Source organism: Arachis ipaensis, chromosome B08, assembly GCF_000816755.2.
Source record: "Arachis ipaensis cultivar K30076 chromosome B08, Araip1.1, whole genome shotgun sequence".
In the NCBI taxonomy this organism is placed as follows: domain Eukaryota; kingdom Viridiplantae; phylum Streptophyta; class Magnoliopsida; order Fabales; family Fabaceae; genus Arachis; species Arachis ipaensis.
In genome coordinates this window covers 265484-323004 of record NC_029792.2, presented here as the reverse complement: position 1 = coordinate 323004, position 57521 = coordinate 265484, and the positions used below count along the sequence as shown (strand labels likewise).

Below are 57521 nucleotides of genomic sequence, written 5' to 3'. Positions count from 1 at the left end.
TGGATTTATTTTATCTTTCGAACATTATCGATTTAATTAATTGTTTGGTACTATTTTTTTCATTATTCCTATGTAATTATTGATTAATGAAGCAGCACTAACCAACGAGCTATAACTCAAATGACTTAGTATACTTTATATTCATCTAAAAGGTCGCGGATTCGAGTCTCTTTATCTTCGGTATAAAAAAATGGAGGAGCATTGATACTATTTACTAGAAGTTGTATGATTCTGGTGAAATTTCACATTGCTGAATTGTTACTATCATCTATAGTTGTAAAAATCAAATTGGATCGGCCGGTTCGACCGAAAAATCGGTGAATCAGACCCTATGCTATCATTGGTAACCAGTGAACCTGTAGTTTGATCGGTTCGATCATCGATTCGGTTCTGACAACTATGCTATCATCGTTAATTATGGGTGTAAATAATTAAATATTATATTCCTAGCTACTTGGATTTGGCAACATCGTAGCATATTGTGATACCATTCTAATTGACGAAAATGAATAATCTGTTCATGCATGTTATCTTCTTATCAATAATTCTCTCTGGATTTGCACCTTCTAAATTAATGGTACTAGCTAGATCATACATGAAAGATTTATATAAAAACTTTAACCAAAAAAAGAAGAAACCTATTTTCCTAACTTTACCTGTTCGTGAATCAAGCATGCGTGAGTGTCTAGCCTTTTAAATATCACATCTTCAAAGTCCAAATAATGCAGCGTACAAAGTAGGTTAGATAATGCAGAAAGTATAATAAAGTTTTAATATTTTCGAGTTTTTAAGTAATCGCTTTTTGGTAGCTTTACTGCTTTAGGATAAGTACAATTGTGGTTTTTAATTAGTTAGTTTTCTAAGAGAAATAATGTTCTTTTAATTATTATTTTGGAGGCAAAAAAATATACCTATATAAAAATTCAGTAGGTGCAAAACTCATGAATGGTTTAGAATTTGACAAGTAAGAATTATTATTTTCATTTTCATTTTCAACGATCAGAAAAGAAAACAATCACTGCTTAATGCTTATTACTGCCATTCAATCAGCACCGTTCAGTAATAGCTTTATGCCAAAGGATAAATTCCTTGCACCTTTGCTCCTTAATTAGTTCATATCATTATCATTGTTCATAAAAATGTGGAATTCATGTATTCAAATACTACTATAAATTTAGTTTTTTAACTTAAAATTGAGTGGCCTAATTTATTCTAAAAAAGTTAGTTTATATTTATAGATGAATAAATTGAATTAGATAAAGAAGTGAGATAATAGCTTTATTCTTTTATATACAGGAAACTTGTAATAGTTATTATTTTTTTTGGGTAAAGTACTAAATTGGTTTCCTATGTTTGGGCGTAATTCTGTTTTGATTCTTAAGGTTTAAAGTGTCCTATTTGAATCCAAAAAAGTTTCATTTAGTATCAATTTAGTCTCACAGTGAGATCAAAGTTAAATAATTAACGGAATGTCCTACATAACAACAGTACAAGAACAAAATCGATAATCTGGAGAACAAGTACAAGCTCCAGAGGCACAAAATCAACCGTTGATGCATCAATACATTTATTTATCATTCTCTTTAGTTCTATAGAAAATATTTTATTTATATTATAAGAAAAATAATAAATAAATGTATGATTTTGTGCATTCAGAGCTTGTACTTGTTCTCCATATTATTAATTTTGTTCTTGTACTGTTGTTATGTAGGACATTCCGTTAATTATTTAAGTTTGACCTCACTGTGGGACTAAATTGATGCTAAATGAAACTTTTTTGGATTCAAATAGGACACTTTAAACCTTAAGGATTAAAACAGAATTACACCCAAACATAGACGACCAATTTAGTACTTTACCCAATTTTTTTTTATCAAGTTCACTTTTGTGATCAATGAAATCATTGAAATGTAGTGATAGATTCTATTCTCTAACAAGGAAAATAATTATTTTCATACTTTCTTATAGCAAATGTGTAAAAAGGTCACCTTGTATATTGTATTAAGTGAATCCAGAAATATGTTCATGATTTGGCTTTAGAACTTATCATCTTATATTCTTGTTCTTATTTTTCTATTTTTATTATTATTTCAATCCTAACTCTTCCGTGCAATGAAGAACCAATATCAAAAGTCCTTTTAAGTTTGACCTCTCCAATAATTAAGGCAAGTGCGTGATTCTCTTCCAAATTCAATCACTTAAAAAAACATATTCAGAGCAAGAACAAATTCTAAACATTCTCTGCTTGCTATTTTCAACAACAAGAAAATCAAGATATGGCTGCAGTATGTTTTACTCTTTTTTTATCCACCCCATCTTCTCACTTTTTCCATGGAATTCAAGACCAAAAGTATGATTTTGTTTAATCAGAATAAATAACAGCAATTATTTCGAGATAATACTCAATTTGGTCCCATAACTTACACGCGAGTCTCAATTTAGTCCCTGAGATTTTAATTGCCTGTCCTCTATTTAGTCCCCGAAGTTTATAAACGTGTCTCATATTAGTCCCTGAGACCATTTTTAGTATAAAAACCTTAATAGAGCATTGTTGTAAACTATTACATGTCAAGTTAAAACTTGTAAAATGATGCAGTTTTGGTTTTGACATTTAAATAGCTCAAAAAGGGCATCATATTACTTATTTTGTTAGGTAAAATTTTAATAAACACTATTTAGGATGTTGTTTTTAGGTTATTTGTGTGCCAAAACCAAAACGACATCATTTTACAAAGTTTAGTGTGGCATTTGGCTGTCACGACAGTGTTTCGTTAAGGTTTGTAAGAAAATTATTTCAAGGGCTAACATGAATTATGTTCACAAAGTTTGGGAACTAAATAGAGGCAATTGAAACTTCAGGAATTAAATTAAAATTTGCGTATAATTTCAGGGACCAAATTGAATATTATCTCCAATTATTTCAATGCAAAATTTAGCTAGTGCTTGCTTTGTCATATTGATGAACCTCTCACAAAACAAGTCAAACCTCCAAGTTCTACCCATCTTTGACTGAAATTTGCTCATATAAAATTAGACCAACCTTTTGCAAATTAAATATACCAAACTATGAATATATAATTGAATAGTTGTTACATGGAACACAATAGATTTCAGTATAGTTGATAAATTTATGTAATTATGACTTTAACTACATACAAGTAATCTTAAGGTAGGTTTGGTTAGGAGAATGTTACAGTTAATAATACAATAGTGGGAGGCAACATTAATCTATAGTACCCCATCTATTATCCCTCCACTTTGAAGATTCACCATTAGAATGCCTACATGTGTTTTTCTTCTTATAAAGACAAATGAATAAAGTCACTTATTTTTTCATCAAACTCATAATTTGGCCACTGATTTCAATTAAAGGGGGTTGCAGGATCACTTTGAATAATCATAACTTTGATACCATGATCCCACCAATAATCAAATCACCCTTTCTAACAGTAAAAGAGGGTTCTGCCTAATCCTGATCTTTTGTTCTGTAAATTATGCAATCTGCAAAGCCTTAATTTACTATTTCAACAAGTTGTGCTGTACTTTCAATTGGTAATAAGAACAAGCTGTGTATCCTAATTAGAGACATAATGGTCACTCTCTTATCCTTTAACTATTAAGATTACCTACCTAAAATCATAATAAATGTGCAACTAGATAGACAGCATGTACATTCCAAAATCCAGAGTATCCATTATTCAATAGCTCTTAAAGTTAGGCATATATCAATAATGGGTTACTACTTTTATAAAAATACAAATTCAGCACCATAATTTTTCTTTTTCCCTTGTTTTTTTTACTTGTTTCATCTTAGTGTATGAGAACCTGTTTCTACAAACTGAAAAAAGTTTAGTACTTGTCTTAGTAGTTCAGAATCATGAATAGTCAAAAAGTTTAAGCATGCTCAACCATTGGTGATTCTAGCTAGTTCTTGCATTAACATATCAATAGCCACCAATATTTTTGTGATGCAATCTAAGCTAGCTAGATTTTTGGAACACATGCTGAGAATTGAGGCTTATAAGTAACAAAGATTCTGATTGAAAGGGGAAAGGGACAGAGAAATATACGCGGCGAGCGCGAGTTGCGTAATGACTTCTATGGAAAAAGAGAACTTGGTATTCAAAATTATTCATAACCATATATATATCATAATCATATCATGATATGAAGTGAAAAGAAGAATGCATGATCATGAATAAGGTGGCCACAATTGATGGATCAGATACTCTCATCAGAGCCAATTCAAAAAGGAACACAATGGATGGACAGGATGCAATTCCGTTTCTCTCTAGAGATCCTTTTTCTTCAAGAAAAAAAAAAAATTAGAAACATAATAAAGAAAAGTTTGATGTGAACACATGGCTTATTGGCTTGCCATCAATGACAGCTGAACTTGTTTGCTGTTGTTGTTGTCCTAATTGTTACACATCAACCCCTCACTTATACATTTTAATTTTTATCAGACAGGAATTTGATTCCTTCTTTTTCAAATAATCTAACAAAGATTTCTGTAGAACATAGCATAACTTTCTTCTTTTTTATACGGCACTGAAATGGGAAATGTAGTTGAAGGATCTCTTTGTCAATGAAGAGCAGGAACACTCTGTGTTGTTCTAATACTAGTATACTGCACTAACTTAAAGTTAATTAATCACGTTCATCCATTAAGAAATATCACTTAAAAAAGTATCATGACTTGATTGGCAAGCTAACTTGAACTTAAGGTTCTATTAAGGACACTCAATCATAAATTTGAATAAAAGAATTGTCTCTTTGGGTGTAACATATATTAAAGGTTTAATTATTCCGTTGGTCCTTATAATTTCGTGAAATTTTCAATTAGATCCCTATACTTTTTTCTTTTTAATTGGGTCTTTGCACCAAATTTTTATTTTAATTAAGTCCCTCTTAGTAGTAATTGACTTAATTTTATAGGGACCCAACTAAAAAAAAAAAATTGGTACAGAGACCTAAATAAAAGGAAAAAAAAAGTGTAGGGACCCAATTAAAAAAATTTGGTGCAAGGACTTAATTAAAAGAAAAAAAAAAGTATAGGGACCTAATTGAAAGTTTTGCGAAACTATAGGGACTAGCAGAGTAATTAAACCTATATTAAAATTAAATTAACCACATAATTTTCATTGATTATATAGGGTAACTATTAAAATCTTCATTGATTTATAATAGTCACAACATTTTACTCTTTTTTTTAATTCAATCGTGGAATAAGCACTTGAAACAATTATCAGGTTAGACTGTCTATATTATATTCTTTGCGTGCAGTACTTTTTGAATCTTGTGTTAACACAATATACTTATGTATCGAATTGGTTTTTTTTTTTTTTCCAACTCAAGTAATCAGAAAAGAAAATGTATATTTTTCAAGTTTTTTTACCTGCTCTTAGCTTCCTTCACATCATCCAAATAAAGCATAAGAACTAATAACAGGTTCAACCCACATTTTGGTGCCTTTTCCACCATGGACCATGATTTTGATTAAGATAGAGCAAGAGGCCAAAGGAGGGGTTAGGTACTAGCTAGTGGTGCTCTTAAGTCTAATCAAATTGGTGGTGTCTTCTGTGTTGGAAATGCATTACAATTAGGAAGAAACCATGCTAGCACCAAGGCCTTAGTGCCATTTATGGACATACATTACAGCACAACTCAAATTCTGAGAAATTATTAGTACTTATTATTATGAGTAAAGTATCGTTTTGTCCCAACGTTTGGGGTAAATTCTATTTGTGTCCCTAACGTTTAAATCGTCCTATTTGTATCCCTAACGTTTGTAAAAGTTATTCAATGTTATTCTGCCGTCAATTACACATAATGAGCGCTTTAGTTTGAGTTTTAAAAATCTCTTCTTGAAGTTAGAATATAAATGTCTGAGATAGAATCGATAATCTACTCCGAAAAATAGCTCATCAAATGTTGAAACTAATTCCTACAACATTTACATAATTCACTTTTCTAGGAACATAATTGAATCTAAACACAAATAGTGGGTATAATATTAAATCGAACACATCCAAGTGAAACTTAATTGAGAATGAATACATCCAAGTGAGAATAATTGAAAAATATAATCTGATTTGTTAGTATAATTGATAATAGGATAACATTGAATCACTTTTATAAACGTTAAGGATACAAATAGGACGATTTAAACGTTAGGAATACAAATAGAACTTACCCAAATGTTAGGGACAAAAACGATATTTTACTCTATTATTATTATTAAAACAAAATATAAAACAAATGTGGTACTTACTATTATTAGTCTAAGGGAAGAAGAAATTGAAAAATTGAAGTTTGGAAGGTACATAAAAGAAAAAGGCTTTGAGAAATTGAAGTAGTGAGTGGAGTAGTTTATTCTTGGAATATACCCTTCATAAGGACTCAATATATATCTGAGCTTCCCTTTTTTCTTCTTTTCATAATAGTTTAGTTTCATAGGTATAATCATTTTCACTTAGGTCCTCCAAAGAAAGTCAACTCTGTCAAGTCAATATCTTCAATTCTGTGCCATTAACAATCATAGTGGTGAAGCCACTCAAGACGGACATCCATGCATAAATCATAATCCTCAAGTTTTTTCTTTCTCAAAGTAATAAGCTTAGGACATTTATGGATTTTTACGTTGATATTATTGTTGCGCATTTATGTTGCCTAACATGAAATTATGACCAAAACATGACGTAATTGCATTTTGCACAAATGATGAAAATGAGCAATTAGTGACTTAGTGTTGTTGATAGCCGTGTGTACCAAAGAAAAATTCGTATATGATTTTGTCATATGCTTTTTCTCCTATTTTTGTATTGGGATAACGATATGATTTATCAAGTAATGTTATAAACTAAAGTAAGATGGATGTCACTCTATTATGACTTAAATTTATATAAATGAATTATTTTCATATATGATACAAGGAGAAGGGCTTTTGATATGGTGAAAATTCAACTACAGTCAGAGTTGTTAAATAGTTTGACTGATTTGACTAAATTTTTATCTAACGACTCTTAGTTATCAATTTCATGTGAAGTTGATTGCACCTGAGTTTCCATTTATTACTTTAGAAGAAGTATAGGGAGCCAATGGAATATCCGATTTAGTATTAGAGATATAACCATTAGTGTTATCTTTTCTTATCAGCTTAAACTTTTGGGATCAGTGGTTTCATGACATGGTATCAGAGTTTTAGATCCGAAAGATCAAAAGTTCGATTTTTAGTGAACCTCAAAATCAGTTTAAGTATTATTTTTTAACTCATAGCCCATTCACCCATTATACACATTGTATAAATATTCGATTGACTCCCTAGCGGCTAGCGAGATTCCTTACTTAGTTACTTTATTATTCCCTTTTATCATATATCAACTCATTAATCAACGACAAATCTTTAAATAAAACTTAGATTCAATACTGGATTGGTTAGTCTTTTGCTTGTTAGATTGAAGATACCGTAAAAATAAAAAATAATAATTATACAATAAATAAATAAAAATTTAATCAAATAAATATTTCACTCTCTTTTATGCCACAATGAAGATTTTATGGAGATTTAATTTAAAAAAAAAAAAACAAATTAAATGCTGAAAGGATTAAATGGTGTATCTGATTTGGGTCCCTAGAGAGCATTTTGTGCAACACACTGTCCCTTATTATGGGCCAATAAGGTCAACTTGGCCCGCTACCACTTTATCCAATCTTATCCCATCTTTTCATGTTACGTACTTAGCCACAAGCCCACTATTCTCAGTGCCTATTTAGTAATTAGTATTTACCTAATTAATTTACAACGTGTAATGCATTTTTTTTTTGTCAATTGCTCTTACTGTTTGCGTGTAATTAGTATTTACCTAACATGGTTCTATTAGGGATAGCAATGGGTAGGGTAGGGTAGGGTTTGAAGCCAACCCTAACCCTACCCGCGGGTTGAGATTTTTATATAAACTCAATTAGGGATGGCAAAATTTTCCGAGACGCAGGGATCCCTGCGGAGATTGCCCCGAATGGGGATCCAATTGTGGGGAATTTTTTCCGCGGGGATGGGGATGGGGATGGGGATGGGTGACGAAATTCCCCCGAAGCAGGCGCGGGGATCCGAGCGGGGATCCCCGCCCCGTCCCCGCTATTCCTGAAATTTATGAATTCCTTGAATTATCTTTAATAGTTTATTTCTCATGTATGTTTTTTAGTCATTTCTCACACACACATATATATAGAAACCCAAAACTCCTAATCTTTATTTGCATAACCCTTCTTGAATTCAGAGATCCCTAAGGCTGTCCATACTCCATCCAACCTCTTTGCAGCCACCCCCTCGTCACCCTTCTCACCGCATCGTCACACCTCACCGTGCCATCACCCTTACTGCGTCGTAATTTCTATTTGCGGCGTTCCTTTTCGTAACTCTGCCGTCGTGTCCATTCTCTTCTCTGTTGCCGCGTCTCCCACCTCGTCTACTGCTTTTTCCTTTGACTCGTCGTTGCGTCCCCCCATTGTGTTATTTCGAAAGAAGTTACCATCGTGTCATTTAGACTTTTTGTATAAAATCTTGTAGTTTTTGTATAAGATAGATACTTGCAGCTCTATTCATATGGAAATTAATAATTAGTTAGAACTATTATGTAGATGGGGAATGGGGTCCCGCGGGGAATGGGGTCCCAGTGGGGAATGGGGATGGGGAACAATATTCCCCCACGGCGGGAAATGGGGCAGGGATGGGGAGCAAATTTGAGGGTGGGGATGGGAGCAGGAAGGCATCCCCCGCCCCCGCCCTGCCCCATTGACATCCCTAAACTCAACCCTACCCTACCCGCGGGTTGAGAATATCCCAACCCTAACCCTACTCATTCTCAACCCGCGGATACCCGATCCTACCTGCGGATTACAAAAAAGATGAAAAATTATTATATAACTTCATGATAATTTAAAATAGAACTGACTTTTATATAAAAAAAATATTAAATTATCAATTAATGATCTTTTAGTGGCTAAGGATCTTTTACATTTAGTGAGAGGTCTTTGGTTCAACATCCACTTGAAATATAGGGTGCAGGTTGATCGGGTAGGGTTGAGACTCAACCCGTACCCTACCCGACCCGCACGAGAACTCAACCCGCACCCTACCCTACCCGCTGCGGATCGAGTTGACAACCCTACCCGATCGGGTGGAATCGGATTGGGTATCCGCGGGTAGGGTACATATTGCCACCCCTAATTCTATATTCCTTAATGAGGATTTGAATCTAGGTGCAGCTCCCAGTGAGGCAGGTGATGCTGCCATTAATGAACATGATTTGCAATATTTCTCTCTCACAACTCACAACTCACAACTCACAGCGAGATATGGTGAATATGTCAAAAGATTTTTTATTATTTAGTAGAATAAAATGACAAATAAATTTATAAGTATTTACATTTTAGACATATTAGTTTCTAAAAGAAATATTAATAATTTTTTTTAAGATAATAAACACGCTGTTTAGTATAAATCGATTGGGATAATTACTTAGTTTATTAACTCATCAATACTTGTTTTTGCTGAATGCTTATTCTACATGAATTATACGTTACCAAGTATCTTGGAAATGTTGAATGTGTAAGGAAGATTAAGTATTAAGATATTGACTAGTTGAAGATGATGATGATAATAGACCAAAAATGATGGAATATTGACCCATATCGTGGCGGCCACATATAACTCTTTGTATTGTAGCTAGCTAGTAAGCCAAATCTAAGAACTAAGAAGAAGGATATCAAATTCGGAAGCTCAATCTAACGCGCAAAATCTGACACTACATATGAATAAGATAGATATATAATTAGAAAACGAATTGTTCCATTTCTTAATTGCAAAGCATCCTTTACTATATATGTTAACGTAACAAACACCATCCACTCATCACTACTCCTATCTACAATTGCAACTTCAACTTCAAGAAACATAAACATCTTAATTGAATTTTTAGTGCCACCAACTGCATAATATGGTGGGTTATTTCATTTTCCCTCTCTGTTTTTAATTAATTACTTTATTCTGCATTCTCTTAATAATAATAATAATAATAAGTTATATGAAATTAAAATGATCAAGTGCATCTTTTACTCTACTTAATTTCATATTTTATGACCTATAAAATATATAACGTTTTTCGTGCCAAATTCCAAGCTTTTTTTAAATAAATAAATAAATAATCCACGTAAAAATTTCATAAATTGTCCAAATAAGTTTAAGTATTTTTCAATTCAAAAATGTTATTTGTACACTAAAATTTGCTACTATAATCAGCCATCAATGTATTTGTACATGTATAGTTTCATTTATTTTCAATGTGTATTTATATTATAGCATGTATTTTATACTTGTGGTTGATTTTGATAGCTGATTTTGGTACACACGTAGCATAATTCTTCTCAATTATATGGCCATGCATACATGCATTAGCTTAACGATGACATAATGTGTTTACTTGTGCTAATTGGTTCTCGTGATTTGATTTTGTAGGAGCAGAATCTCTCTCTTGATTTTGAGGTATTGTTACTTTCTAATTTTCTATGTTATCCTTTTTATTTCTACTTTTCATTCTTTCTATTCGATTCTGTTCTTTAATACACATTTTTTCTAACATATTTCCCGTTCATAATTTCTTCTGGATCAGCATGAATTTGTTCAGAACTCGGTAAGAGTGAAATCCGTTGATCTACATCCAACTGAGCCATGGTAATGAGTAATGACACAAAAAAGTGATTTATTTAATTATTTTCTTTGCAAATTTTCAAGTGAATTCCTGCATATTTGAGATGAGGGAATTCCTAAGTTATCAATTTTTCTTTGATCAGTTACAATTTTATCACAATACATCTGGTGTTTAATTCATGCAGGGTTCTAGTGGGTTTGTATTCAGGATCTATTTCTATATGGAACTATCAGACAAAGGTAAACATTTTTTTTTTAATTGTGAAGTTTAGGCATAAGAAGAATGATAGTTAATTAATAAAAGCTATTAAGAAGATTGCATTATTATTGTATTAACCTTTGTTTTGATGCTATGACAGACTGAAGAGAAGTCATTCAAGCTTAGTGAATCACCAGGTAAATGTCACAATTCAGCATTTGTCTAATAAGATCATAATCTTCTGCATCCTTCCCTATATGTCTTGTTCTGTATTTCACCATCTCTTAATGCTTGCAGTAAGATCTGCCAAGTTCATTGCTCGCGAAAATTGGGTTATTGCTGCGTCGGACGACAAGTATATTCGAGTCTGCAGTTATGAGACAGGCGAAAAGATTTCAGAATTTGAAGGACATACAGATTACATTAGGAGTTTGGCTGTGCACCCTTTCCTGCCTTATGTTGTGTCAGCTTCTGATGACAATGTTCTAAAATTGTGGGATTGGAAGAAGGGTTGGGCTTGTCTTAAAACCTTTCAAGGACACTCACATTATGTGATGAGTGTAGCATTTAACCCCAAGGATCCATCTACCTTTGCTACTGCATCCCTTGATGGGACTTTAAAGGTATAATTATTCGACTAAGTTACGTGTTCACTAAAATCAGTCACCAGATATAAACCTGTTTAGAGAATAATACAGATATAAAGACAAGTAAAATGTCTTTGTATTAGTCTAATCAACTGATTAGTAGTTAACACTTTGATTCCATTGTGTCTTCATTTGTAGATTTGGAGTGTTGATTCCTCTGCTCCAATTTTGACCCTGGAAGGACACTTGAAAGGAGTGAATTGTGCTGATTACTTCATAAGCAATGATAAAGAATATCTTATAAGTGGTTCTGATGATTACACTGCAAAAGTGTGGGATTATCATTCTAAAAAATGTGTACAAACACTTGAAGGACATGGAAACAATGTCACAGCAGTGTGCTCTCATCCTGAGCTTCCTATTATTATAACAGCTTCAGAGGATTCTACTGTCAAAATATGGGATAATGTCACATACAGGTATATCTATCTACTTGAGGTCTCATTTTCTCTAATCTAATAATATAGATATATTTTTAACATTTTTAATTGTTGTCATTAATTTGCAGGCTTCAAACCACCTTGAATTTTGATCTTGAGAGAATATGGAGTATTGGATACAAGAAAGGATCATCAAGGTAATTACCTCAAACTTTTAATTTCCTTTAAGAAAAATTTCTGATTTCTTATATTTTGTTGCTAACTTATAATCACATTGATCATTACTTGGTGCAGGGTTGCTTTTGGTTGTGACAAAGGATTTGTTATAGTTAAGATAAACATTCAAGCTGTCAAACAAGATTAAAAGTGCAAATTAAACTGCTTCATCAGACTTTGGAAGTAAATGCTATGCTGCTGCTGCTACAAGATGAAAGAGAATAACATTTACTCAGCTGTTGGTTTCGTTTGTATTTTAAGTTGTTATTTTAGTATATGATTTGCACCTACTTTGAGTTGTGACTCTTCACTATTGTAATCTACAACCATCTTAGATATACATCAAAATGAGTTATTAGTACAAAATATATATTGAAATATAGATACATATTGAAAATAAATTAAACAATATATCTATTAGTGACTGATTTTAATAACTGATTTTAATATATAAATAATATTTTTGTGTAACATATAATTTAGTGTTTAATATAATTTTAATTATCTCTCTAAATAATCTAAACGTCTCATCATATATCGTACCAAAAACAAAGTAATCCACATTTCACAATAACATCTTAAACATATTAAAATAAGACTGCTAACATTTCCTTTAATATATACCGCTTTGCTTATCAATTTATGCTTAACTTAGTGTAATTGACTACGAGGGAAAAATAAGTCATCTAAGTTGATATAAAAAAATAATTGCAGAACAATAGTGTGAACCAATGTTCAAGTTTTGAAGCTCCATTATGGAAATTGTCCATTTACGAAATTAAATTCACGAATAAATCTCAAAACAACCGACAAATGCTTCTTTTGATCTGAAATACGTAAAATATTATTAAAGAACAATGCTTGTAAAAAATATATTAATATGAGGGCCCAATGATCCACGTGGCAATCACGTTACTGCCCCGGTGACCGGTGAACCGGTGACGGTGCTACCCTTCATTAAACACGTTGTTAGTTTGTCAGAATTTGTTAACGCCCAAACAGAATCACTCGTTCGAATCTCAACCGTTCATTTAATTGATCTGCGGCGGACCCCATTTCCATATGGTGCGACAACGCACACGACAATGTACTCCCAGTGGCACTTTGGTAATCTGACATTAACTGCAAAGTTCCGCTTCCCTCTTTCTAATGACATTTACACAATTACACCATGCTCCTTTATAATACAAAAGCCTTTTGTCCCTTCTCTCTCTCTGTTTCCGTTTCTCTCTCACTCTGAGCTCGATCTCTTTGGGCTCGTTCGAATTTGGATTCTGATCTCCGACGATTGATCTCGATCGACGCTAGTTCACTCTCCAATCTGCAAAAATGGTGAGCTTCCTCTTTGATCTGTTCTCTCGCAAATGCCTCAACATTCCTAGCAACCTTAGATCTGGACCGAATTCTCTTTGATTTCGTGTTTTACTCAATGTTGCCGTTCGCTCTTACGAATTTCAAACGCTTTTCTGTCTCTAACTTAAAATGCGAGGCTCTGAATTTTGCTTACTTAATTCGTATGGTTTCATTTTCGATGGGATCTATCGTGGAATTGTGCATTGACTCGTTTTTGTTTATTTGTTGCTTGCATTTGCAGCCTCTCAGACTCGAAATCAAGGTAATGTTTCGTTGGTTGTTCTGATTCAATGTTTATTTCGTGTTTGGCTCACGAGAAATTCTGATTAGCTCGTAAGTGGGATTAGATTTCTCGGAGTCCAAGCACAGTGTGGATATTTGCCTTTCTAGCTACTCAATCTAACATGTTTTCCTAATCTTCAATCAGAGGAAGCTTGCGCAAAGATCAGAAAGAGTAAAATCTGTGGATCTACATCCGACAGAACCATGGTAATGCCTCATCCCTGTCTAAGTTGGTGTGGTTCTGAAATAGTGTTTGATATGAAGTTCATTTTATAACGAGGAATATCTGGATGTTTTCTCCCACCTTTAGATAATGCTCAAGTCCACCTGGTATCTACAATAGTTTGAGTCACCAATAGTGATTTTCATGTTTGCTATATGAGGCTACTTTGGCATTATTTAATTACTGTGGCAATTAGTTTGATTGTAAACAGTTCATACTTCATAATTATATGTTTTGACAAATTGCATGACGTTACCTTGTCAATGTAGGATTCTTGCAAGTTTATACTCTGGAACTGTCTGTATCTGGAACTTCCAATCTCAGGTATGCTATTTTTTATTGCCCAGAAACCAAAATGCCATAGAAAGGATAGTAACCTCTTTTATTTAACCATAACTTGATGGCCTGGAACCTGTATATTGAGAAGAGTAGTTTTAGTTTAAAAGTTCTGTTTATTTACTTTGTTAATTTTCTGGATTTCTCTATTTGTTTGCCAGTTATCTATTTGACACATGTTATATTTCTATTAAGAATCAGGTTTTTAGAATTTTACACAGCAATTTGTGTTTTTGCAGTTTATAATGTTTGTCAGTTCATTTATTCCTTCTTAAACATGTCTTTTATCATGCGGTTGTGGTTCATTTATAATTTTTTATACTTTGGTGTGTTCTGTGGGATTCTTTAATTTGCATTAATAGATTGTAGCTTTCAAATCATCAGTTTTATATTTAAATTCTTTACAACCCTTCTGCATTTGATGGGTCATTATAACTTCTGCAGAAATGCTTGTGTAATTAACACTCGTTTCTTTTATGCTATTTCAGACTATGGCCAAATCTTTTGAGGTTACTGAGTTGCCAGGTTAGTGAACATTTTATATGTGATGCATTTTCCTGGAAGCGTGCTTTCCTAAGTCAATTTACTACTTAGAAGCCACTTTGGAGCTCTTATACAATATGATTTTGCAGTTAGGTCAGCCAAGTTTATTGCACGCAAACAGTGGGTTGTTGCTGGAGCAGATGATATGTTTATTCGTGTATATAATTACAACACAATGGATAAAGTCAAAGTATTTGAGGCACATACAGATTACATTCGGTGTGTGGCTGTTCATCCTACACTTCCTTATGTGCTGTCATCATCTGATGATATGCTTATTAAGCTTTGGGATTGGGAAAAAGGCTGGGTTTGTACCCAGATATTTGAGGGACATTCTCATTATGTCATGCAAGTAACATTTAATCCTAAAGACACAAACACCTTTGCTAGTGCATCTCTTGATCGCACGATAAAGGTATATATTTTATCTTGTCTCCATCTATTTTATGCTCTTCTTCTTCTTCTTCCTCCTGCACTGATATTCCTGTTTTCTCATCTTACCAGATTTGGAATCTTGGCTCTCCTGATCCTAATTTTACATTGGATGCCCATCAGAAAGGTGTGAATTGCGTTGATTACTTTACAGGTGGTGACAAACCTTATCTGATCACTGGCTCTGATGATCACACTGCCAAGGTTATCTTTCAATTCTTGATCTTGTTGCTCCCTTGATTTATTTGCCCATATGTGTAATATATATGAATAAGACTAACTTGGATACAACCTATGAAATAGGTATGGGATTATCAGACCAAAGGTTGTGTCCAGACCCTTGAAGGTCACACGCACAATGTTTCTGCTGTGTGCTTTCATCCTGAGCTTCCTATAATAATTACTGGTTCTGAGGATGGTACGGTACGAATATGGCACTCTACCACTTATAGGTAACCTGTGAGCTTTATCTTTATGCTCGTTTTATTTGGCATATTCTTCCGGCTTATTTTTCTCCATTGTCACAACTATCTTATGGGGACTGGAATAATTTGGCAGTGGTTAAATATTGGTCTTGCATAATAGGGCCTTATAAACTATGCAATTATGGTTGACTTGTTGCTTCACATTCTTTTTCCACTTTGCATGATGTGATTTAAGTTGTAGATAGTGGTTGAGACTGAGAGATTATACAGCGTTATTTCTGCTCTGCATCTCTTTCTCTAATTTATTATATGTTTTACATTTTAAGATTTTAATTAAGTTAATTAGAGGTATATTTGAAACTAAGGACATACACTAAGTCACTAATTCCTCAATTTTATGTTTTGGGCGTGTTGAATCTTTTGCAGGCTTGAAAACACATTGAACTATGGTCTTGAAAGGGTTTGGGCCATTGGATATATGAAAGGATCACGTCGGTGAGTGTTTTTTTCTTTCCGCCTTCTTTGAAGGGTTTGAGCAATTAGTTGAGTGTCATTTTTTACACATTTGAATATTGGCAAGTGGCTGTTGTCTGAATAACAAAGTATTGCTATGTTATCCTTCACTTGCTTCTTGACCTAAATTACCAAATTGTCTTCCTCTGCAGCGTTGTGATTGGCTATGATGAAGGGACTATTATGGTTAAACTTGGTCGAGAAGTACCTGTGGCTAGCATGGACAACAGTGGGAAAATTATTTGGGCTAAGCATAATGAAATTCAAACTGTCAATATAAAAAGTGTAGGAGCAGATGTGGAGGTATGGGATCAATTTCCACTCTTATTTCTGTAAAATGCAACAATCTGTAAGTATTTGATTTTATTGACACATGCAAATACTATGCTTCTTAGGTTGCTGATGGAGAAAGGTTACCCTTGGCTGTTAAGGAGTTGGGCACTTGTGATCTCTACCCACAAGTGAGTTAATATCCTTCTTCCTCACGTGATGTTCCATTTTATTGCTCTGCTTCCTCTGTTTTTGAAGGGTTTCTGCTCTTTCCCAATTCCCATCATACAACCCTTTCTTTGTGGGATTTTGAAAATGAATGATTGGTATGTTTATCCTGATTTATTATGCAGTATTTTCCACATGTTTCCTGAAGCCTACCGGCAGTTTTGTTGTGCTTCTATGCAGAAAGCTTGATTTTATTATGTAATGTTAGAAATTGAAATTGAAATTGAAATTGAGCTGTTGAACAACTTAATCTATAAGGATATAATTGTATAACATAAATATGTTTATGCTATTTTTGTGTTGCAAAATTTATATTAAAAGAAGTGAGCTTTCTATTAATATTCCTTACTACTGTTTCAACTATTCTGATTCTGTTTTGAGTGATGGTTGATTGTTGATTAATTTTTCTCAGAACTTAAAGCACAACCCCAATGGGAGATTTGTTGTTGTATGTGGAGATGGTGAGTATATTATATACACTGCATTGGCATGGAGAAATAGGTCTTTTGGTTCCGCTCTCGAATTTGTTTGGTCTTCTGATGGAGAGTATGCTGTCAGAGAAAGCACATCAAAGATCAAAATTTTCAACAAAAATTTCCAGGTTTGCACTTTTTGTTTGTACACTTTATTTACTTTTTAATCGTAATTGTGATGATAAATAACAAATGCTTGCTATTTCTTAAAGGATGAAAGCTAGGTTATTTTTTTCATTGTTATTTTTGCATGGGCTGCTTCCGCTGTTGTAAATACTTAACTCTTCTTATTTCTAGCTGTCTTCTGCATGAAATAAATTTGCTGTCTGGAAATTTTAGTTGGATTCTAAATATGGGTATTTCAGGAGAAGAGGAGTGTCCGACCAACATTTTCAGCAGAACGTATTTTTGGAGGCACTTTATTAGCGATGTGCTCGAATGATTTCATCTGCTTTTATGATTGGGCAGAATGCAGGTTAATTTATCGGATTGATGTCAATGTGAAAGTGAGTGCTTTTTTAACTAGGTGATCTAGTTTTCTGCTTTTATTGTTATTGCTCCCCCTTTCCTTTTTACTTCTCTACATCTCCTTGTTCATTGTATTTTTTGTTATTTTGTGTTGTGTCAGAACCTCTACTGGGCCGACAGTGGTGATCTTGTCACAATTGCTAGTGATACATCATTCTATATCCTGAAGTACAATGTGAGGATTCTCTGAACTACACATTTTTTCCATTTAAACTTTGGCTGAAAGAATATTTGGAAGCATCATACAGGTGGCAGCGCTGTAAACATTTTAACTTTCATGATTGCAGCGTGACATAGTTGCTTCACATTTAGTTAGTGGAAGACCTGTAGATGATGAAGGTGTTGAAGATGCCTTTGAGCTCCTTCATGAGATGAGTGAACGTGTCAGGACAGGCATTTGGGTTGGGGATTGCTTTATCTACAACAATTCCTCTTGGAGACTGAATTACTGTGTTGGTGGCGAGGTACTAATTCTTGTCCCTTCTAGGCTAAAAGAGAATAATATTTTATCTATTATTTTTACAATTGAATGTCAAGGATTATATGAGATCTCTTGGTGAATGACATTGTGAATTCAGGTAACAACAATGTTTCATTTGGACCGCCCTATGTATTTATTGGGCTACCTTGCAAACCAAAGCCGGGTATATCTGATTGACAAAGAGTTTAAGTAAGTGGTGTTCATTTCATATCAAACGAAAGAAAAAAAAATGGAAATTTCAGATCATTTAAAATGCATTAACTTGACTTTTTATTATCTATCAATTATTGTCAGTGTTATGGGATACACACTGCTTTTAAGCTTGATTGAGTACAAGACATTGGTTATGCGCGGTGATATTGAAAGGGCCAATGAAGTCCTACCATCAATTCCTAAGGAGCATCTTAACAGGTAGTAGCTCCATTGCATTCATTTATAAAACAATGGCAGTTTTTCTTTCATTGTGGAGAGATGTGTTGAAGTGGTTTTGGTTGAAGAATTATGCTTCAAATGTGAGTTTCTCTCTGTTTGTTCCCAAAAAATGTTTGGTTTGATCCCTTTAATAGGGGGTTCAACCCGCTGGGGTGCCGAAACGAATAATCTTGTCCAAGTAACTGTTGCATTTTACTTGTAATCTCTAGAGGCTTCTTGTCCGTCATTATATTTTCTTGTCATGTTTGTATGATATTAATCCATAGTTTGCCTTGCATCTTGATTTTTTTTTTTTTTCCTTCTTTTAGTAGGCCTTATATCGTTTATGTAAATTCCAAATTTCAGTTATAAAGTTAGGTACTCAGTGCTGGTATGTATGTGCATCCTAATTGAAATACTTGATTTTTGGTAGTGTGGCTCGATTCTTGGAATCACGGGGGATGATAGAGGAGGCTCTTGAAGTAGCTACTGACCCTGATTACAGATTTGAACTAGCAATACAGCTTGGAAGATTAGAAGTTGCAAAGGTTTGCTCTTGTAGTGCCTACAAAGAGTCAAAGAGATATTTGTTGGCTTATAAAAGTTGTTAACTTGGTTATCAAATTTCTATATCTGTGGTTCACATGAATAATATTCGCCCTCTTTCGCTGCAGAGTATTGCAACAGAAGTGCAGAGTGAGTCTAAATGGAAGCAGTTGGGAGAATTAGCTATGTCTAATGGAAGGGTACTTTTCTATGTTATTTGAAACTTAAAATTGTATTTCTCCAACACCTAAGCTGAATTTCATTCCTAACTATCCATGTCAAAATATTCTGAAGTGAGTGCCTTGTTGTCTTGCAGTTAGATATGGCTGAGGATTGTTTGAATCATGCGATGGATTTGAGTGGGTTGTTACTGCTGTATTCTTCTTTAGGAGATGCCGAAGGAATATCAAAACTTGCAACCCTTGCTAAAGAGCAAGGGAAGAACAATGTTGCTTTCCTTTGCTTGTTTATGTTGGGTAGAGTGGAAGACTGCCTTCAACTGTTGATAGAGAGGTAATCTCCAATAGTGTCTTCTTTTCCTCTATGACGTTACTACTAGAGAGGGGAGGGGAGGGGAGGGGTGTTAGGTCTACTGCAGTAATATATAGCTAGGTTATGCTATTTGCAGCAATCGGATTCCAGAGGCAGCTTTAATGGCTCGATCTTACCTCCCAAGCAAGGTCTCAGAGATAGTGGCAATTTGGAGAAAAGATCTTAATAAGGTAATTAATGACTCAGATATATAGTATTTACTCATGAGTCATGATGGAAGTTTATGATCCATGGAAGGAACGTCTGGTCTTATTCAATTTCCTTGTGGTTTGTGAGTTCTGGATTGAGCAATTGTATATTTCTCTCATGTATTTGCTATTTTATGCAGGTTAATCCAAAAGCTGCTGAATCATTGGCTGATCCTGAGGAATATCCAAATTTATTTGAAGACTGGCAAGTTGCACTTGCTGTTGAATCTAAGGCTGCAGAAACAAGGTTAGTATAGAGAATGTGTTTGTGTGTGTGTGTGTATATATTTGCATGTCTCTGGAAGCTTTGTAGTTGGTCTGATTAGGCTGTGAACAAATACTTACTATTAATTTTTGATTTTTTTTAAAGGAATGTTTACCCTCCTGCGGAGCAGTACACCAGCCATGCAGATAAATCACATATAAGCCTTGTTGAAGCTTTTAGAAGCATGCAGATTGAAGAAGGCGAGGAGCCTCTTGAGAATGGGGACTCTAACCATGAGGTAAATTGATATATAGGGCTAACACCACACAAAAGCTTACAAAAGTTCCTCATATGTATGCCTTGTACTGCCAATTGAATACCTGAGTAGATTCCTAGTGGTGGTTTTAGATTTTCGCTTTATTTTTGTTCATTTTGTTTCGTTTGACTGAACAGAATGGAGAAGAGCAGTATACAGAGGCACAGGAGGAGCATAATGGAGAGGAAGGAAGCCAAGAAGAGGCAGTTGTAGTGGATGCCGATTCTACAGATGGTGCAGTACTCGTTAATGGTAACGAGGCTGAAGAAGAGTGGGGTACGAATAATGAAGGAGGCCCGTCAGCCTAAAAGCAATTGGTTGGGGTGGTGTGAAAATCGAAATTTTGTCTCTGGTGATTAATTGTTTCTGAAGTGCCATTTCTAACTCCCTCACCTAACTGTTTTTACTATAACTATTACTACCACTTGAGTCCTACCAATACTAGCTGCTTATAGTTATTAGTGTATCATATTTCACCATAATTAGGGTGTCCGTTGTCAATAAGTGAATAATTGATCAAACTATCTAACTCTGAGCTATGTTGTCATGATTTTGTATGTAGTTTGGCTTGGAAGTTTATGACATTTTATTGCTCATTGCATGTCTTTCCCTCTTAAGTTGCCCCAGGAAATCTTGCTGATGCATAAAATGATTGAGGTTAACGTCACTAATGAATTTTGGGGCAAATTATATTCATAATGATGTAAAAGTTCTACCAGTCTTGGTCTTACTGGTTCCTAGTAGTGTGCCCTTCGAATACAAAGTGGATATTTTAGTTGAATCATTGACAAACTTAAAAATATTTTTTCTTGTTATGTCTATTTTGTTGTGAACTTTAATTGTTATGATATTGTGTGTTTTTACCATAACTTTTGACCCAATTGTGAATGTCACCTCAAGAAAGCTTTAGTCCTCACAAAGATTCATCTTTGTTGACAGTGCTTGCGCCACGTCACTAGGTCCCATCAAGACAGTCGGTTCCAGCTTCTGGGCTGTTTGTCTGAGGTTAGAATAAAATTTCGATATTGTACTGCATTCAACATCATATCTAGCAATTTTAAATTACTTTTTTCGCATATGCAGCTACACCATTTTGTTTGATAAACTACTTCTTTCCTACATTTGATTTCAATGACTCCATTGCAAGAATGAGAGTATGCGGACTGGTTGTTTCTGTTTCCTGGTGTTGTGGTTTTCTAGTGGCCTGAATTTTGTCATTTTGCTCGCGGTATAACAATATTCTTTAGGTTCAGATAGTTACAACTTAATAGGATTTATATCACATTCTTTTGAGGTTTCTACCTCAATATAATTCGTGCCAGTGTGAATGTAGAAAAGCTGAATGATGATTGCCTGTTTAAATTTTAGCTAGTTGTTCTCGAGCATTTTCTTCTAAATTTTACATATCCATGGACTGTAAAACGTGGATCACTGGATGGTTAATACTTAATACAGAACAATAATGATTCTTTCCCGATGTAGCATCTATTGACACCATGCCTTCCCAAGCTCCTGTAATGTTTGAAATCGATACATATAGGAAGAGTTATCTTTCTAATTTTCCGATTAAACTGGAAATGTTTCCCATATATTCCATGTGCATTCGTAGAATGGAGAACTATACATGGAGCTTGGTTGTCTTTAATCTAAAAGAACGTACTTGACATGGCAGGCAGTTCATCTGCTATTCTGCTGAATGATTGAACTAGGGTTGGATAGATGTGGCATCAGTTGGCTCAATCTATGAAAAATGCTACCAAAATTATTAATATTAACCATGATAAAATTATGATTGTAGAAGTGGCTCACTATAATATTTATAACTAAAATACAAAGCTCAAAAATAGCAATTTAATAATAGAAATACATATGGAAGTTAAATAGAAAATTAGTAGACGATCAAAATTTTAACTTCGAAAATAAAGTGCTAAAGTTTTACTGTATTATTAATAGAAGCCAATTAGCATTTTTAAGGCGTTTTTCAAAATTACAAAAGGACACTGGAGTTTTTTTTTTTTTTTGTTTTTTTGAAGAAAAGTGCTTATTCTGTAAATTTCTTTTCAAATATCATAGTTCCATATTTATGTCATTTAAGTTCCACGTGCATAAAAGAGCCATTAAATGTTTGCTAATATGATAGTAACCAAATAAAATAGTTGAAGTGTTAAATGTTGTTAATATATAATTAAGTGACAAATAAATTATTTTGAACTATCAATGGCTCAATGCATTATAAAAATTAAACTCGTGAGAAAATTGCTATACTTTTTTCATGTTGAGATGTGATAAAGATAGAAATTTTCATCTAATTCTAAGAAAATACAGTACTCTCTTCTAAAATTTAAATTGTTACATCTAATATCTTTGTATTTTATTTATAAAGTGTGACTAAGGATCATCATAATATGCAATAAACCTCTTGTAAAAGGGAGGTTTATGAAGAAAAAAAGGAAGAAAAAATAGATATATTATCTGATGAAAAAAATCCCCATCACACTATCACTAGCAAGTTAGGATGTATAGTTATATTATATACTCACAAGTCACAATTATACCACATGAATTGAGTGGACATTTGGATTTAAGAAGAAAAAATAGACACCGGATCCAGTGCAAAGTGTTTATGTGTGTGTGTCTGGTCCGGACTAGGCTTCTTTCTTAACCCTTAAATTTTTGGTTCAAAGGAGGAATAAAAAAAAGGATGGTGGTGCCAGCTGTGTGAGTGATTGATTATATTGGGTGCTGCGGCTATATCATGTTCTTCCCTCTCTCTTTCACTTTTCCATCTTCTTAGGGTTTCCAAATACCGTTTCTCTCTGCAATCAATCATCGCTTCTTCTCACTCTTCACAACCATATAACAGATTTTCACTCAATTCCCTGAAACCCAAAGCTACCGACACAATCGCCCACCATCGTTTCTTGTTTTCCCTGTAAGTAGCATATACTATCCTCTCCTTCTTACTCTTATTTGATACTATCACTGCTACATGCCCTTCGGGATTTTTTTTGAATATATGTTCTTGCTATTTCTGATATTAGCATAATCGTAGTATTGCTTTCGACATCTTTTGCTTGTTTTGAGATTCAAATTATTTTGTTACTTTATCTTTTGGAACTGGAGGTTGTTAATCTTCTTATCGCTGATTTTGTCTCGGCATATTTATATATAGGGCGTTGATGGGATTATTTTAGGGTTCTACATGTCGAAGTCTGAAAATATGGTATTTGAGAATTCGGTGTTTTAGTTATTTATTCGGAATTTGTCGCTATCTAATAGTAATAATATATATTCATTTGGAATAATTGTCCGATCTTTTGAACTAGTGTTCTCCCTAAATAAAATAGTTTCTGGTTTATGTTTTAATGTGATTGCCTTGAGCTCTGTTGTTTTACTTTTCTTTTTGAAATTGCTCTGCTTTGTGAATGGGACCAAATCATCGGTACAAATGAATTATGTAAGGACAGGTACATAGCTGGGTTTATGCTTTTTATGTTAATTTCTGGTGTTATTAGGTGGTCTTTTCTTAGCATATGGAAGTTGTTTGCGAGATAGCATTAAGTTTGCTATGAGGATTCTGTGTGATGCATATTATGCCATTATTCATGTAATTTGGTTATGTTGAATACTACACTCCATTTGTATTTTGAGAAGAAAGGAGTGAGAAATTCACCTTTTTTTATTGCAGCCATTTTTGTACCACGACTTTGTAAAATAAACGTTCTTAAGTTAATAGTTCACTACTGATACCTTGCTTCAATGGGGGATGCTGAGAATGCCCTTCCACCTTCAAAGAAAAGGACCGCCGGAGTGCAGCTCACTAAAGATACTCCTGTTGATGATGGGGAAGATGTCCCTGAACATGAGACTGGCACTTTCAAGAGAGCTAGTGATGAGGTTCTGGCAACCCGAAGGATAGTCAAAGTTCGTCGCCAACAGAACAATTCTGCTCCTTCTTCAAACCCATTTGCAGGGATACGCTTGACAACTCCCACTGACTCCGGTGCTAATCCTGTTGAACCTACTGCTGAAAAACAATCAGCTGGTGAGAACAGTGGTGCAGATGATTCAAATGGCAATGATGCTACGTCAAAGGATTCTGAGAAAGCTAAGGATGAAGAAACTAAGCAATTGGAGAGTAAAACTGATGCAGTAGAGGACAAATCTGCTGCAAAGAACGATGCTGCAGAAGAAAGCAATGCAGATCAGGAGCATGCTGCAGAAAAGGAGAGTACTGTTGATAAATCTGAGGCAGACAAGGAACATAGTGAAGATGTCGACAAAAATGAAGTTGAGGAGAAGAAGGATGCTGCAAGTAAGGAGATTGCTGCTGAAAGTAATACTGGAAACGAGGATAAGAAAGATAGCACTGACAATGGCGATGAGAAAGTTGAGAGTGCAGAACCAAGTGCTGAAGGTGGCCATTTGAAGTCATTTCAACAGCTCTCAAGTAGCCGAAATGCATTCACAGGTCTTGCTGGAACTGGTTTCTCTTCTACTTCGTTTTCATTTGGGTCTGTTTCAAGTGAAGGGTCAGGTTCTATCTTTGGTACAAAAAATGACAAGCCTTTTGGTCTGGGTTTATCCACCAATGGAAGTTCTGTTTTTGGGGTATCCGCATCCTCTGCTATTTCCAAGAGCGAGGGAAGTGGTTTTGCAGCATTGCAGGAGGTTGTGGTTGAAACCGGTGAAGAGAATGAGAAAGTGGTTTTTAATGCAGATTCAGTGTTGTTTGAATTTGTTGATGGAAGTTGGAAGGAAAGAGGAAAGGGAGAAGTGAAAGTTAATGTTACAACTGGCGAAGAAAAAGCAAGACTTCTTATGAGGTCTAGGGGAAATTATAGACTGATTTTGAATGCTCGGCTTTACCCAGATATGAAGCTCACAAATATGGAGAAGAAGGGTGTTACATTTGCATGCATCAACAGTGCCACAGAAGGGAAAGTTGGTCTTTCAACATTTGCCTTGAAGTTCAAGGACCCTTCCATTGTGGAGGAGTTTAAAGCTGCTATCACGGCACATAAGGATAAGGGTGGTGGTGCTGCAACATCAACAACAGCTCTCAAGACCCCAGAAAATTCTCCAAAGGCATCTGATGATTGAGAAAATCATTGGTCCAGAAAGTGGCTCACACTTTTGTGCTAGATGGATGCTGCTTTACTATGACAAGAAAAATTTTCCATTCATGGTTCATTTTGCCGTTGTGTGGCAGAGTCTATCATATATTTTTAAGTAGTTGTATGTTAGTTTAAGTCAAGTCTCCAAGCGATAATGGAACTTAATTTTGGATAAATCTCGGATTTTTTTAGACTGTATTACCCAAATTCTCCAACACTGAAACGATCAATATTGTTGCTATTTCCTGAACCTGGCGGACCTCTTTATCTCTTTTGCCCCTATACCTTAGGTGATTCAACTTTCAAGGGACAAGGTAGATCATTTTGCATGAATGCTTGGTAATTAACATCAATGATTATATTTCATTTCTTGATGATAATTATTAGTATTAAATAAATTAATTATTAAATAAGTCACTCATATAAGATATATGTAAAAATATAAAATATATATTAAAAATAAATTAAATAATATATGTATTTTATTTTTTAATAATTAATGAAATATAACCTATTATCTTTGGAAAAAAAAATAATATATGTATTTTATTTTTTAATAATTAATGAAATATAACCTATTATCTTTGGAAAAAAAAATAATATATGTATTTTATTTTTTAATAATTAATGAAATATAACCTATTATCTTTGGAAAAAAAAATAATATATGTATTTTATTTTTTAATAATTAATGAAATATAACCTATTATCTTTGGAAAAAAAAATAATATATGTATTTTATTTTTTAATAATTAATGAAATATAACCTATTATCTTTGGAAAAAAAAATAATATATGTATTTTATTTTTTAATAATTAATGAAATATAACCTATTATCTTTGGAAAAAAAAATAATATATGTATTTTATTTTTTAATAATTAATGAAATATAACCTATTATCTTTGGAAAAAAAAATAATATATGTATTTTATTTTTTAATAATTAATGAAATATAACCTATTATCTTTGGAAAAAAAAATAATATATGTATTTTATTTTTTAATAATTAATGAAATATAACCTATTATCTTTGGAAAAAAAAATAATATATGTATTTTATTTTTTAATAATTAATGAAATATAACCTATTATCTTTGGAAAAAAAAATAATATATGTATTTTATTTTTTAATAATTAATGAAATATAACCTATTATCTTTGGAAAAAAAAATAATATATGTATTTTATTTTTTAATAATTAATGAAATATAACCTATTATCTTTGGAAAAAAAAATAATATATGTATTTTATTTTTTAATAATTAATGAAATATAACCTATTATCTTTGGAAAAAAAAATAATATATGTATTTTATTTTTTAATAATTAATGAAATATAACCTATTATCTTTGGAAAAAAAAATAATATATGTATTTTATTTTTTAATAATTAATGAAATATAACCTATTATCTTTGGAAAAAAAAATAATATATGTATTTTATTTTTTAATAATTAATGAAATATAACCTATTATCTTTGGAAAAAAAAATAATATATGTATTTATATACAATATATCTTAATAAAATCTAATAATAAAATCTAATTATATTAGATTAATTTAGTTGTAAAAATTAATTATTGTTTTTTGTCGAATTTTCAAACAAGATTCTTTCTTTAGATTCATTACTAATTAAATTTTAGATATCTTTCTCCTATAATCTGTTAATTAGTTGTCTTAGTGATGGTAGTTCTAAAGAAAAATATTAGATTTTTAATATTTTTATTTTTTTCTTTTTTATTTTACTAATTAACAAATTTTCTTTAAACATTCTTTTTAACTTCTTGTTTTTATAAGAAAAGCAAAGTTGAAGTACCACTACTACTACCGTCCGTAACTGAATATGGCTGAACGCGGCCGGTTTTGGAAACCCAAACAGGTTCCGAATTCAAATAAAAAACCCTAGGCCTAGTTCAGTAATCAGCTCTCTCACTCACCCCACACACACAGGCACAGCGCCGCCCCGTCCCCCAGCTCTCTCACTCTCACCTCGGTTCACCGCCACCGCACGCTCGCCTCCGTCGCGCCTCTCACCGGATCCACCTCACGCTCGCGTCTCCTCCGCTCGTCATCCCTCGCGTGCTCCCTCTGCCTCGTATTCTGCTCGTCCGCCATCACTGCACCCAACGGTCTGTCCAGGTCTCTGCCCGCTCCTCCGTCCAGCCACCATTGAAGTTTGATTGAGAATGGCGGAAGATAATAACGAAGTCACGCAAACATTTAAGGATTTGGGATTATCTGAGGAATTGGTGGAAACTTGTGATAAATTAGGTTGGAAAAATCCATTGAAGATACAATCAGAAGCGATTCCTCTTGCACTACAAGGTTTCTGCTTTTGTGTAAATTATGAATGTTAAATTCTAATTATACAATGCTCATTCCAATGTAATATAAGTTATTGTTAGTTCAATATCTGTTAAGAGTGGTTGGAACATTGTTGATGATGGTTTAAATAATGGTGGAAACTCACATACATTTGTCATCACCTGGAGTGATAGTTAAGAACTGTTAGATGATTTGTTGACATGTTTGACTAAATTATCATCAATCAACCTCACATGAATTCAACTGCATGTGAGTTGTCACCTTTAATAATTTATTAATTAGTAATTGCTTGCACTTGTTTGGGCGTGCTATTGTTATAGGAAAAGATGTGATCGGACTTGCCCAAACAGGTTCTGGTAAGACTGGAGCTTTTGCACTTCCCATATTGCATGCCCTCTTAGAAGCGCCACGCCCCAATGATTTCTTTGCATGTGTGTTGTCTCCCACAAGGTTTGATTCATACTTTGATATAACTTTCATATATTTTATTGAATTAATTGTTCTAGTTGATGTATAACTAGTTCAGTTTTTTGTTTTTCTCACACCTGTCTTTGATATAGAGAACTTGCTATTCAAATTGCTGAGCAGTTTGAAGCTTTAGGGTCTGGGATCGGTGTCAAGTGTGCTGTGGTGAGTTTTAACATTCATTTATTTTATGGCTTCTTGAGACTCTTTCCAGCATTGCACTTAGTTTATTGTTTCGTGGAGCTGCTTTAGTGTTCTATTTATTACATGCTTTACATCGAATAAGCTCTTCTGTTGTGATTCTTTCTTTTTTTGCCAGCTTGTTGGAGGGATCGACATGGTACAGCAATCCATCAAGATAGCAAAACAGCCTCATATTATTGTAAGTGCTTAGCAAAACAATGCATTAAGATAGTATTTGTTAATGGGTTATTTACGGATCATATTTTTTAAATGAGTAATGCTACACATCCAAGTCTTTTATGAACCAAGTTAAACAATAAGACTTTGAATAATGCTACGCATAACTGATTTTTGTTGATGTTAGACCAACTTGGTTGGACTTGGTTAACAAAAACACTTGGATGTGTAGCATTATTCTTTTTAGATTACTATATAATGGATACAGATGAACCTAGGCAGATTTGTATAATGTTTTTAAGTTGATGTCTTGGTGAACTATCCATTAATGTCAAGAGTAATTAGCATTGAAATAATTAGTGATCTTTGATTGCATTGAATTCATTCTGTTGGTCTCTCTAGCTATTGTTAAGCTTCAGATCAAGTCCCATGCCATGCATGTTTGGAAATTTAAAAGTATTTTCATTTACCTTGATTCCTTGAAGCTTTTTAATAAATTGTCTTGTCATAGTGTCTCAGATTGTTCAACTGTTCTTTTAGCATTTTGTTAAGTTTTCCATTTATTGTCTTGTTTGGTTTAAAAAGCCAGTGTTTGATGTCTATGATGTCATTTTTTATTCACTACATGGAAGAGCCAGCCTAGTCCTGTCAAAGTGGTTGTCCTTGCTGATACACTAATGCTATATATGTGCGTTAAAATGAACTAGGCACACTCTGAATTTGCAAGACTGAGTTTGTGCTTATGATTTAGTGTTTCTTTGGTTGTTGAGTTATGTTTAGCCTTCTTATTTTTTGTCGATTCTGTGTTTCTTTTCCTCCTTTATGTTAAATTCATACCTTTGCAGGTCGGAACACCAGGACGCGTTTTAGATCACCTCAAAAACACCAAAGGATTTTCTCTTAATAGATTAAAATATTTGGTATGATTTGTACATAATGCTGATGTTACATTATTCTATGCTCAAGTTTTCTTTTCTTTTTATTTAATCCAATCATTTGATACACGTGCTGTGTGAACTATGTATTGATTGTACGTAATGAGTTCTGAATATTTTTCACCACTTTTACTCTGCCCACCCAGTTTGCCCCATGCATATATGAGCTCAAGAATTCACCTCTTATTTCATTAAAATCTTTATTTACTCAATGTTGAGTTGTGAAATACATAACATAATTCATGTAACTGACTCAATGCAATTTCTGCAAGTTGATTTTCTTTTGAGATTTATGTTTCTGCATTGGGTTAGGTGCTTTATATATTGTTGCAAAGTTATATCTTAAAGAATGTCAGATCCTGATTCAAAGTGACGAGAAAACATTTTATGGATTCTTTGGCCTATTTTTGGACTTTAAAGTTTACAAAAAGAAATATTTAATAAAACTTTCCTGTTGTCTACCATAGCATTTTTTCATCTCTCATTTCTTTATCGTACATATATTTGAACTTGCTATATTCTACACATTCAGGTCCTAGATGAGGCGGACAGGCTGTTGAATGAGGACTTTGAGGAATCACTTAATGAGATTATACAATTGATTCCTCGTGAGCGGAGAACATTTCTGTTTTCTGCTACAATGACTAAGAAGGTATATATGAATATTTATGGACAACTGTGCGCTTTACTTTATCATCGTGTGTACAATATCATTATATGCACAGGGACAAATCCAAAACAGTTGAAGAGGGGGAGGGGGTGGGGTTGAGAGTTTGAGACCATAAGTGAACAATGTAAAATAAATATCAATTCTAGTGGAATTATATAATTAAATAAGTATTAAAGTATGTAAAAAATATGAGGAGATCAAGGGCTCAATAAACTTACTATGACCATATTTATGTTGGCATGCAACTAGTTTGTGTGGAAATATGTGATAGAAGGAGTCGGAAACATTATTTTTATAGATTGGAATAGATCAGATATATGTTTTCCGTTTCAGATTTATGGCATTTTGAATTTAGGACTATGTTCGTCTAAGATTTATGGCATTTGAATTTAGGACTTAAAAGGGTTCTGGTTTTCCTCTCTGTATGAATAAATTTTAATCCTATAATTTTAATTTTAGGCCAAGTCTATATTTTCCTATAGTTAGAAAAAGGTTTCTAGAAGCTGCTTATATACAACATATATATATATATTACAATGCTAATACAGCAAGTTGCACCCTCAATGCTGCAGGTCCAAAAGCTCCAAAGAGTTTGTTTAAGGAATCCTGTGAAGGTACCCTGTATATTTGCAAATATGTTTAGATTTTAGTTGTTCCAAATTTACTCAATTTGTTTTTGTTTAATTTAGATTGAAGCAGCCTCTAAGTATTCTACTGTTGACACACTGAAGCAGCAATATCGTTTCTTACCTGCCAAACACAAGGTTTGTGTTATCCATCATTGATTCTTCAGAAAATGTTTGATTTTTGAAGGGGATTTCGGTAAGCGTAATAGAACATCATTCGTGTCATGTATTTTTGGCACAATGGACTAGATCTTATATGTTTGAATAATCATGACATTTACTTTAGGAAAACATCTACTTCTTGCAGCATGTTAGATTGACTGCATGGAGTTATGTGGGAAAACTCTTCATTAAACTCTTCTATCAAATTGACTTTTTGGACTGAGATCAATATAACTCTTGTCAAAAGGCATGCCTAGGTGCTATAGGCGATGGGAGAAATGGTTCAGGAAAAACATTGAAAAAAGTACTAGATTTTTTTGAAAAATTCAAAAAATGTTAATCGGGCTGCTCGCTTAACCCGTTATTTTTTTTCCCGCCTGAAATTTAAACGGACCTGATTTTAAAGGTAAAAGCCTGCTCGTTTAAGCGGGGAAACAGGCTGGCCCAACGGGTTTAGCCCATATTGACAGCCCTAGTTTTGGCTCTTTTTAGATGCTGAGAAGCCAAGGTGCTAAGGCATGTGCCTTGCTCTGAGGCTGCTTTCTGTTTCGTTTATATATATTAGATGAGAGGAACTGTCCCCTAGTGTCAGCCAAAAATACACTAAATTATCTGACTTAGCCCAAAAATATTAGATACATACCCCTGCTACCCTAAAAGATATTAGGTTTTGCATAGAAGATAGAAGACCATTGCTTGACCTGCACAACAACAGAAGTTGAAATGCCAGAGGGGCACCACTTGACCACCCTGTTGCTTCTCTTCACCACCTTTTTTAGTTGAATTTTTGGCATTCCACAAGTAGTTTTAGTTTAGGAACTTATTATTATACTTTATTGAGGATTTGTGTCTAATTATCATTGTGAAGTACTTTGTTTATTTTGCACAATAGATATATATTCTATTGTTTTCTAATGCCTTTGTTTACTGAATCATACATTTTTTGGTGCCTTTTGCATTTGACTGATTTTTATGCATTTTAGGTTTCATGAATCAGCCTATATCTTCTATGCCTGCAATCTATGTCCTCGTTAATTTATTGTGTTTTCTTATAGGATTGCTACCTTGTGTACATTCTCACTGAAATGGCTGGAAGTACATCAATGGTGTTCACTCGTACATGTGATTCAACTCGTCTTCTTGCTTTGATTCTTAGTAATCTTGGTCTAAAAGCCATCCCAATTAATGGTCATATGACCCAGGTAATTGTATTGAACATTCTTGTATTATAATAGTTAATAGTTAATTAGTAATTTCTTGCAAAATATTCTTTCTTCCACCTTATGGGAGAGAGGATGTGGGGTGGAAGAAGAATCTCTCTCTCTCCCTCTCTATAGTGCATGGACATATACATATTTATTATTTGTGGTTTGCCAGTTGTCTGTAATTCTTTTTTACAATAATCTTGACAGTCAAAAAGGCTTGGAGCCTTGAATTTATTCAAGTCTGGGGCTCGCAGTATTCTCATTTGTACTGATGTAGCTAGTAGAGGATTGGATATTCCAACAGTAGATGTTGTGATTAACTATGACATCCCCACAAACTCCAAAGTAAGATGTGCTATAATTAATCTAACTTTTGAATTTAGCCTCATGTTATTTGTTCTACAAATTCTAGGTTGACGAATCATCTAAATTTCTGCTCTAGACTAAACCTAAATTGCTGGATTCCTTATCTTGTGGTCTGCAGGATTATATACATCGTGTAGGAAGGACTGCTCGTGCAGGGCGTTCTGGGGTTGCAATTTCCCTTGTGAACCAATATGAGCTGGAGTGGTACATTCAAATAGAGAAACTTATAGGTGAGAGTAGTAGTAGGTTAGCGAGGCCAAACGATTATCAGTAATGGTAATTTTGCATGCAAAACTTTGTTTAGTTTTTATTTTGGGATATTCTCTCCGTCTCATATTTTCCGAGGGAAACGGGTTTGGGGAAACTGAGTTTGGTTACCTTGAATACCATTGATAGAAATCTGCATGTATAATGTGTATGTAAAGGTACATGAGCTTTGGATATAGTTTCTGAATTCTATGATGATGGTATTGAAATCAGTTAATGTATGTTTATATGCTTGATTTAATGCATTTTTTCTCAAAACTTTATGTAGAAAATGAAGGAGGAAGCCATGGGGAAGAAGAAACGGAGAGGTGAATCAGATTATGGCGAAGAAGATATTGACAAATACTTAGGTCTCAAGGATAAGAAATCATCCAAAAAGTTTAGAAGATGAGACCTTACCACTGCAGTTTTGTTTTCAAGTAATCATCATATATGTATATGGCAATTTTGGTATTTTATTTAACATTAATTACCTTGTACAACATGAACCTTGTATATTTTGCTAATTTTGCATCTAAGGCTATAATTGCAATCAGTGAGCTGTCTAAAACAAATATCTGACCAAAGGTGATTCTGCATCACAGATAAATGACAGAAAAAACTTGTGATAAATCACAGATTAAAGAAACATAATTTACCCACATTAATTCACACATTAAAAACCTTGTGATAAATGACAGAAATAAAATTAAATCTTTTTAAGTAGTTGTGTTTATTTGTTATCAACTGTCCAAAAGTTCATTGCCTTCGCAAATCTTCTATTAGCTATAACGACATTAATACTCTTTCTACATCCACAAAATTTTAGTTTTTAAAAAATGTGTATATTGTTAGATTAAGCTATTTAGAAATCAGTTAAAAAGTATTCTAAAAATAGTCGTTTTTGATATATATATTTTTAATTCTTAACAAGAAAAATATTGAATTCTAAAAAAAAAATTACTTTCTTAACAAATGCATGATACATCAAAATAATTAAATGGATAATAACATTGTCCAATGTTTATTAATATTATTACATTTATTTAGGCTGTCACAAATTAAAACACTGAGAAACAGAATGCATATTTCATGCAACACGCAAAAGCAAATCCAATAAGCAGCACCTAAATATGTATTTTTCCCGTAATAAACTCTGATTATCATTTTCTATGATCCAAATTTTTCTCTTTGATTTCAACCGAGTTTATTCTTCTTTCGTCTAATTCAACAGAGTCTAACAACAACAACAATAATTCATGCAGTTCAAAACGTGACGCTAAATTCAAAATTCTTTCCTCACATTTTTTTTCCTTGAATTTTACATGTAACAAGAAAACCAAAGATATATCTATATTATAGTAATAATCATCATCAAGTTTGGTTGATTTTGAAACCATTATTATAGTGACTGTGTGAATTTAGAAGATTCCGATTTTTTCCTTTTTTTTTCTTTTCCCATTTTTTCTTAGGAAATTAAAGTGTAAGAAAAGATGGAACTAGAAAATATGAAAAAAAAGAGTAATTCTTCCTATAAATTTAGTGGTTCTCTTTTTTGTTTGTTGGATTGATAACTTCACATACACAAGTAGACTAAAATATGTACGTTTCTACAAATGGTGTAACACTAATAATAGTGTAACAAGGGGGATCCAATGTTTGACATCTGTCAAAATCTAGTTGGCAACATATAGCATCTATGGAGGGCACTGATGAGATGGGGTTGGCAGAGCACAACGCCAACACTGAGGAGGAGGTCGATAACATGAACATCTGGAAGGCCGTTACAGAGAAACCAGAGGACAAAACCTTGCAGCCAATATTATTAGGGAGACTCCGAGTTACTTGGGAATTTGAATTAGTTTGATTCAAGTCTCCAAGCGATAACGGAACTTAATTTCGGATAAATCTTGGATTTTGTTAGACTACATCATCCTAATAATTCTCCAACACTGAAACGATCAAGATAGATCAAGTTACATGAATTGTTAGTAGTTAACATCAACGAAGAAGCACAAAGTAAGCCACGATAGTCATTATCAAATTGATATATCAACTAAAGTCACTAGGTGCGAGGTGCCCTTAAAACATTGGTTAAATTGCTATGTATTATATTCCATTGCTTAATGATAATTATTAGCGTTTAATCATATTTTCCACCAACATTCTTTCTTTCTGATATAATTAAGTATATAAGTATATAACCCATTAATTAGTCCTACGTATGTTCATACTTTTTTTTTTTTTGGAAAAGTCTAGAAGCCAGCAACTTTGTTAAATTCTGTCTAGTATGTAACCAGCAAAAAAAAAGTGAATGATGAAATCTCACACCATTAAAACTATCATTGATAGCTATTTGATGGCTACAAATCACAAAGGTTGCTGACCCTAACATTTCTCTTTTTTTTCCCCAAATATTGGCGCCAAAAAGTTATTACAATCATTATATGTTTTTATAAATAAAACAGATACAAGCAAGCTAAGAAAATAATAATTAAGGCGACTGCAACTAACCCAAAAAAAATCTGAATGTATATATATTAACTACTCATGCCACTAATTAAATTTGGGTATTGTTAGTTACCTATACTTTTCCCTTTTAAAATTCAAAAGTTGAAATAATTATCCAACTTTTTGAACTGAATTAAACAAATTGAATATACACTCCTTCTTCTACTTGCTCCCTAACTCAAGAATCAACAATGGCTAATAAGGCTGCGTCTGCATCTGAATCTGTTCCTGATGCAGGGAACTCCTCCTTGGAACTGGAAAAGACGCTTAGGGACTTCAGCAATGAATTGGAGAAGCTCAGGGACTTCAGCAATGAACTGGTGAATCTTGAACGGAAGATGCAGAAGCAGAACCTCATTTCAGAGCTTGAGGAGTGGAAGCTCAAACACCAATCATCCATCAATGAACTTCTCTCTGCTCTCTCCCAATCTTATCAAACCCTCCATGTCCTCCATAAATTCCTCGATCTCAACCTTCACTCAAAGTCCCAAGCCCTAACCGCCAACCTCCTCCACCCGCAGCAAAAACCACCACAACAAGAACAACAAGACGACGTTGCCAGAACCGTCCTCAAGAAGAATCTGGATATCGCCAAGGCATTGCTCACTGAGATTCAGGAAGATTTTTTATTCGATCCTCATAAGCAACAATCTTCTCCTTCTTCTTCTCCTCCTTCTTTCAAGAGGATGACGCTTGATCAATATCTCGAAGATTTAGTGATTCCTCATGAGAAACAGCCACAAGAAAAAAAAGAAGAAGACGACGTTGCCAATAAAACTGTGGATGATACCGCCAAGGCATCGCTCGCTGACGAGAGTCTGCAAAAATTGATGGAGGATGTTCAAGAAGAAAAAGAAGGATATTATTTTTTCATAGGAAAAGGAAGAACATGGGTTCCAAAAAAAGACCTAGCATTTTTAAGGAAAATAGTGGAGGAACAACTAGAAGAATCTTCTACTTCTTCCACGCTTAATCTNAGTTCATATGCTCTTTGTCAGGGAGCGACGAAGCCACACTGGAGAAGTTGGCGTCAGAGATCAACAAATTGGCGGAGAAGGCAGATAATAATGATAGTGTTGCTGACAAGTTTGCTTCTGTGATGGTTGCAACGAAGGATGTGATGATGATGTCATCAAACCAGCAGAAAAAGAAGAAGAAGGTGGTTAACCAGAATAATAATAACAATAATGTGAAGGTGGTTAAGCAGTTCTGTAGCTGCATTTCTGATTTGGAGTTTGTTCTGCGCGGTGAGATTGTTCCAGAGTCCTGGGATTTGGTGGAAGATGCCGCTAAGAGGGTTGAAGTAATTCTTGTTCTCATGCTTTACACCATGCAGGGAATTAGGGTTTCCGTTGGAAAGAACAATCACAATGACGATCATGAATTTTGGAAGATTCTCAAGGATCTCATTTCTTTTCTCTGGGATATTGAACAATATGGAGCCAACTATTGAAGCTATGTTCTGCTTTCTGATTTGTTTGTACGTACGTACTTTTTCCTTTCAAACCGATGCATGGTAAAATAATGATGAATGATATTCACATTTCTTTTCCATAAGTTGGTTATTAGAGTTTTAATTTTTCTTAGATCAGTTGTTCATTATTATTTATGATCGTGGTTTCACTATTATTATATATGATCATGAGTTGATTTTGTATGTACTAGTAGTGATAGGTGAATTGATGCATGTCTGATCTTAAAATTCTTAATATCAAGTAATTAATGGAGCATGCATGAGTGGTGAATCCAGGCCTGAAACTGTTAATGGTGAAACTAATAGTAATGGTATTTAGTTAGTTAATTAGTCGGAAATTAACTTGTACGTGATTATATATGTAGTCATCAAACATATATACTATTTAATTTTAGGAAAAGTATACCTAAACAGGAATAATGGATATATCGGATATTTAATTTATTCGGTGTACGGATAGTTATTCTAATATTAAGATTTAGATGAGAGAATTTGAAGTGTAGTATATTTTTATTTTATTTGACTAATTTTAAAATGTATTATTCACGTTATTGACAAAAATCTATCTAACAAAGTCAAACTTATGTCTAATTGTAATGTTTTTTTCATTTTGACTTAAAATAAAAAATATTTTAGTAGGTCAAGGTATTAAAATTAAACTTTATTAATTAATTTAAATATAGCCAAATTCAATGCTGAATATTTGATTGGAGAGGATGGATGTATACCAATATACCATAATATATATGGTAACAAACTAAGTACTAACATTATTCGTAAAGCAAGATCTTTTATTTTTATTTTTTTAAGGCCAATGCTACGATGCTGAAGTGAAAAAATTTCAACATGTATTGAAATGAGGTGGATACCTCTTATGAAGGACGCGTGGTCGTGTTGATATGATAGAATGAGACACGGACTGAGTGGCATTAATAGGACGAAGAAATTTGTCCAGTGTTATGAGGCAATTAAATGAAAAAGTATGTTTAAATTAACTGCTTAATCATTTTCTTAATTTTGGAAAGAGTTGGGTTGGTATTTATTTATGCAGTTGGGCTTTTTTTTGCTAAATCTATGAATTGGACTGATATTGTATGGAGATGATCCAAATTAAGTCATAGTCATATATATAATAAATAAGTTAGCTGTTCGGGAAAAAAAAAAAGAGAGAGAAAGTTAGCTCATGAATTGTAGAGGGAAAAAACGAGTTAGTTGAAAAATTATTGTTTAATAATCACTGGTTGCATCACATTGAAATTAATTAAATAATTTATTCTTCAAAATATTAATCTGTTAACAATGATTTATTTCAGTTAACCAAATAGTAACATTGTCAGTCATTTAAGGAAATAGGGACTAATTTATTTTATTTTTAAATCACGAAATCAATTTTTTTTACAGTATTAAGTTTGAAATAATTTAATTTATAGTCAATAATTTCAATATAACGTTAATAATTACCAATTTAATAAAGCAAATTTTTTTTTGATAACCAAATACACATAAGTAACAATATTAGCATATTACATGCTATCCCGTCCCAGCAAGCAATGGAGACATAGGCTGTGTAGAGTCAGAGAATATACAGTCTGTGTTAGAGAAGGGAATTTATGTGGTTAGATTTATTCATCCCTAATGATGATGATTATGATGTTGGGGTTTTCGGTGTAGGCCCAACATATGGATTTTGTTATGATGTGGGATGGGCTTTTTGGTTCGATTTTTCGGTAAGTAAAATTATGAGTTAAATTTTGTACGAGTTGGATAGAGAAGAAAAGTTTTGGTCAAAAAGATTGATAATTATAACAGTAGAAAACAAAAATACAATGGTAGTTGCTAGTAATTGGTTAATTTAGAAAGGAAAATATATAAACGAACTCGGAAAAGTAAAATAAGAAGAAAAGATGTAACTCGAAAAAAGTAAAATAAACAGAAAATATGTAACAATACTAACTTAGTCAGAAAAATTATGATTAGAATTTAGAATATTGTTCAGAGTCAGTGTCATTTTGATAATTTGAAAATTAATAAGATTTAACGATTGAAAAAATTAGAAAATGAGAACTTTGGTTTGAAGAAAGAATTGTTTCAATTAAAATATAAGTAGATGTTTATTAAACCAACTAGGAATGATAAAAAAGTATCTACGTATTTTTAGAGACGTTAACAGTAGTTGTCATTGTTAAGTATGAGTTAATATTTTTGTAATTTATAATTAAAAAATTCTTGAAGAAGTTATGGTTGTTGTCCATGTACGTTTGTGTATTCTTATATATTGTTTATATATTTATATATTATCTGGAGATGGTGATAATGCATTCAAAAGCGGGATTGAAAAAACTTATTACCGAGTTTGCCGCGGAGTTAGGCGAACTATATAAAATTTATAGAGTTTGCCGGAGATATGGCGAAGTTGCCAAATTTTATAGAGTTTGTTGGCGGTTCGGCGAAGTTGCTTAAATGCCAGGAAAAAAGAAAATGGGATTTAGGGAATTAAAGTTCATAAATCACGTTGGGAAAAATTTAACCCTTTTTTCATTTAAAAAAAAATCCCTTAGGATATGCATCCGATTAAGCAAAATGTAACGCTCAACACAAGACACACCTAGCAAGTGATTTGTGATCATATTCCGCGAAGGCCGTTTCTACCGTGCTGTAGCCGTTATGTTTCAGCAGGCGATAAACTGAGCTGGAGGCATCTTCTAGTAGACGCGTATTGATAAACTCCGCACGTACGCCGTTCTCCTTCCCGAGCTAATTATGCATGAGACTGCATGTGGTGCTTCACGCTCCTCGCTGTGCTTGACGCTGTCAAACCGAGGACAGACAGGAGGGATGCTTGGTGCAGTTAGAGATTGTACTGGAGCGACAAATAGAGGCTGAAGAAGATCCAGAAGGAAAGTCCAAAGACAATGGGAGGCAGAACGACCGACAGGCACACTTTAAGCGGACCTACGGAGGCTACCATCATAGGAAGTAGCTGATGGGTTAAGAGAAGTGTGTTGTCGTAAGCCATGTCGAAGGGGCAGCTGACCTCCGTGTAGGAAGTACAAGAACGACGGACAAAGTACATGAAGGTGGAGAAGGTTGGCCGGCTAAGAGAGCTTGTCCGAAAACACCTTATGCCGGTCTTCTGGACGGAGCAGACATTTTTTGGTGCAAAGAAGTTACGCCAGTTAATTTGGTTAGACGTGTTGTGTAAGAATTACGTTTATGTAACCTTCAATTCTAATATACGGTTTACTTCTATCTAATTTGTATTTTCTTGCAGTGATCAATTATGTATGTTAAGAAAATTATATTTTGATTTCACAATAGTTGCAATATTTACTCTGGTGTCTCTAAGTTTCAATATTGTCCAAAGTTAGTAAGAGTCTTACTCGTTCGGACGATTGGCCCATGAGGAAGGAGTCGAGCCCACTATTCTCCAGTCACCCATCGTAAGAAGATATATAGTCTCATTATGTCCGGTATAGGAAATTACGTTACATTACCTGCAGTAGTGGTATTTTCCAACATATACTTGTACTATTTAATAGTGAATCGGATGTAAAGTAGTTAAGAAATTATTGAAATTTAACAATAATTGTTATTTCATTATAAAAACAAATTAAAAATACGTATTCCAGGCTAAATATAGCAAAATATATTTTATTCTTGAACCATATTATTTAATATGCAGTCTGATACTCTTAAGATATTATGGAGAAAATGTATTTCGAAGTTAACTTCTAAATCGGTTATTATTTTTGTTTTGTAGTTTTGTAAGAAGTAGTATAAGCTAATCGTTTTAAAAACCGAACCGGACTGGGTTGGTTCAACCCGGTTAAAGGAGAACTGGTCAGCCAAGCGATCCGAGTAAGCGTAAAGAAAGCAATTGGCAAAGAACCGGTTATAGTACCGGCCGAACTGAAGTTAACCGGTAAATAGGTAAAATAAGTAGGTTTTTTTATGGTTTTTAAAGGTGTAAAAAAGAAAAACAAACCGGTAAGACAGCCCAACTGTCCCCTTTCTGTCAGAAGAAAATCATAAAACCCCTTTGTATCTCCATCCGAGTTTCACGCCGCAACCACCCCGTTCACTTCCAGCGCCGCTACCAACAACAGTAGTGTCACGTTCTTGGCTTCATAGTAACCCTCAAAGCACAATTTGAGCGTTACTATCTGCCGCCGTAGAATGTCCGCCGTAAAACGCCGGCGGCATAGAAAATATGGTGCTGCTTCATTTGTTTTTCGTGTTTTTTGGGTTAATGTTGGAGTATTTATGTTAATGGATGCTGGTACGGTATTGAACTTTTTAGAATTATTATGTTGATTTTAAGAGATTACACCAAAAAAATGATGCCGATAAGTACTACAGGAAATTTATTTTATTTGACAATATGTAGCTGATAAGATTTTTTAAAGGATTTAAATTTAAATTTTTGATGACCGAAGTTATAATTTTGAAGATGTAATTTTTAGATAGTTTATTTAGTTGAAAATTTATTGAATGTACAAAATTAAAAAGGACTTCTTCATTTTTTATAATTGTATGTCATATGTTAATAAACTTTTTGAATCCCAGTTAAAGTATGAATAGACTAATAAACCGTTGAGTTGGTCACTCTATGGATTCATTTGGTGGTTCGATTTTTGCAACTTTTTATAAAATACATATTAAAACATGTTCATACATTGCGAATAAACTGCACGACAAAGTGTGTGTTTGGGTTAGAGTTGGTTAAACTGAAAATTGAAAGAAATTAATTCTGTAAAATTAATTTCGAAGATAAGTGAGTTTGTACCCACATAATTTATGTTTGGCAATTCTATATTAAAATTAATTTGATAAAATGAAATTGTTTGGATAATGTTGGTTAAAATCACTTTTAGATCGATAGTTAGTAAATTACTGAAAAATTATAATATTATTTTTAAGTATATTTAATCTTTTTTTATAGTTCTTTTAGTATTTTTTTTATATGATATTTTTTAAAAAAATATGCTTTAGTTTGTTATAATTTTTTGAATAAAAGTTAATACTTATTTATTAACTTAAAAATAACATATAAAGTAATATATTTTTGCAGTTTGTATGAATACTATGAATAATCCTAATTTGTGCACTGTTTTGGATTCTAGTTTTTTACTAATTGTGTTTTTATTATTATTTAGGATAAATTTTTTACTTAATTTATCAATTTCAGTAGAAACAATAATACATATCATAACAAGTTAGAATAATAAACAATGAACAAGAAATATAATAATAGATTTTACAATGTGAAGAAAAAAAGAAATAGTATAATTTTTGGAGTAGTCTCAGTATTCTTTTATTTAAATGTATTTAGGACCGTCAAATTTTATTACTTGTGATTCTATTTTTTATGTAAAATTAATTTCTTATTTACGTTATCATTTTTAATAAGATCACTAATTCATATTATAATAGAATTACAATAACAAGAATTAATTGAGAATCAAAATATATAAAAATACTACAAATTGAAGCAAAAAATAATTATTTTATATAACTTAATACCAATATGAAAATTCTTTTGAAAAAAACCAATAATGATCACGAAAGGTGACCTCATGTTGAAGTGAACGCATATTTTTTGCTTCCAATACACGCACTTTTAAGCTACAAAATGAAATCTGCGTTTAGAAGAAAGGGTGTGTTTGGGGTACTCGTTGGAAGAGAAGAAGCACGTTTCGACTTCTTGAAAGCGTCAACTTTTGGTTTGGCAAATTTTTTTTTCATGAAAGCAGAAGTGATTTTGATACCGAAAGAAACGTTTACAAGAAGCAACTATTTTTAGCTTCCGTGTTTGCCTAACGAGCTTTTAGCCATGGATACTTACCGTTTATTTATCTTTTACCAACTTTATCCTTCATGTATGTTATTATATTATTTATCAAAATTCTTTGTTCATAACAATAAGATCCTAATATTGGAAAAAAACCACGGTTAAAGAAGGAAATTAGTAAATTGCGTCCGATTTTATCTTAACCGAAAAAATTAATTATTTATAGAGGTTTTCGTGTGGGTGACGAGAATGGGGTTGGTTTACTGACACACGCAACTTTACTCGGTGTTCAGTTCAGGTCGTATCAGCGTCCATCATATGCCTGCAGCAATACTGTCACGGAGGTGAGAGAGAGACACCAGATAAGTGGAAGCAGCTCACCTCGGGAAATACATTTTCGCTTTTTTAAATAATTTGTTTTATCGTTGTGTTTCTCTGTAGAATTAAATATTTTTTACATGAAACCAAAGGATATTACTTCTGCTAAGACGTATAGTAATTAATACACATAGATAATGAGTAAAAAAATTAACTTACATAGTTAAGTTATTATTAAAATATTATTTTTTTTAATTTGAAGTAGATAATAGTAAAATATACAAACTTTTGTTAACAAATATTTTTGGGCAAAATTATAATATAAAAATTGGATGATTTCTGAAGGATATTACACGAAAATCTAATTTTAGTATTAGCTTTTTTAAAAATTATTATTTAGGCAACATAAGAGTGACTCATGAAATAATTATGTTAAGTCCAATATGGTAAACGATGAGGTCCAGTTTCGAAAATAGTTATTTAAAGGAACTTCGAAAATGATTTCATTAATTAACTTAGATCTTGCAGCCAAATTTTCGTTCCATAATAACATCATTGGAATTAACTTTCTAATTAAATATTTCAAAATGGAACGACAGTACGGTAAGTTAAATAAGAAACCGGCTCTGGTGTTATACTTTCCACCGGTTACCATCAAATATTGTTTTTCACGGGGCCTGGGTATATATCCATCGTGTGCGTCAGGGATACAGAATGAGCAATCCTCTTTCAGTGTGAGTGAAACCCACCCGTAAAATTTTCCACAGTCATTACCCATGAACACCGGCAAGTACAGGCTCTATGCTGTGCGCAAGGGACGTATTCCTGGAATCTACACAAATTGGGAGGACTGTAAAAAACAAGTTAATGGCTTTCCAGATGCAGAGTTTAAAGGTTTCCGCCTGCTGAGAGACGCCGAACATTGGTTGGGAGTTGTTGATCCAGCATTGACACTACCCACACCTCCGGAGGTAGATTCTGTAGTTCATCCTCACACGGGACCGTTTGAGCAACCGGTCTCTTTATCCAAACACTTCTACAACATGCATGTGGGCTCAGGAGTGGGTGAGTCATCGCAGAAAGCAGTTGTTCCGTGTTCTCAGATTCCAGAAAGTTTTGGTGTGACTGTTGGTATGATTACGCCAGTGGTTTCTCTTTTCTTATTATTTTTTCCTGTGTATCCTGGCATTGAGTAACTTTTGCTGTTTGTAATTGTCACCCGTGTTCAGGACCGAACATTGTTCCGGAGAATTGTATTACTCAGTTTGCAGTGTTTGAGGATTTGGAGGTCTATCTCATTCGTCTCTGCTGCCAGCTGAGGCTTGATTATCCGGTGTTTAACCGGCGTGAATTTTTCTCCGACAATGGTGAGTTACTTCATGGCTACTGGGTGACACTGCGATCACAACAACGAGATGTTAGCTGGATCGTGGAGGGTGGTTTCTCATCGGACGAGCAGACCGCAAGACAGGACGCCTCATTCAAAATGTTGGGTAAGGTGCTGTCTTTAGTTGGGAAGGAAATTCACGACTACAACTATAGGATCGTTGCCGCCTTGAGAGTGCGGGTTGAGGAACTGGAAAGGCAACTACGAGTATGTGTTCAACAGCGAATCCGGGATCTGGAACACGAGAACCGAAAGCTTAGGTCTGATCTTCAGAAGTATAACGACTTATTCGAGACTTGAATAGAGGGCTCACCTTGTTTGCAATTATCTACGCTTACAGTTTAGCAGCTTATTGTTAAGTCCTTCTCCGTAACTGATGTTTATATTTAGTTGTCATTCCAGTTTACGTTTCCGTTCTGTTAACTACAACGGTGACTCTTGTAAGTTGGAGATAGGTAATGTTGTTGTTGGGGTTTAGGGTTGGTTTCCAATCATTTTCAACGAGGGTTAATGAACTACTTATGCAATTGTTCAGTTTAATCAGATATTGTCGTCGGGTTTGTCACTTAATATTACGCAAAGTTATTTTATTTAACTTTACGCTGCTAAACGTTGGCATGCTGTACTAACAAATATGGACCCAAGTATTAGACCTCTAATAATGAATTTAATTTACTAACCCAGGAACTCCACAGTGGAAGCAACTACTACAACACCACAAAATTTTGAGTACTAGCAGACCTTGATATGGTTTCTTGTTTAAATTAATATAATTACTTTTCGTCCCATACAGTCGGGTATAGTCTGCTACGACTGCCATAGGATATCACTAAGCCATCTGATCTATCTGATGGGAAGGAAGGTGATGTTTCTCCTGTGTAGTCACACAGACGTGAATAGGCCTGCGGATCCAGTGGACAAAGGTTGAAGTCTGGTTGGGTAAAGGGAGGGAGACTCCATACATTGAGTTTGAAGTTAGGGTCAGCTTTAATTTATATTTTTGCTTGTGCTGTATTGTTCCAGAAGAGGGCCACAGATATGACGTCCTTCGGCCCATTACGCTCCATTGTTCCCAAAAAAACCCACGAATAAGATACCCAAACATGGGGTTGGCTATGCGGTATGAGTAGAATTGGGCCCTTCTTGATGACGTTAGGTAAATACAATTAGCATTGCCTTCATTTTTTATTAGTCACACGTGTCTCCTGTTTACAAACTGCGATGTTATTGGGATTCTTCTTAAGCACACTTCTTACCTTACCCACTGTACTCTCACTCTATTGTGCAGTTGCTTGTACTGTTCCTGATGGAGTTACAGAAAGAGAAGAGCGTTGAGGAGGCGGTGAAGCGTCGAAAGAGAGGAACCAAGGATGAATCTCTGGAGCCTGTAACCACCGTGGACGATGCAGTCAGTGGTGTCGCTGATCAGACACAGGTATGATAATGTTGTTCTTTTTCTGCAATGCTAAGGTTTCTTTTTACTTTTCGCTTCTTATCACCCGTCTAAGCATCACTTACACATGGGTAAAGTGACGTGCTTCCCTTCTGTCAACGTTGTGCAGAAAGCATCAACTGGAGATAACATGATTTTGGGGATCCTGACGACGCAGGCGAACCAAATACAAGCCTTAACGGCAGTTGTGGCACAGCACGGTCGAGTGCTGGAACTTCTAGCATCTTTGAATGTACCGGCTTCTTGTGACAAGAAACCATTCCTGGAATCTACACAAATTGGGAGGACTGTAAAAAACAAGTTAATGGCTTTCCAGATGCAGAGTTTAAAGGTTTCCGCCTGCTGAGAGACGCCGAACATTGGTTGGGAGTTGTTGATCCATCATTGACACTACCCCCACCTCCGGAGGTAGATTCTGTAGTTCATCCTCACAGGGGACCGTTTGAGCAACCGGTCTCTTTATCCAAACACTTCTACAACATGCATGTGGGCTCAGGAGTGGGTGAGTCATCGCAGAAAGCAGTTGTTCCGTGTTCTCAGATTCCAGAAAGTTTTGGTGTGACTGTTGGTATGATTACGCCAGTGGTTTCTCTTTTCTTATTATTTTTTCCTGTGTATCCTGGCATTGAGTAACTTTTGCTGTTTGTAATTGTCACCCGTGTTCAGGACCGAACATTGTTCCGGAGAATTGTATTACTCAGTTTGCAGTGTTTGAGGATTTGGAGGTCTATCTCATTCGTCTCTGCTGCCAGCTGAGGCTTGATTATCCGGTGTTTAACCGGCGTGAATTTTTCTCCGACAATGGTGAGTTACTTCATGGCTACTGGGTGACACTGCGATCACAACAACGAGATGTTAGCTGGATCGTGGAGGGTGGTTTCTCATCGGACGAGCAGACCGCAAGACAGGACGCCTCATTCAAAATGTTGGGGAAGGTGCTGTCTTTAGTTGGGAAGGAAATTCACGACTACAACTATAGGATCGTTGCCGCCTTGAGAGTGCGGGTTGAGGAACTGGAAAGGCAACTACGAGTATCTGTTCAACAGCGAATCTGGGATCTGGAACACGAGAACCGAAAGCTTAGGTCTGATCTTCAGAAGTATAACGACTTATTCGAGACTTGAATAGACCGCTCACCTTGTTTGCAATTATCTACGCTTACAGTTTAGCAGCTTATTGTTAAGTCCTTCTCCGTAACTGATGTTTATATTTAGTTGTCATTCCAGTTTACGTTTCCGTTCTGTTAACTACAACGGTGACTCTTGTAAGTTGGAGATAGGTAATGTTGTTGTTGGGGTTTAGGGTTGGTTTCCAATCATTTTCAACGAGGGTTAATGAACTACTTATGCAATTGTTCAGTTTAATCAGATATTGTGGTCGGGTTTGTCACTTAATATTACGCAAAGTTATTTTATTTAACTTTACGCTGCTAAACGTTGGCATGCTGTACTAACAAATATGGACCCAAGTATTAGTCCTCTAATAATGAATTTAATTTACTAACCCAGGAACTCCACAGTGGAAGCAACTACTACAACACCACAAAATTTTGAGTACTAGCAGACCTTGATATGGTTTCTTGTTTAAATTAATATAATTACTTTTCGTCCCATACAGTCGGGTATAGTCTGCTACGACTGCCATAGGATATCACTAAGCCATCTGATCTATCTGATGGGAAGGAAGGTGATGTTTCTCCTGTGTAGTCACGCAGACGTGAATAGGCCTGCAGATCCAATGGACAAAGGTCGAAGTCTGGTTGGGTAAAGGGAGGGAGACTCCATACATTGAGTTTGAAGTTAGGGTCAGCTTTAATTTATATTTTTGCTTGTGCTGTATTGTTCCAGAAGAGGGCCACAGATATGACGTCCTTCGGCCCATTACGCTCCATTGTTCCCAAAAAAACCCACGAATAAGATACCCAAATATGGGGTTGGCTATGCGGTATGAGTAGAATTGGGCCCTTGTTGATGACGTTAGGTAAATACAATTAACATTGCCTTCATTTTTTATTAGTCACACGTGTCTCCTGTTTACAAACTGCGATGTTATTGGGATTCTTCTTAAGCACACTTCTTACCTTACTCACTGTACTCTCACTCTATTGTGCAGTTGCTTGTACTGTTCCTGATGGAGTTACAGAAAGAGAAGAGCGTTGAGGAGGCGGTGAAGCGTCGAAAGAGAGGAACCAAGGATGAATCTCTGGAGCCTGTAACCACCGTGGACGATGCAGTCAGTGGTGTCGCTGATCAGACACAGGTATGATAATGTTGTTCTTTTTCTGCAATGCTAAGGTTTCTTTTTACTTTTCGCTTCTTATCACCCGTCTAAGCATCACTTACACATGGGTAAAGTGACGTGCTTCCCTTCTGTCAACGTTGTGCAGAAAGCATCAACTGGAGATAACATGATTTTGGGGATCCTGACGACGCAGGCGAACCAAATACAAGCCTTAACGGCAGTTGTGGCACAGCACGGTCGAGTGCTGGAACTTCTAGCATCTTTGAATGTACCGGCTTCTTGTGACAAGAAACCTAAGATGGATCTGAATCTAAACTTGCATCCCTCAGGCGTGGATATTTACGGTAAAAATGGAACACTTCAGGAGCCGGTGAAAGTGGTGGCGAATGCCGGAACTCTCTCAGGTGAAGCTCCGACACGCCAACAGTGTCCTCCACCAGAACAAGTGGACGTTGCCCGGGGTTTATCGGGCCAAACGCCTACAAGGATGTCGAGGGTCAACAAGGGAAAAGCCGGCACACGCCAACCAGCATCGGAACTCAACTTACAGGTTTTTATTTCTCCAAATGATTTTCGATTCGTGTTATTTTAACCTTTTTTTTAAAGAAATTATTCGTCGTATTAGAATACATATGTATATGTAATTTCGTTCATCGCAGAGAAAGCTTTCATTTAAAGATGAAGGGAATTCCTCAGAAGACCTCATAAGAAACATAAGGTCAACAGGTCCTGGCTCTCCATGGACATTTTACACACACCGGAGTGCGGACATTAAGTCGGAGGAGACTCCAAAGGTACATGAAACACTGCATGGAAACCCTGGATGAACATTGATTTGATTCTTTATGTTCTTCTTGTTTAGTTTTCATCATTGGTGTCGAAATGAAGAAATATTTTGGGTCTGGGATAATTTTTTTTTTGTCTACTTCCTTTGGCCAAGTTTTTGGCCTCTTTAACCTTTTTCTTGGGCCAGCATATATGCCAAATTTGGAATTTGAAATCTTTTGGTTAACTTTTTTGCACAACATTTGCAAGTCCAGTATGGTTACCATTGCGGTTTCAGGGGCCACTAATAGATCTTGGGCCCTAGGTGGATTCAGTTAGGCCCAATAGCCTTGTCATAATCTGATTGGAATGCATTTGTTATTAATCACTATTGTATGGATCCCTTTAATTTTTTTTCCGCTTGGGTCGTTTACCGCGGAAACCGTCAACTGTTTATGTATTCCTATGCAAATGAAATATAATTTCGTAGCATGTTTGGGTTTCTTAATGGTATATTCATGTTGGGCCACAATACTAACATACTTATGAAAATTTATTTCCTAAAATCCAACACCGTGATCGCGAGGCAGTGCTTGGACCTCTCATTCTGGCCCCCACCAGGGATGCAGTTTGTTGGCCACGAACTCGCTGTTGCAGCCTACATCTTCGGCAACGGGCTATCACCGAGGTAAGCCGTTACATAATTAGGGTTGTCTTCTTTAGAAGTGCACAATTATTTTTAGCATCAGAAACTAGTTTCCCTACTGACCACGGTTTTCTCCTCGTTATGTCGACCTGTCAGCGAAATCCTGGTGGAAAATGAACATTGCATCGGGAATAGGGAAGCCCTCTTGACATTACGCCCCGGAGAGGAGGTCGTTGACGACGTAAGCAACTCCAACTATTTAATTTCATCGCAACATAATTTCGTTGTTTCAGATTACATTCGCTAATTGTTTGCGGCTAAATTGACCCACACGTAGGTTATCAACCTTGTCGTAGCAATGGTTTCCTCAAATAAGGCTGAGAAACGACGGTGGTGGCTACCAACCACCTTTGCGGTGATTTTCTTAACCGGTTACATTTTGTTTTTGCAAAATGATCTGTGGTTTTTTTTGGCAGTAAAACTCATTCATGAGCTTCCGTCCCCCAAATGATAATTGTTGCAGCAAATAGCTAGTAACCCAGGCCACCACTGCAAGGCAACTCTTGATTACATCGTAGCAAAGTACACGGGGTTCGCCGACAATTTATTGAAGGTGATACTTGTTAGATTCCAGAAATTTATTAGCCGTTTAGGAAGAACTAATAGTTGCAATCTGACTGCCTCTGGTCCCTCTTGGTGCAGATTTATGTTCCGCTCCACATGCGAGGCCATTGGTATTTGATGATTGTTGACATGTGGGATGAAAATTTGATTTATCTAGATTCATTAAAGTCTAGTGTGGACCGACAGGCTCGAATAGATAAAATGCTGGAAGTCGTGAGTTACTCTGACATATTATTCTAGTCTAATTTCCTTCTCCTTTTCCAATTTTTTTAATATCAACTTAGTTATAGACTTTGTTCTATTGACACAAGGACATGACTGCCCCTTCAACAATAAGCAAAATTGGTTCCCCTTTTCTTCATAATTTTTAAGACTCATACCACCCATGCTTATAACAATATATATGTCACAAATCACTGTAGGCTCGGTTACTTGAGCTGTTGTTGTCGGAGACGTCTTCATACGAGTGCAAGACGACTGGGCCGAAGTCTATCTCCAAGTTTAGGATCCAGGAGCCACAGATTTCTCAACAGGCAGCCGACTCGTATGCTGTGAACTCTATATCACTTTCGTATCTGCCGTGGTTAATTTACTCTTTATAACCATAATTTCTGTGTTCGCAGCAACGACTGCGGAGTTTGGGTTGCAGAGTGGATGATCCAGTACGATTTATGGGCATCTTATGACCTTCAGGTTGGATAATTAAAGACTTTACCAAATTGCTTTCTTTGATGTAAAAGATGTGGGTTTTAGTACATGTGGTTGTAATGAATGTATGTGTTACCATTATGTGTATGCCTCACAGGTGATCAATGAACACACCAGAATGACCATTGCTATTGATCTAGTTATGGGTGAGCACAACCCAATCTCCGAAGAAGTTCAACAAAAAGCGGTTCAATTCTGGGACAGGAATATGATATGCTCTTACTTGAAAGGAGCTAGACCAAGAAACAGGACCCGTAGTCCTGTGGGGCCACTAAGTCCCTAGGTTATATGTGGCTGAAAGTATAAACTTTTTTGGGTTGTTGAATGCAGTATGGAATGCTTTAACGGATCTTTGGTAATAGGAATTGGTCTTGGTTAGACACTTTTGTAGGTAGTGAATTTTTTGACTTAGTATGACAGAACCACAATCTGGGTACAACCAACCTTGTCGTGTGACCGCACCTATTGGGGTAACATTAGTTGGAGTTAAATGCCTCAACAGAGATCTGCTTTGCTTTAATTTTTTTTTTGTGCCCATACATGCGCCTGATGAAATTTTTTGGATTGTAATTGTTGGTCACCATTTTGTACTCAGAAGTCAAAGTAATCGTATAGGATGATGTGAATGTTCCTCTGTAGATACAAATTGTATATGAAATGCTACTCCATATTCAGTAAGTAAACTTGTTCCTGCCGATGGAAAGTAGTCCAAGTGATTGAACCAACCTCCCGAGGAATAACTAGTTTTAATATTACATTTCTTAACAACCCATGCACATGGAAAACATGAGTGAGTGAAAGTCTATGGTACCATAGACTCAATTCTAACCACTTATGAAGACTGTAATCATAAGTCGCGATTGAATGTTCACTAGCTAGTTTCGTTGATTAAAGCCTTTAAACATTTTAACTTACCACCGCTAGCACGAAAACTCAAATAGAACATGCCTGCATTTTTTTGCTCTTCAATAGAACAAGGCTGGTTAAAAACAGTTGAAAGTAATTTATGATAACGCTATACTGTCAAGTAACAACAATGGCATACTAAATGGAAGTGGATCTGCCAGCAAATGGAAGACTATCAAAAGTTATGTTACGCGTTACTGTTACTACTCATACTATTGGATTCAGTAATCTCATGTTACTCCTCAACTAAATATCAAAGAGTCTTAATTAATTTACGCCTACCCATTACTAATTCGTGTATTCACTTCGTTACTCTCATGTTAATCTTTCAATGGTCTCCTCAGATGCTAGTTGCACTTCATGCTACCATCAAAACAAGGCTATTAGACACACTTCATGTAACGAACGTACACAAATAGCAAATACTTCCCTGCAAGAATTTTCCACCCTAAACATATAACAAGTGATCCACATCTCATTAATCAATGCTTGAATTTACATTTCATTGGCACTTAAGTAGCCATTCTTTTTACCCAGCAAATAATAAACTCAAGCATATATAAGAACTAACACTTAAAATAAGAAAGACCATAAACCACTTCTATTATCACACGAGGCAGAATTCTCTAAGGAACACCAAATTGGACAACTATTTATGCTGCGGAGCTCGAACCCAATCTTGAACTGAGATAAGTTATTTCAGTCATCAGCTGCATAGGTAAAAGTAAACATAATTACTCAATTCTGGTTTGAACATCTATTTTAACGTGCCATTAGAACATGAGTGCAGAAGTCAGTTATTTGAGTACGACTAGGAAACAAAAACCACATACCTGTGCTATTACTTCGTCGGTGTTACTTATCGTGTTCGGCTCCCATTCCATAGTCTCCTTATGTCCAGCTGCAGCAGAAATTTCATGTTGTGAGGTAATCTTCGAACCTGATGCCTCCAGCCAAATCGGTGCACACAAATTATTGGGACCGGTAACACCCTTCTTCCCTTGTTCGAATCGGATCTGCACGCCAAACAGCTGAATGAGGCCATCGTAAGGAAACAAAAACACCTAATTTTTTAAAAGGAAAACTATGCTTGCTACAATCAACATGGGTATGCGGTGTTCTCACCCATTCCGTCGGTGAAGACTCCTCCGACCCTAAAGTTGTAGCCTGAAAATCTTTGCTCTCTTCAGATTTGGAAACAAAGGACCGGTCGGCATTGCAGTGTCGTTTTGTGTGACCCGTTTTGCGACAACGGGTGCAGCGCCTCTTCCGTCCGCCCTGCCTCCTCACACGAGGGGCACCCTTAGTCTTCGCAACAACAGGGTCGTGTAAGTCAACCATATCAAGAGCTTTCTTCTGACCCCCATTTTCAGGGCCTCTATCCAGTTCTTGACACAGCGCATGGAGACCTTTAAGCGCCTGTGTGAAAGACAAAGGGCTCTTGGCTCCAACATAAAGCATCCACTGTGCGGCTGCATGAAGTGCACCATGGCGCAACAAGAAACCAATTTCACTACCAACTTCCGTGATCTCAGCATACTTATCCAACGACTTTGCATCCTTTCGCCACCTCTTCAGAACCAGGCTATTAGGAATTCGAGTCAAGTGCTCATGCTTCATTACAAAAAACATATGCCTACAAGGTATTCCCTTTTGCCTCCAAAAATTGCATGCGCACTCCATTTTCCTTGAAACCCTATCGTACAGGACAATCACCTCTCTACCTGGGTCACCGTATTCCTCCAACGTGTACACCATTGTAGTAGAACGTCTTATCTTGGCTACAAAATTAACTGCACCGACACCCACTATTTCCTTCTTCGCATCAACGAATATCTCCCGTGTGTATGCATCTGCAGCATACCTTTCAAGAGGATCCAAACAAGTTGTCATTACTGGCATCCCATGGAGTGATCTAAATTGTGCAACTAATTCGTTATTTCGGTACTCTCGCACGACCAACTCCAAATTTTTAACCATATCAAGGAGACTGTGCCTAGACTTAAGAAAATTCTTCACGTATGCGTTAATGCCTTCGCACCGGGATGTTGTCCGAAACCCTGCACAGAACTTGTCCTGTAAATACGCATTAGCCCACATCATCCTCTTCTGAAAAGTTTCTTTGGCCCAAAAACTGTTCTGCAACCCATACTCTTCAATGGCATCATCCCACTCAGCCTCAAATTCATCTATTTCCATCTCTGAATACAGCCACCGGGTGAAACATTGTCGTAGTCCCTCTTCCTTCACATTAGCGGTTACATTCTTCTCCATATGCCAAGCACACAATCGATGCGTTGCCTCCGGAAAAACAGACTTGATTGCAGCTTTCATTGAATCACAGCCATCCGTGACGACAACCGACGGCTTCTTGTTACACATGACTTCCAACAAATTTTCCAGCAACCACTTATAAGACCCAACGCTTTCATCTAACACCACGCCAAACCCAAATATTGTCGTCTGCTTATGGTTATTCACACCAGAAAATATCACCAGCGGCCTCTGATATTTATTTTTCTTGTAGGTCGAATCAAAGGCTAGAACATCCCCAAAGTATTGGTAATCAACTCTACTGCCACCATCTGCCTAAAACATATTGGCTAGCATATTATCCTTAGTAAGATTATACCTAGCCATCGACATCGGATCAGCCCCCGCTTTCCCCTCCAAGTATACAACAGCGGCGTTAGCGTCCCCATCAATAATCTTTGCACGCTTAGCCTTGTTAATATAATTGTAAGCATCCTTCTTAGTGAAGCCCATTAGAGAATAGCCACCAGACTGTCCAGCCATATACCCCAGAATCTTAGACGTCGGAACACCATGAGCCTGCATACCAGATATTTGTGCCTTAGCGGAACAATTTATTTCTCTAAAATTCGTCATCATATGAACCATATATGTCGGAGTTAAATCGTGGTTATGATCCAATACTATTTTTCTCACCCTCCATATACCACTGACCACATCAAGGAAGATTGACAACTTTGCCTCACAATTTGTCCGCGTTTCCGGTTTATGACTTCTCTGCCTATCTAGCCTATCATAGTGACGACGTTCTCTCAGGCCCGCTCTATTACAAAAAAATCTACGACGAATAACCCTTCCACTGTCATCTTTTCCCGAGTCACCCTTTCGAATACCAAAACCAAAACATTTGCCTAACATCCTGTAAAATTCATATGCTGCTTCATCGCTACGGAATGCCTTGTTCATTATATCTTCCTTACTCAACTGCAATACATCTCGATACTCATCGGCTTCTTCATCCGACAATTCATATCCACTCTCAGCCATTCAAAATTCTCAGTAAATTTTGGAGTTCACTAAATTCAACAACGAATACCCTGGAAGATTATTTCCATCAAGATAAATAATAAAAGTAACTGCTCAGTAACACAGCAACAACAAATCTCGTCACCATTGTGATTCATTAATTACGAAAATACAATACTGCAGTGGCATAATAGGATATTTCATAAACAATTACTCATCAACATGCAGCAAAAATATCTGACATCACAAACTACTCATCAACTTAGTCTAAACAATTTTACAATCAACCATTCAGCAACAATAACAACTTCTTTTTATTTCTAAAAATTATTCTCAACCATCATTACTTCAGAAAAATAATTTACATCACAAATTATATGAATTAGCAACAAATTCCCCATAAAACTTACAAATAAAGAAAACTTGGTATCAACTGCATATACTTATTTTTCATCACATCCTCAAAAATAAGTAGAAGATGAAAACTTACAATTTCGATGGCCAAAAAGAGGACTCTGATTCTTGAATTTCGTCTTCTCTTTTCTGTCTTCCTCTATTCAGATCTTATTGTTGGGATTGGATGAACTGGTGAAAGTTGAAACCTGAAAGAAGGGTTTAAGAAAGCGCTGTCTTGAGGCAACGGGGTATCAACGGTAACAAGCATTATCTTCAATGTACAAAATTAAACTGTTCTGTTAGAAAAACTTACCGGAGTAAATGGTTTGGACATAAATCAGCGCCGCTCTTGCTCGTATCCCTTTGTACCCTTCCATTTTTTTGCCCTTTCACTGTCTATGCCCGTCACCCTTCCCCTTCCTGAAATCGTTACAGCGTGGGTTACCCTAGTTCCTCCAAGGTTCCAACACTTATTATTATTATTATTATTATTATTATTATTATTATTATTATTATTATTGTTGAGAGTAAGCCCAGAGAGCATCCCAATCTATTTTTCTTCAACGCATAACATAGCTTCAAAAAAAATTTTTGGGCTTCAAATCAAATTGGCCCAAACACTTAACCACCTTAATTAACATAATCTACTACCTAACTTATTAATCACTTTGACAAGTTAAAGCCTGTTGTTTCTCTGCTTCCGTCAGATTTGTTTTGTCTTGGGAAACATCTTTACACGCGTCTAATATCCATGCACTCCACCTAGTTTCAGCATGAAAAGAAAATTCTTCATTTCATCACCGTAGCACTGCCCTTATATTAGGACCACCCATGCAAGCAATTAGATTCGAAAATTTCTAAATATTGCAAATACTACAAATATTGATTATTCTGTTTGCCCCTTCGTAATTGAACTTTTTATGAAGAAAACAATACAATTAGTTTGCATTCTTATAATATACATGTAATTTCTTTGCATGTCTTCTTCAATAAATTCTACACCATACTATAATCTTTATTTAATACACCCTAACTAGTAAAACACATAAAAGAAAGAAAAATAATTATCTCTTTTATTTTTTAATTTATTAAAAAATTAATATATTTAAACAATGAAATTACTTAAATACATTAAGTTTTTAATAGATTTATACAATGAAAATTAGTTGTCAAGCTTAATTACCTAACCCATTATGTGGCAGGCCATTTTTGGTGGAGTCATTTTCATTCAAAATTTTATAGTAAATTGCAAACATTCCAGATTCCACCATATATAATAGTTTAAAAATAAATAAATAATTAAATATTCCACTAGGATTATGTGGATGATGATGGTGAGTGGTCACTGTTGTTCTAACAATTCCAAGAAGTCAAGGTTGTCTAAATCGTGGGACCCACTCCATTGTTTGTCCCAAAAGCATCAACAATCTCGTGAGTCTTTTCTATGATCATTATGCTCTCTATAATATAATCTCACGATATATATATATATATATATTTGTCTTTTTATTTAATTTTTAATTATCCCAATCTATTTTTCTTCAACGCATAACATAGCTTCAAAAAAAAAAGCCCAGAGAGCATCCCAATCTATTTTTCTTCAACGCATAACATAGCTTCAAAAAAAATTTTCCACAGAGCATCCCAATCTATTTTTCTTCAACGCATAACATAGCTTCAAAAAAAATTTTTGGGCTTCAAATCAAATTGGCCCAAACACTTAACCACCTTAATTAACATAATCTACTACCTAACTTATTAATCACTTTGACAAGTTAAAGCCTATTGTTTCTCTGCTTCCGTCAGATTTGTTTTGTCTTGGGAAACATCTTTACACGCGTCCAATATCCATGCACTCCACCTTGTTTCAGCATGAAAAGAAAATTCTTCATTTCATCACCGTAGCACTGCCCTTTTTTTAAAAGCTAGATTTAGCTTGGATTAACTCAAATAGGGAGAATGCATGATAGATTCTCGTGAAAATTACAGATACAATATGATTTAGAATATAAATATATAATAATGTTAAATATATATTAAAATTAATTATTAGTATATAATATATATTAAAAAAATTTAATTATATA

At 34.9% G+C, this 57521-nt stretch overlaps 6 protein-coding genes and 1 pseudogene across 11 annotated transcripts; 5 read left to right on the top strand and 2 right to left on the bottom strand.

The window, feature by feature from the left end:
• Positions 9873-12480, top strand: LOC107612585 (coatomer subunit beta'-3). 3 transcript variants are annotated; one of them, XM_016314276.2, is made up of 9 exons: positions 9873-10001; positions 10517-10543; positions 10671-10732; positions 10894-10948; positions 11068-11104; positions 11205-11530; positions 11693-11973; positions 12063-12131; positions 12229-12480. In XM_016314276.2, the coding sequence occupies exons 1-9, from the start codon at positions 9999-10001 to the stop codon at positions 12296-12298; spliced, it is 930 nt and encodes a 309-aa protein (XP_016169762.1). In that variant the 5' UTR covers positions 9873-9998; the 3' UTR covers positions 12299-12480. The 3 variants fall into 3 exon arrangements, with proteins under 3 accessions (XP_016169762.1, XP_020964097.1, XP_020964098.1); XM_021108438.1 differs by having other exon boundaries at positions 9905-10001; positions 10523-10543; XM_021108439.1 differs by lacking the exons at positions 9873-10001; positions 10894-10948.
• Positions 13316-21941, top strand: LOC107612583 (coatomer subunit beta'-2). Of its 3 annotated transcripts, none has more exons than XR_001613815.2 (26): positions 13316-13482; positions 13745-13765; positions 13931-13992; positions 14278-14332; positions 14833-14869; positions 14977-15302; positions 15392-15523; positions 15623-15771; positions 16171-16239; positions 16410-16560; positions 16653-16718; positions 17168-17356; positions 17594-17734; positions 17857-17931; positions 18044-18220; positions 18335-18426; positions 18532-18648; positions 19082-19196; positions 19323-19394; positions 19511-19707; positions 19823-19916; positions 20075-20181; positions 20305-20437; positions 20593-20807; positions 21395-21462; positions 21591-21939. XR_001613815.2 is itself a non-coding variant. In XM_016314274.2 (26 exons), the coding sequence occupies exons 1-25, from the start codon at positions 13480-13482 to the stop codon at positions 21412-21414; spliced, it is 2739 nt and encodes a 912-aa protein (XP_016169760.1). In that variant the 5' UTR covers positions 13316-13479; the 3' UTR covers positions 21415-21462; positions 21591-21941. The 3 variants fall into 3 exon arrangements, 2 of the variants coding, with proteins under 2 accessions (XP_016169760.1, XP_016169759.1); XM_016314274.2 differs by having other exon boundaries at positions 20593-20731; positions 21591-21941; XM_016314273.2 differs by lacking the exons at positions 21395-21462; positions 21591-21939 and having other exon boundaries at positions 20593-21220.
• LOC107613176 (nuclear pore complex protein NUP50A) lies at positions 22997-25824 on the top strand. Its single transcript, XM_016315041.2, has 2 exons — positions 22997-23387; positions 24144-25824. Exon 2 carries the CDS (start codon positions 24215-24217, stop codon positions 25556-25558), a length of 1344 nt encoding a protein of 447 aa, XP_016170527.1. The 5' UTR covers positions 22997-23387; positions 24144-24214; the 3' UTR covers positions 25559-25824.
• Positions 27475-33424, top strand: LOC107613848 (annotated as a pseudogene).
• On the top strand, positions 49463-51198 carry LOC107612038 (ubiquitin-like-specific protease 1A). The gene is made up of 8 exons (XM_016313876.2): positions 49463-49563; positions 49678-49762; positions 49859-49936; positions 50045-50134; positions 50224-50358; positions 50568-50689; positions 50769-50838; positions 50951-51198. The coding sequence occupies exons 1-8, from the start codon at positions 49499-49501 to the stop codon at positions 51134-51136; spliced, it is 831 nt and encodes a 276-aa protein (XP_016169362.2). The 5' UTR covers positions 49463-49498; the 3' UTR covers positions 51137-51198.
• LOC107613619 (protein FAR1-RELATED SEQUENCE 5-like) lies at positions 52124-55902 on the bottom strand. 2 transcript variants are annotated; one of them, XM_021108437.1, is made up of 5 exons: positions 55748-55902; positions 55529-55640; positions 52885-55109; positions 52593-52790; positions 52124-52469 (listed from the first exon to the last, which is right to left on the bottom strand). In XM_021108437.1, exons 3-5 carry the CDS (start codon positions 54139-54141, stop codon positions 52413-52415), a joined length of 1512 nt encoding a protein of 503 aa, XP_020964096.1. In that variant the 5' UTR covers positions 54142-55109; positions 55529-55640; positions 55748-55902; the 3' UTR covers positions 52124-52412. The 2 variants fall into 2 exon arrangements, with proteins under 2 accessions (XP_020964096.1, XP_016171194.1); XM_016315708.2 differs by having other exon boundaries at positions 52593-52775.
• On the bottom strand, positions 54349-55059 carry LOC107610316 (putative protein FAR1-RELATED SEQUENCE 10). The gene has a single exon (XM_021109417.1). The coding sequence runs from the start codon at positions 55057-55059 to the stop codon at positions 54349-54351; it is 711 nt and encodes a 236-aa protein (XP_020965076.1).

Bases quoted from the DNA above. Each gene is read 5' to 3' on its own strand.
- LOC107612585 (XM_016314276.2), top strand. The intron at 11,974-12,062 runs GTATATCTATCT...ATTAATTTGCAG, and splicing joins TGGGATAATGTCACATACAG to GCTTCAAACCACCTTGAATT. The intron at 12,132-12,228 runs GTAATTACCTCA...TACTTGGTGCAG, and splicing joins TACAAGAAAGGATCATCAAG to GGTTGCTTTTGGTTGTGACA.
- LOC107612583 (XM_016314273.2), top strand. The intron at 17,357-17,593 runs GTTTGCACTTTT...TGGGTATTTCAG, and splicing joins TTTTCAACAAAAATTTCCAG to GAGAAGAGGAGTGTCCGACC. The intron at 19,917-20,074 runs GTAATTAATGAC...TATTTTATGCAG, and splicing joins GGAGAAAAGATCTTAATAAG to GTTAATCCAAAAGCTGCTGA.
- LOC107613176 (XM_016315041.2), top strand. From the start codon at position 24,215: ATGGGGGATGCTGAGAATGCCCTTCCACCTTCAAAGAAAAGGACCGCC.
- LOC107612038 (XM_016313876.2), top strand. From the start codon at position 49,499: ATGCAGTTTGTTGGCCACGAACTCGCTGTTGCAGCCTACATCTTCGGC. The intron at 50,135-50,223 runs GTGATACTTGTT...CTCTTGGTGCAG, and splicing joins TCGCCGACAATTTATTGAAG to ATTTATGTTCCGCTCCACAT. The intron at 50,839-50,950 runs GTTGGATAATTA...TATGCCTCACAG, and splicing joins GGGCATCTTATGACCTTCAG to GTGATCAATGAACACACCAG.
- LOC107613619 (XM_021108437.1), bottom strand. From the start codon at position 54,141: ATGTGTAACAAGAAGCCGTCGGTTGTCGTCACGGATGGCTGTGATTCA. The intron at 52,791-52,884 runs GTGAGAACACCG...GGCCTCATTCAG, and splicing joins AGTCTTCACCGACGGAATGG to CTGTTTGGCGTGCAGATCCG. The intron at 52,470-52,592 runs GTATGTGGTTTT...TTACCTATGCAG, and splicing joins CCGACGAAGTAATAGCACAG to CTGATGACTGAAATAACTTA.
- LOC107610316 (XM_021109417.1), bottom strand. From the start codon at position 55,059: ATGGCTGAGAGTGGATATGAATTGTCGGATGAAGAAGCCGATGAGTAT.